Source organism: Peromyscus californicus, unplaced genomic scaffold (genome assembly GCF_007827085.1).
Source record: "Peromyscus californicus insignis strain IS unplaced genomic scaffold, ASM782708v3 Scaffold_23__1_contigs__length_62951481, whole genome shotgun sequence".
Taxonomy (NCBI): Eukaryota; Metazoa; Chordata; class Mammalia; order Rodentia; family Cricetidae; genus Peromyscus; species Peromyscus californicus.
Window position 1 is genome coordinate 25,812,348 of NW_026294534.1, and position 62,034 is coordinate 25,874,381.

Consider the following 62,034-nt stretch of genomic DNA (forward strand, 5'->3'; position numbering starts at 1 on the left):
GCTGTGGCCTCTCTTGTGCCCCGGGGGTTTACTCTGTCCAGCCTACTGGCCCACTCCAAAAGCATACTCAGGCAGCAAGAGGACTTTGGTCATAACCAGCCATGGCAGTGTTGATAGCATTGGTTAATTTTCTTTTTTAACGGAAATACGTAAATCCTTTCCTCCTCCTTCCTACCCTTGCCTCACCCCGTCACACAGAAAGAATTGCCCCCTACACGCTGACCTTAAGTTTCCAGACATCGTTTCAGTAGATGTCCATCGCGTTAAATACTGGTTTGATGTAGTGTCTGATGTGGTCAGAGGGGGCCATAAATGAAATGTAATGAAACTGTTGGGCAAACGCCTGTGACGTTTTACGCTTTTTTGTTTTGTTTTGTTTTGTTTTGTTTTGTTTTGTTTTGTGTTTTGATGAGAAGAAAGCCAACAACCACGTGGCTCACCCACTTGGTCAAAGAGACACACTAGGGGGCGCAGTTGGAAGCGGGCTGAGCAAAATAGTCACCTAGTGCTCTCCGGGGGGTCAAGCCCGCCTGCCAGGCAGTAGGTGCGCAGGGAGAGCCCTGCCATGGCGGGAGAGACGGGCAGCTGTGTCTCCACTGAGCTTTAAAGGGTAAGTGGTGTTGGGCAGGCAACGTCAAGGATTTCCAGACTGCGGAGAGGAATAAAAATGGTGGGGATTTGAGGGGGAAGAGGTGCTGGGAAAAGGGCAGTTAGGTGTGCAGGCAGTCTTCTTGCAGGGTCTGGGGAGGGTGTGCTGGGAAAAGGGCAGTTAGGTGTGCAGGCAGTCTTCTTGCAGGGTCTGGGGAAGGTGTGCTGGGAAAAGGGCAGTTAGGTGTGCAGGCAGTGGTCTTGCATTGGGGAAGAGTGAGCCAAGAGGCAGCTAGGGGAGCAGACCGCCCATAATGCCTCGGGCACCACACATCAGAATGTGCTTTGCCAACATGTAGCTGGATGTGGTCAGGTGTGTTTAGGCATGCTACGTTTGTTGTTTCCGAGACAGGGTTTCTCTGTGTAGCCCTGGCTGTCCTGGATCTCACTCTGTAGACCAGGCTGGCCTCCAACTCGGAGATCCACCTGCCTCTGCCTCCAGTGCTGAGATTAAAGGCATGCAACACCACACAGCGTTTCGTATCATGGGGCGGGGGGGGGGGGGGGGGGGGGGGGGGGGGGCAGTGATTATATAGATGGCAGGGAATAGCGTGATTATTTTAGCTGCTTGGTTGTATGGAGAAGGGATTGGTTGACTAGTAAAGCACATTTCTAGGTGTTTCGGTGGGGGTATTTCCAGGGGAGTGTGGCTAAGGGGGAGACCTGCCCAGTTCAGGATGGCAACCTCTGACGGGCTGGGGCAAAGATAAGAAGGGGGAGCCCACTGTCACAGGCGTATGGCTCTCGGCTTCTCGGCCAGTGTGAGCTGAGCAGCTTCTGCGGAATGTCCCCGCTGCCGGGATATTCCAGTTCATCTCAGGCCCTAAGCAGTGAGTTCAACACCCCATGGACTGAAGCCTCGGGACCAGGAACCAAAACAAGTCCTTTCTCCCTTCGGATATTTTTCAGTTTCTTTTGTTTTGTTTTGTTACAGAAGCAACACTAAAAGGAGTAATTACCACAGAGGATAATGATGAGGAGAAAGGGGACATCTTCAAGAGAGATTTTAGATGCAGGGGTGAGCCGGGGAGGGTAGCAGAGGAGAGGAGGGATTGTAAAAGGAAGATTGGGACTCACACTCTAGACACCCCTCCCCAACTCGGGCGTGTCTAGGACATTCAGACCCAACCACAAGCTGTGTGGTACCCTAGCAGGACATCCAGGTCGACTGCTGGGGAGACGGGTAGACTGCCTGAATGTCAGGGGACGGCCAGGGAGGAGATCCGGACTATAAATGATTAGCATGTTGGAGCGTTTGGATCCAGAGGCAGAGGTAGACATTCCCCCAGGACAGCAAGTCAAGGAACACAAGCACTTAGGGAGCCACTGAGGAGGGGCGGTGGGATCTGAGGTAGGAAGTGAAGAGAGTTGAGCAGAAGCTGAGGAAGGCTGCTGTGTGATTGATTGGTCAGGCTGAGGGAGGCTGCTGTGTGATTGGTCAGGCTGAGGGAGGCTGCTGTGTGATTGGTCAGGCTGAGGGAGGCTGCTGTGTGATTGGTCAGGCTGAGGGAGGCTGCTGTGTGATTGGTCAGGCTGAGGGAGGCTGCTGTGTGATTGGTCAGGCTGAGGGAGGCTGCTGTGTGATTGGTCAGGCTGAGGGAGGCTGCTGTGTGATTGGTCAGGCTGAGAGAGGCTGCTGTGTGATTGGTCAGGCTGAGAGAGGCTGCTGTGTGATTGGTCAGGCTGAGGAAGGCTGCAAAAACAGGTGAAGCGGTTACTTGAGATCAAAGGGGCAGGTAGGGCAAGAGGGGGTGTGTTAACATGGGGGGGTACCGGGGCGTGTCACACACGGTGTGGTTACATCTGGGACCATTCTACCTCCGTGTACCAACCTTAAAACATCCAGACTCCATTTGGCTGACTGTTGCTTCATGATTCAAGGCTCTAAGGAGGCCACAGTCTTGACCTCCAGGCTCCTAGGTCAGAAGGTAAATCAAGCAGGATGCTCTAATCCTCTCTCCTCATCTCTGGGATCAGAACTTCTGGACTGATGAGCCAACACCTCTCTTTGCTGCTTTGGGCTGAGGAAAATTTCTGTGTGCAGGTTTTTCTGAGCACCGCTTTGATCTCACACTACAGACATTCCCGGGATGGCGGAGAGGGGATGTTGGGGGGGGGGGGGGGGGGGGTTGGAAGAAGTCTTAGGAAGAATCTGTTGCTCCTTCGCTGAAAGATTGGGTGCAGGGTTGGTTGATGAAGGTCACGACCTTAGGAGCAAAGCCCGCACCGCCCATCTTGAGATCAGAAGAATCCAGAATGCTGTCAGTCAGTTATGATCTTGCCGCCCTCGTGGTTGAGCACTTCTCAAAACTACCACGTGGGAGCTGAATGTTTGGCTTTATTAAAGAAATAAGCAGTCAAGTGGAACAGGGTTAAAACCAGAGGAAAGCCTGCATCGAGCCTACAGATGTAACCCTCGTCACTCACTTTTAGTTGCTTGATATGAGGCAACTTCAAAAATCATCGATGTCCAGAGTACAGAGAACAGCTTTACCCTGTGGTCATGACGGCAGCAGCTGAGAAAGTGTGAAAAGAAAGGCTTGCTCAAAACACTGGTAACTTCTTAACCTCCGATCCCTTTTTCCAACGCTGCAGTTCAGAAACACCCCTCAAAACCCATCTTGGAGGAGACAGACATACATGTTCTACCATCTCCACACTTGGGCACCTAATGGATACATTCTCTTTCGTCATACTTGTTTTCATAATTGCCATACTATGAAGCAGGCAAAACGGGCCAGGTTTGGTAGCAGGATTACCGAGGGTTCATTGACCTACAGCGACATCCCTTGCAGAACCATGTCTATTACAGTTCCATCTCACATGGGTACAAACAACCTGTACCACATCTATCCATTTTTCTGACTAACTGGTGTTTTTTTTTTTTTTTTTTTTTTTTTGGTTTTTCGAGACAGGGTTTCTCTGTGTAGCTTTGCGCCTTTCCTGGAACTCACTTGGTAGCCCAGGCTGGCCTCGAACTCACAGAGATCCGCCTGGCTCTGCCTCCCGAGTGCTGGGATTAAAGGCGTGCGCCACCACCGCCCGGCCTAACTGGTGTTTTTATCTAAACTGTGTACATGTGTGTGGCCATATTTGTTGATACACAGCGTCTCCCTGGAGGCATCGTCTCTCACTTGCACCCAGAGCTTGATGGTCTGGCTAGCTGGCTTCCTCCTGAGCGCTGGATTTACAGGTGAACCACACATCCCCTAGCGTTTCCATGGGTGCTGGAGAATCTGAACTCTGGTCCTAATGCTTGCCTAGGAAGCACTATATCCATCTCTGCTGAAGATTTTGAATGTCGGAATGTAGGACTGAGGAAGGGGGCTGGAGGATTTAACCTTGATGGCACGGATCTACAAAGAAGTCATTTTCTCACATTTTCTGTTTTTCATGATCACCTCATAACTGTACACCTATTAGTATTAGTTCATTTTTTTCTGGTTAAATATACATTCCAATAGGCATGGGGGAGATTTTAGAGCTGAAAATGAGTTAAGTCAGAAATAAATCTAAGACAGATGCGCTCACTGGGTGGATTAGGACCAAATGCTCATAGGCCTGCCTCCTTCGTTGTTCCACCGTGTGTGTGTGTGTGTGTGTGTGTGTGTGTGTGTGTGTGTGTGTGGTGTGTGTGTGTGTGGTGTGTGTGTGTGTGTGGTGTGTGTGTGGGGTGTGTGTGTGGGGTGTGTGTGTGTGGGGTGTGTGTGTGTGTGTGTGTGTGTGTGTGTGTGTGTGTGTGGTGTGTGTGTGTGTGTGTGTGTGTGGTATGTGTGTGTGTGTGGTGTGTGGGTGTGTGTGTGTGGGGGGGGGTGTGGTACTGAGGACTGAACCCAGGGCTGCTTACATGCTAGGCAAGCAGTGTTACCCCTGAGCAATAGTCCCAGCCCACTTTTTACTTTTTGTTTGGAGACAGAGTCCAACTAAGCAGCCCGGGCTAAACTTGAGCACACTTACTCCGTAGCCCAGGTCCACCCTGAACACTGTTCTCCTTCCTCAGCTTCCTGAGTAGCTGGTATTACAAGATGCCACTAGCTTGTCTGGGAAAACGCTGATTTTTTTTTCACAAGAGAAAAGTAAGGAGGCATTTGAGAATCAACTCTTTTCTCGTTTTTGGGGGGGGTGGAGTGGGGTGGGGTGGGTTTGAGACAGGGTTTCTCCGTGTAGCCTTGGCTCTCCTGGAACTAGTAGCTCTGTAGACCAGGCTGGCCTTGAACTCACAGAGATCCACCTGCCTCTGTCTCCCGAATGCTGGGATTAAAGGCGTGCGCCACCACCACCCGGCTTCTTTTCTCCTTTTTAAGTTGATGTGGTCAGGAATTTTGTCACAGCAATGGCACGCCAACAAACACAGTGTCATTCCCAGGGAAGTTCTGAAATGAAGCTGCTTTTCTGACCTTCTCAGAAGTCAGCCTTGGAAAGTAGCAGCCAAATGTCCTAAACAGGCCTATTTATGTATGTATGTATGTATGTATGTATTTATGTATTTATTATTTTTCAAGTAAGGGTTTCTCTGTATAGCCCTGGCTGTCCTAGAACACACTTTGTAGACCAGGCTGGCCTCAAACTCACAGAGATCTGTCTGCCTCTGCCTCCCAAGTGCTGGGACTAAAGGCGTGTGCCACCACTGCCCAGTTAATAATTAGTGTTTTAATTTGAGTCTTACTGTATCTTCGAACATGCCTGTTACTCTCATTCTATCTCCCATTTAGATTATGCACCTTTTCCTTTTTAATGAATTAATTGGTTTCTTTCTCTGGCTGATAGTCTGGTCTGAGTATTTTATTATATGTATTTGTTGCTGGAGTTTTCCTGCCTGGCCCACAGTCAGGACAAATCTCTCTCACCCACCAGTCCCAAGCCGCTCAAACCCGATCAAGTAAACACAGAGACTTATATTGGTTACAAACTGTATGGCCGTGGCAGGCTTCTTGCTAACTGTTCTTACAGCTTAAATTAATCCATTTCTATTAATCTATACCTTGCCACGTGGCTTGTGGCTTACCGGTACTTTACATCTTCCTTGTCCTGATGGCGGCTGGCAGTGTCTCCCCCACCCAGCTTCTTGTTCTCTCAATTCTCCTCTCTTAGTCCCGCCTATACTTCCTGCCTAGCCACTGCCAATCAGTGATTTATTCATTGACCAATCAGCAACACATTTGACATATAGACCATCCCACATCACTTCCCCTTTTCTTTTCTTAAAAAGGAAGGTTTTAACCTTTACACATCTCCAAAGTCAGCTTGGTATATTTGGGAATTTGGGCGTAGCTTCTCTTACTACTTCCTGCTGGAGGGGGGCGCTGTATCTTCTGGGGAAACAAAGAAAATTTTAGGATCATGGAGTAGTCCGTGAGGCTGTATCATCTGAGCCAGTTGTCTTGAAACGGTTCTGGATGTTGGATCATCTGGGCCATGGTGTCATCGGAGACCTTTCAGGGGGTCTTGGCTGGTCAAACCTGATGTATCTTACTCTGGAACAAATCCATAGCCTCTGGCTTTCTGTGGAAACAAAAGAGACTCTTTTCCAAAGCAACATATCCTTACATCCAAATTTTGAAGTCAAAGTATCTTTAAAATATACGTACTGGTTTAACTCAGCTTCCTTTACAATCAAACATCTCTCTGTAGTTAAGAATCCCAAAGACAACACAATCCAGACTCTCTGTGTAATAGTCATCTCTATGTGGCTTATTTTTTATATTAATTTGACTGTCTCTTTAAAGACTTTATTTTTTAAAACCATGTATTTGTTTCTATACTGTATATATCAGGTTTTAGGTGGAAACTCTTGCCACCACGTTGGGCGCCATTTGTAGCTGGAGTTTTCCTGCCTGGCCCACAGTCAGGACAAATCTCTCTCACCCACCAGTCCCAAGCCGCTCAAACCCGATCAAGTAAACACAGAGACTTATATTGGTTACAAACTGTATGGCCGTGGCAGGCTTCTTGCTAACTGTTCTTACAGCTTAAATTAATCCATTTCTATTAATCTATACCTTGCCACGTGGCTTGTGGCTTACCGGTACTTTACATCTTCCTTGTCCTGATGGCGGCTGGCAGTGTCTCCCCCACCCAGCTTCTTGTTCTCTCAATTCTCCTCTCTTAGTCCCGCCTATACTTCCTGCCTAGCCACTGCCAATCAGTGATTTATTCATTGACCAATCAGCAACACATTTGACATATAGACCATCCCACATCATGTATTTGTGTGTGTGTGTGTGTGTGTGTGTGTGTGTGTGTGTGTGTGTGCTCATGCAGAGGCAGGTGGATCTCTGTGAGTTCAAGGCCAGCCTGGTTCACATATCGAGTTCCAGGACAGCCAGGGCTACAAAACAGAGAGACCCTGTCTCAAAACAAAACAAATAACAAAACTAAACTAAAATAACAACAACAAACAAACAAACTAGAACCCCAAGTTACGTATGTGTGTGTTTGTCTGTTTGTAGACATTTGCACCCTCAGAAGCTGGAGGTGTGACTCTTTGGGGACGGAGTCACACCTATCTGTGAGCTGTCTTATCTGAACCGGATTCAGGTCCTGGGCAAATACTTGTTCTTAGCCACTAACCATCTCTCCAGCCTCCCGAATTAGAATTCTTGCTTGGCAGTTTCTGTCTTCATTTCCTTAGGAATTTGTATTTACCTGTTAAGACCTGGGCAGACCGAGTGCTAGGACATGGTAACTGTGGAGTCAGTCTCCTACCCCTCCCCCGGGCCCCCTACTCCTACCCCCCCCCCCCCCCCCCCCCCCCCCGCCTTAACGCCAAGTTTTGCTCTTTGAGGGTTGTTACCACCTAATTGTTTGTGACCATTCCAAGGTATTATTATTATTATTACTATTCCTAGTTGCATGCTGTCAACGGAAGTCCTGTTCTGTTGTCTATGTGGCCAGCTATTGTCCTGACAAATACTCCTTTCATGTTTGGCTTCGAAGTGGGAAACAAACAAACAATCTATGTTTTGTGGCTTTAAATCTTCCTACAGATGTCACTAGAGAAAGCCAGTGAGGCCAAAGAGGCTGAGTCCATTTTGTTGCAGTCAAACAAATGCACAGCCCAAACCTCGTGTGGATGAGATACGTCTTCCCTGCTCCGGTTCCAGCCGCCTGCTTCAAGACTGTGGCCCGCTATTCTGTAGGGGCGGCTGTCTCTTACTTTACAGATCAGCAGCCTCCCCTTCACAAAGCCCCTCCTCCCCCTTCACAAAGCCCCTCCTCCCCTTCACAAAGCCCCTCCTCCCCCTTCACAAAGCCCCTCCTCCCCCTTCACAAAGCCCCTCCTCCCCCTTCACAAAGCCCCTCCTCCCCCTTCACAAAGCCCCTCCTCCCCTTCACAAAGCCCCTCCTCCCCCTTCACAAAGCCCCTCCTCCCCTTCACAAAGCCCCTCCTCCCCCTTCACAAAGCCCCTCCTCCCCCTTCACAAAGCCCCTCCTCCCCCTTCACAAAGCCCCTCCTCCCCTTCACAAAGCCCCTCCTCCCCCTTCACAAAGCCCCTCCTCCCCTTCACAAAGCCCCTCCTCCCCCTTCACAAAGCCCCTCCTCCCCTTCACAAAGCCCCTCCTCCCCTTCACAAAGCCCCTCCTCCCCCTTCACAAAGCACCCCCTGATTGTGCTGTGTGCCTCTAGATTCCAGCATCCTGCGGTTTAGTCTGGTCTTTTTTTTTTTTAATCCGTTTCTCGGTTGTTTCTCTGGAGGGACCCAGCCTTGGAGCTCCCACTCGGCAGCTGTGGGAAGCCATCTCCTTTAACCCGTCTGCGCTCTTTCGTATATAGCGCACGCTGAGGTATACTGCCACGGCTTTTGCTGCCTCTTTGACGGTGACCAGAGGAGGAGACGTTACTTTTCAGAATTCCTATAGATTGATAAAGGTGATGAACTTGAGCTCATACTTGTGTTTAAAGCTGGGACACTAATGCCTTATGACACCTTGTCAAGACGGTGCTGATGTGAATAGGCTGTTTTCAGAAGGCAAATCCATCTTTAATATCTAGTCTATGCCTGAGTCATATCGTTTCCTAAACCTTTGCTTTTCTCTCTACTTGGCCATGTAGAGAGAAAATAAATCCAATCAAGACTGCCGAATCTCAAAGCCTCCACCATTTCCTGTTAAACAAAACCGGCTTTCCTCACAATATACACATTTGGTCTATCCTCAGCTCACCACCTCCACAGCAGCTGAAGGTGTAGGGCAGGGTGCACTTATTAGGGCAGCAAAGCCAGTCGGAAAGCAGTAAGTTTTGTTATTTTGTAACAGTTAGGACTCGAAACCTTTCCAAGGAAAGGCAACCCCTCTCATTCCCGTTTAAACAATGAGAAAATGTGTTATCGATTTTACATACTTGGGTTGTCCGGTTAGGCTCAGCCAGGTCTGGAAGCATCTGTATGTTTTCTGTCTTCCCATCATCAACCCACGATGTAGCCCAGGCTGGCCTCAATCTTGGGATCTTCCTGTCTGAGCCTCCATGTGATGGGGTTAGTCTGTAACCAGCAGACTTAACTCCATAACCAGCAGAAGATATTCCTCTGAAGGTACACACGGGCACCAAGGCCATGCCCAGGACCAGGCAGTTCACAGCTGCCCTCCCATGCTGGCCCAGCTCATGGCACTCAGCTCTGGAAGCCTCACTTCCCTCAGTAGTCAGAATCTGAATTTGGTCAGTCATTTTTTAAAATGGGGATTTATAAAATGATAATATACCTCATCAACATTTTATTTTTAATACAAAATCAATGTTAATTGATTAACAAAATTAATACAAAATGTAAGTTAAGTCCATTCAGCTCCCCCATCGTTTCATTTCACGTCATACGTAGCCCTTTCTTGGACTGCAACTGCCAGCTGGGACTGTGCAAGACTGTGTTAGGACAGCATTATCAAGCCCAGGTTTACCAGCATGAGGACTTAAGACACTTGCGAAGTGTGAGGAAAATTCTTGTAGAATTTGATTTTTCTCCTTCTGCCCAAACCTTCAGGATTGTTTTGTCCACACATAATTCTACAGTTTGGGTTTGTTTTTTTAGTTAAGTCTATATCAACTCCTAAACATTCAATTTATTTTCATAAAGATTACAACTCTTTTCACACAGAGAGTTGTTTGGCTTGGATGATATTGAATTCGATTATGTAATTTCGAAGTACAACTTGTATAAATAAGGTTGGGAACAAATATAATTAGCTTTTGGAATGCTCAGGATCCAGGGTTGGATACGATTAGCCCACCATCGAGCAGGCAACTCACTAGTTGTGAAAACACCAAGGGCCTTGAGAGCACAGGCATTTCAAAGGTCTAAGCCACACAGGGCGTGAAGAAAAGCTGAGCTGACTTCACAAATGGAAACATCTAAGCGCAGCCTAGTGGTGCTCACCTGTAATCCTTGCCCGCCAGAAGTGGGGGGGGGGGGGAGTGGGGCAGGAGGATTGCAACTTTTGAGCCATTCACGGGGAAATCCTGCCTTGAAACAAATCAAAAGAAAATAAGTAGCAACCAAGAAACCAACAAAAGCAAAAAGGGAAATCTAACTTCAGGACCTCAGCACCATTCAAATCACACGAAGGTAAGGGATGTCAAAGGCTTCCGAAGGGATGTTAACCATGAGGATCTGGTCAAACCATTCTTGGTCAGGTCTCTGGTGGCACTGATAACACTCCCCAACGGAGAGTGTGGCTGGTACCTCCTGCAGGATGTGTTTGGAAACAGGAGACTGATCTCTGCTAACTCTCTGAAATATTTAAATATATTAACACTTTAGAGGAGCCAGAAAGGAATCTGCTCTTGGTTTGTGTTCCATAAAGTCTGAAGTGTCATCGCTACAGGTGACAGAAGTCTCCACAAGGACTCGCCAGCACCTATGAACATCAGGAAGAGGGTGCACTCCACTGCTGGAGTCTCTCGGGATAAACAGATGATGATCTGTGGTAGGGGCCACAAAGTTTTCAGAGGGAACTCCGAGCCCTTCAGTTCCTCAATGCTTGGACTGCAGTCTAAGAAAGAGCCCTCAAAATGAGAAGAGGTGGTGTCCAAGGGTGGGCTGAGAAATGAGAAGGGTTTCCCACCGCCTAAATCATCGTAAATGAAATTATATTACTGTAATCAGCAAAACCCAAGAACTAAAAAGCAAAATACCAGTTCGAAGTCCCAGCTTAGAGTTTTGGGCAGGCTGGCAGGGAGCCTCAAGAATGAGGTCCCTGTTTGGTTAATTCTTATCAAATTTAGTAAAAAGACCAAGTAGCCTCTTCTTTTTAAAATATCCCCGTTTTTATTTTCATGCAGATGAACTTTATAGACTGAAAAAGTTAAATTCAACCCCCCTTTTCTCCCTAGCATCTAGGGAGCTCACTAAATTACGGAATCTGGATTTTAGAAGTCTTAGCAAGACTTCCAAAGGCAACACAGAGGATGATTCAGATTGCCAGTTGTGGGGCCCAAAGGTCACTTACTAGCTAGTTACTACCTAACCTCTTTATGCCTCTGTTTCCACATCTGCAAAATACAGGTGCTATTATCTGATTGGAAGAATTGAAGGAGTCAATATGTAATAAATGAGCTGCCATGTGTACAGTAAGCTCCATGCAAACAAAGTTTTTTGTTTGTTTTGTTTTTCGAGATACAGTTTCTCTGGCTGTCCTGGAACCCAGGCTGACTAACTCTGTCTCCCCAGTGCTGGAATTAAAGGTGTGTGCCACCATGCCCAGCAAAGATTATTTTTATTATTTTTAATTATGTGTATAGAGGAGGCAGGGAGTGTGCCCAGGAGTGCAGGCACCATTGGAAGCTAGAGGCACCAGATCCTCCTTGAGTTAAAGTTAGAGGTGGTTGGGAGCTTCCTGACATGGGTCCTGGGAACCGGATTCAGTCCTCTAGAAGGGCACTTCACTTTCTTACCTGCTGAACCATTTCTCTGGCTCCTCCATGCAAGTGTAATAAACACAATTTTTTAAAGCTGGAGTTGACTAAATGTGTTTATTACTGTTAGGAATCGTTTAGTACTTTCAGTGTTCTCACACTGAATATTATCCTTCAAGGCTTTGTTAATAATCATTCATATTAAACCTAGACAAGTTAAACTGATGCCTGATGAGATTTATGTTATATTTAGGGGCATTTCTAAACGGTGAGGCAAAAATATTTGGTCTTTGCCTTGGTTCCTGCTGTTGAGTTCCACAAACTTCTGGAACTTACCATCTCACGGACGCTGAGACCAGGAGCTGAGAATGATGCTTCAGCTCCACCCCACAAACTTCAAGGAGAGTAGAGGAGCTGGAGAGTGGAATGCCACCTCTCAGGTGACATTCACTGAGCTTCCAGTTGACAACACACTGCCATGCAGGGAGAATGATGCCCCAAGGAAATGAAGCCCCATGCCATCCCCACTCCACCTCTTACCTCGCTCACCCCTGCCACTCTGCTATCCCAAGTTGCACCTTCTACAGTGGGTCTGGAACAGTGAGGCTAACTCTTGTCTAGTTGCTATGATGAAATGCCGTGACCAAAAGTGACTTGGGGAGGAAAGGGTTTACTTGGCTTGTACTTCCAAATTGATTAACGGGGCAGGAACCTGGAGGTAGGTGCTGATGTGGAGGTCATGGATGGGTGCTGCTTACTGGCTTGCTTAACCTTTCTTCTAGAACCCAGGACCACCAACCAGCACAGGGATGGCATCACCCACAACAGGCACGGTCCTCCCTGATTGATCACTAATTTAAAAAATGCCTTACAACAGGATCTTATGGAGGCATTTTCTCAATTGAGGTTTATGGTGATATTTTTATTTGTGCTGAAATGTGATTTTATTTGTATGTTAATAAAGTTGCCTGGAGATCAGAGCTAAGAGTGAGCCATTTAGCAGAAGTCAGGCGGTGGTGGCACACGCTCTTAATCCAATCACATGGCAGTCAGAGTCTGTGTGTTCAAGGACAGGGCCAAGCATGACCCGAACCTTTAATCTCAGTATGAACCATGGAGACCTGGAGGTCTGTATAGACAGGCAGTGACAAGGAAGTCATGTGGTTGGGTTTAGAACCAATGAGAAGGCAGAACAGAAAGGCAATAAAAAGACAGGACACAGGAAGAAGGTCTCTCTCTCAGGGGAAGGACAGCAGCGAGTGGTAAGATAATGTGGTCTTAGCTCTTGGCTACTGCTTGATCTCTGGGCTTTTAACTCTATATTTGGCTCTGTGTTTCTTATTTAATAAGACCGTTCAGAATTACATCTACAGAGGTTCCCTCCTTTCAAACAACTCTAGCTTATGCTAAGTTGACATAAAACTAGCCAGTATACCTCTCCTGGGTCCCGTGAGTCATTTTAGATAATTATTAAACCCAGAGGGGTGGTCGTAGGAACTCCATATTTTCTACTTCACTGGGCAGCAGTGTGGACAGTTTTGTCCACTTGCAGCTAGCAAACAAGATAGAGACCGTCTTCGGTCTGGAGGGTCTGGGCCAGTTCCAGACAGTGTCAGAAGCAAATGGAATCAGGACACTTAGTTGGTAGTAGAGGGAAACGCTGCAGGCTTTCTGTTAGAAAATACCCTATGATAGGGCGTCAGGATGGTTAAGACAGAAGGTCTTGACCGTGTCCTGAGCCATGACATTTAATAAGCGGGCTGCTTTCCAAACTCATCTTCCCTACAGCATGGAGACCTTCAGACAGATTCTGGGTCAGTTTTAAAGGAAGCCAGTCTCTGTGTCATGAGGACACTCGAGTGGTCTAACGTGGTAATGAACTGAGGCTTCCTGTTGACGACCAGGACCATGACCTCCTGAAGCAGTTCCTACAGCCTCTCACTCATCTTCTGATGAGCGTAGCTGTGGCTCCTGACAGAGGCCAAACCCAGCCTAGCCACCCAGATTCTGGCTCCTCCGAAACTGTGCAGTAACAACACCCGTGCTGTTGGAAGCTGCTGTTTTGGGGCGATTTACCACAGAGCACAGGCAACTGTACAGTGTACATATGATATGCAATGTAAGTATTTCCCAGACTTGACATTTCAACTGGCAAAATCCATCCCCGACTCAAGAGCTAGTGCCAACTGCATCAGGATGCAGGGAAAGAACGTTTCTTTCTTCCTTGTCTGGTGGCTACCACAGCCAGGGTATGTTGGTCGGCGTATTCTACCATGGAGCTTACTGTCTAGTACTAAAGTGTCGTGACGCAGGGTCAGTGGGAGCACGCCACAGGAAGGCTGGTAGCCTAGCTACAGACAGGGAGAGAGCAGCAGAGTGTCTGAGCTTTGGTTCTTCACCAGAATATTCAGAGACTGGGAAACTCAAAGGCCCAAGGGCGACTCCACGGAAACTGAATTCACACAAGATAAATGTAGAAGCCAGAGAACTCCTCCGACAATCTAATGTGCGGACTGGATTCTACTCCCGGCCAGAGCTCCTTTGCCTGAAATGAAGTTCACAGTTTGCACCTGAAACTAGAAGGTGGTCCAGTTAAGCCTGCAATTAATGCTTTACAAAAAAAAAAAAAAAAGGGGGGGGGTCTACATTTCCTTCTCTCAAGCCACAGCTGGTCCTGTTGAAACGAGAGAACTCTAGTTACAGACTGACTTAGAGCTCCTGCATTCGAGACCTCTTTTCCTGGATAGCACTATATTCACAGTAACATTCAGGTTCTCTAAAATCTATTTTTGGTAGATTGTTTCTGTTCACATTTTCTCATAACTCATAAATGAGTTACTATTCCTTCATAACCTACAGGAGGCTTCAGAAGTACCCAGGGTCTTCTCAGCACATTTCCCAAGGAGCTTGATGGAGTCCAGGGCCTTATGCATGCTAGGCAGCGTTACACCCCAGTCTTTACTACGCGTGAATTCATTAAGCTGAAGTCCTTAGGCTGTGTCTGCTCTCACTGTTGCTAACCATTCTGCGGCACAGCAGAACCTGTCCAAGAGCCTTTTAGAGCCAGTGTAGGGTTTCCCAGGTAGTACTTTTCACAAGCAGCGGGCTTGGAAACCTGCACTTCACGCCTTAAGCGAGGACTCTACCTGCAAGCTACAGCTTCAGCTCTGGTTTTACTCTCTTGAGACAAGGTCTCGCTAAGGTGACCAGGTTGGTTAGAACTCATAAGATCTGCCCTGGCAGACCTTGAACTTTCCATCGTCCCACTCAGCCTCCAGAACAGCTGAGGTTACAGGCTGCACCACCAGCCCCCGGCTCAGCTCTGTAATTTCTGATGGTCTATTGAATTTCCATGGCCAACAGAATTCTGACTTCACCGTCAGGCGTTGAAAAGGGAATGACGGTTACCTAACACAGAATCAGCGCCATGTTTTCTTGTCCCCACGGCCCCGTTCAGCCTGCTACAGCTGAGCGCCCCTGTCCGAGTCATGGATATTCTTACCAAAATCAAATCTCACCAGTTTCAGAAACGTAAACACTCAGTTCTAGGCCCTAGTCACGTGAAAATGAAGTATCAAGACAGTATCTTAGTATTTTACCATCTTAGTATTAATCTTTTTGTTTGCCTATTTTTCGTTTTTGTTTTTTTGAGACAGGGTTTCTCTGTGAAGCTCTGGCCGGCCTTGAACTCATAAGAGATCCACTTGCTTCTGCCTCCTGAATGCTGGGATTAAAGGTGTGTGCCACCACTCCCTGGCATTAATCTTGTAACTTAGTATCTTGGTATTAATGTCATTCACAAGCTGAAAAGTTATGTTCTATTAATTTTATTTACTACTGTATTGAATTATTAAGATATGAGAGGCTGTAGGTGTGGCTCAGGGGTAGAATGTGTGCTCAACACGTATGAGGTCTTTGGTTCAATCCATAGTCCTTAAGTTTTCACCCTCCACATAATTAGATAAGCAACCTTATGCATACTTACTAGTCAGTGATCAGTACCACTGTCAAAATAACTTCATAAGCATGTCAAAATATTTTAGTACTTATCTCTCTACATTTATTTCCTGTGTCTGTGTGTGCACATCTGTGGAGATCAGAGTGGACAGCTTGTGGGAGTCAGTTCTCCCCTCCTGTGTGAGTTCTGGGGATGGAACTCAGGTCACCAGACTTGGTGCCAAGTGCCTGTAGCTTCTACACACTGAGCCTCCCTCCAGACCCAACCTTAGTTTTACTATCTTCAGAAACTCGGGAATACACTAAGCTAAGTGGTCATGTGCTTGCCATTTTAACCAGAGATGAATCCTGAATGTACTTAAGGCTTCTCTTCCTGACTACTTACTGAGAGAAGAAACATACAGATCTAGAGTCATTTAAAGCAGAGTGAGGCCTTACACTCAGGTGCTGCTGGAGTCTCAGCTGCATCTTCAGATGTGAGTCCAGCCCCTGGGAACCATCTTCCAGCCCCCACGTGTATTACAATTTGATTAGATTTATTCACCTTTTATGTGTGTGTTTTGCCTACATGTATGTATGTACCCCACTTGTACACCTGGTGTTCTTAGAGGTTAGAAGAGGGTATTAGATCCCCTGGAATTGGAGCTACAGGTGGTTGTGAGCCACCATGTGGGTGCTGGGAATCACACCCGGCTCCTCTGGAAGAGCAGCCAGTACTCTTAACCACTGAACCATTCTCCAGGCCCTCCTCCATTTTTAAACAGCTATAAGTACACAGGAGGTAAAGGGAAGACTCTCAGCTTGGATGTATCATAATTATTATTAATAAAAGTTGAGACAGCTATTTGGGAAGATTAATGCAAACTTTTATTTAGTTATGGTTACATTAGCATATAAACACATAACATGACATGTCATCATGGATGGTCTTTACATAATACATGGAAGGCTAATATTTTGTATCACAAAAGAAAAACTGAGTCTATAAATTAGCACAACAAGGACAGGAAACAATACACTCCACATAACTTCTAAAGGTAGTTACAGTGGGACCCAGCTCTCCATAACTCAAGTTTCCAACAGGAAGTCAATGTGACGTTAAACCCCGGTCCTTTCAAAAGCCAGCAGAGACCGATCACTACTTCGACAACTGCTCAATTCTTAACCGGAGTCGAGGCTCCCTTTGTTGTCTTCTTTAGGTGGTGGTAATTGGGCAAGATTTTCATCAAGAAATCCAGCTGCAGTGTCTGGGGCTGCAGAGACAGACGGAAGATGGCAGAAAGCAAGGTCAACACTAGAGGTGGAACTGTTTCGAGTTCACGGAGTTCAACATGATTTCACTGACCTATTTTTCTACCCGTTTGCTGTCTTAAATCTGCAATGGTAATGCCATAAAGCCAAACAATTTCACATATAAAAACATACAGGAAAACATTTTTGCATTTCTGTTTATAGATTTTTATCTGGCTTCTAAGCAGTAGGAGTGCTTCTCATACACCCTGTGATGTCCTAGGCTGAGCTTTACTTCCGTGGGCCAGCACTGTCCATCTCCTGACTGTCAACGCTCTTGAGGGACTTGTGAAAAGCAGGGATTCCACCCTAGACACTGCGTCACAGCGTCTGAGGAACCTGTCTTAGTAAGGACCACCGTGTGATCGTCTTGCTACGGTTGGTGACGTCTGGGAGACGGTTGTACATCTCTGACATTAGACTTCTGACGCTCTCGCTCAAGTCCTTCTGATCGCCTTTCTCCAATTCTGCCTTTATCTCTCTTCCTTTACGCACTTTTGCTATTACACAAAAAAGGAATCTAAAAACTTAAATTTCCCCTTTTGCCTATGGAACACCAGCTCATAATAATAACAATGCCAAGACTACAGGAGCAGAGTAAGCCATGGGGGCGAGGAGGCCGCCCAGTCAGTGGCCTGCGGCTGGCTTAGCATGCAGGAACCCCTGGGTTTGTTCTTAGCACCACACAAAGCAGGCACAGTGTTGGTGAACGCCAGTAACCCAGCCCTAGGGAGTTGGAGTCAGAAGGACACACGTTCAGGGTCATCCGTGGCTGTAAGTTCCAGACTGGCAGGAGCTATATTAAACTCTGAGAATGGAAAAGTAGAATAATCTAGAAAGAACTGGTTTTAATTTATGATTAAAAATATGGTTAAGAAAGGTCAAGTATCAAATGTCTTGAAAATATTTTCTTTGGGGGGAGGAAAAGGAAGCTCCAGAAATCTATACTGAGCATGCCAAGACAGGAGCTTTAAAACTGTAGTCTGAATGTCTCGTGTCTAAGGGACGCCCAAAGGCCTGAGCCTTTCATCTCCCGTTTGAGCATTAGTCTTGATTTGGGTTAGTAGGAGGGGATGATTTCTTGTAAGCCTGGGAAATAGCTAAATATACTTCCTTTATTCATAAGCTGTGTTTATAATCCAGCCACTGTTCTTTCATAAACTAAGTTAGAAACCCAGTGTGATGTTTGTGGGGTCATTTCCTCATCTTGAAGATTTGTATTTTGGAAGTGAATCAGAATTAATATTTTGGTGTGAGGGTCAATGGTACATCAGAATAACAATTCCAGATCCTCTTTTCTCATACACACACACAGAGAGATTTTATATATTTGATTTTAATCTCAGGAATCATGAATGAACTGCAAATAAATTCAAATTTGGGGAATGTTTCTCTAATGTTTTACTCATTTGCCTTTGGGGATGGAACCCAACAAGGCCTTGCATGCTAATCACACCACTGAGTCACACCCCTGCCCCTAATTATTTGCTGCCCATTGAGACAATCATATGGAACTTGGGGAGAGTTAGTAGCCCTAGACGAACTCCTCTTAGAGAGAGGTTCTAGTACCTGCGGCCGCTCCGTCTGCACCCTTCGCAGGCAGTCCGCACTGTAGATCACCGAGTTCTCAGGAATGACTTCAAAAGTGTTGAGGTTGCAGCAAGCCCCGATGATGCAACCGCTGGTCAAGATGACGTTTCTGCCTACGTATGCTGCGGCGAGGACAGAGTCACAGCTTAAGACATCAAGTGAGTATTGACATTCCTCACTGTTTACACTTTCCCTTATGATCTTAGGTATAAAAAGGCAAACAGGCCTTAAGAAGAAACTGAAAGGCAATGCCTAGGTCCAGTGATCACACAGACAGCACAGAAGCAGGTGGTGTGTGAGTGCAGGGGGATTTATTAGAGTCCCTGCCAGCAGGCTGTGTGGTACTGTAAGTCAGTGTAAGATCTCGGAGCAGGAGTCTACCTCCTTCTCAGCTCCCTTTAAGGATCGACAGGTAATGAACATACAGTGCTGAGCACACGTCGACTCTCAGAAATACAGAGAGGCCAACAACGACAGTGATGTTGGTAATGAAAACTAAAACTATTAAGCAAATTAATGGAAAGTACACTTTGTTATTTCAGACAAGCAGCATTCCCTTTCATGTCAGTCAGGGTCAAGACAAAGCAGTGTTCTCTCTGAACCGCAGGACAAGCTGTGGGACCTGGTTCCCAGCAGGGTGGGGACCTCACATAATCCCCTGCCTGGCTCTAATTTTGATAAGCAGATGACATTTGTCTCTGATTGGCTAGGGTAAAGCAGTCCTGAAATTACAGAAAGCAATTCCTAGAGAAGTGGCCATTTGTCTCTTTCATTCTACAAGAATGCTCATCCAACCGAGCACTGCCAACACAGTTGGAGAAGACCCTCTCCAGTCTTCAATGGAGCTTTAATCCAGCCCTACTTAACTGTCCGCAGCTGGCCTTTTCATTTAATGTAGTTAGTTAGCCGCCTTATCAGATGACCACATAACCAGGTTAGGTTCTTTTGAGGCAAAGAATGAATCTGGCAATGACTCTGGTCCAATCCAAGCATGCCGCCTTGCTTGAACTCAGGTCGTTTCCCAGACATAACAAAGAGAAAGGAAGCAATTACTTTGACAGTCAAACTCTGGCCACAGCTTACCTTTTGACTCAATGACATTATTATCTCCTATTTTCATGGCTTGGGAATCTGAAAGCCTGAATTAAGGAAATGCTTTTTCCCACGAATGCAGAATGTCCTCACAGTGTACTGGGAACAGAGCTGTGAGAAGGGCCACACAGACACAGCCTTGCGGAATTCTTTGTCAGAGCCAATCTATAGCAAAGCTTTAATTCTCAAACACAAATACCTCCAGGTATAAACATATGATCCATAAGCCTTTAAGCATTTTATTACATTGACTTATGTACTGCATATATGTGTACGTTTGTGCCTGAGCATCCATGTGTGCCAGGTGTATGTGTTTAGATCAGGGAACAAACTGAGGAAGTCAGTTCTCTCCCTGAGCCATGTGGGACCGGGGACTGAGCTCGGGTGGTCCAGCCTGGAGTTCTCTCCCTGTGCCATGTGGGACCGGGGACTGAGCTCGGGTGGTCCAGCCTGGAGTTCTCTCCCTGAGCCATGTGGGACGAGGGACTGAGCTCGGGTGGTCCGGCTTGGTGGCAAGTGCTTTTACTGGCTGAGTCACTGTGCCAGCTCGTACATCAGACAGGAGCTAGACTTAGCTTCTCAGTGTCTAATGCCCCTCACCACGGCTACCTGTCATCAAGCATGCCTAGTAAGTGACTTTCAAAGTGCTAAGATGTGTGCTTGTGCGTGCATAAGTGTGTGAGTGTGCATGTCAGGGTCAGTATTTACCTTACTGAGGGACTTTGTTTCCTGTGGTAACAGGGATTAAACACATGCCAGCTATGTGCTCTGCACACAGCCCCAATCCCAGAAAGACACATCTATCTCTCTCACTGTCTCCCTCCCTCGCCCCTTTCCTGGAAAAGATTTCTGTTTTTCATTTTTTAATGATTTATTTTTCTTTGATGTGCACTGGTGTTTTGACTGCATGTGTAGCTGTGTGAGGGTGTCAGATCCCCTGGAACTGGAGTTACAGACAGTTGTGAATTACCATGGGGGTGCTGGGAATTGAACCCGGGTCCTCTGAAAGAGCAGCCAGTGCTCTTAAGCACTGAGCCATCTCTCCAACCCCTAGAAAAGTTTTTTTTTTTTCTTTTGAGCTGAGGATCGAACCCAGGGCCTTGCGCATGCTAGGCAAGCGCTCTACCACTGAGCTAAATCCCCAACCCTCAAAAAAGATTTCTTAACATACTACAAATGGGTCTATTTAAAGTCTTGATGGCCCAGGCTATATATAGTTTAAATATATGTGCGAGATAAGATGTATCAGTTTCTACATGGGGAGGGATCATCTGGGGATGACTTGTAGCAGATCAATGCATAGGATACGACAGCCCACTTCAAACACGTTGTTGGTGCCAATGATCATAGGCTTGGGTTCTGGCTCTTCAGTGTCTGGGATGATATTATCTGGATGACTGTAAAGAGAACAGGCAAGTCAGCAAAGGCCAGTGACAGTCAACAGCTGCCACCCACTGCAGAATTTGGATCAACTGTCTCAATTTTACCTGCCTCAAGGTTAAAACCCACAGCTATCTAGCTCCTGAGCCAGGTGAATTACCTCTTCTCTGTGCTGGGGAAGGGAAGGCTAGGTTCTGAGATGAACAGAACTACAGAAATGTAAGAAGTCACAGACAGAAAAGTGACCTCAGAAGAGGGGCCAACCTCGGCCCTTGGAAGGTAGAGGGACGTGGATCTCTGTGAGTTCCAGGACAGCCAGGGCTATGGGGAAACCCTGTGCCCCCTACCCCCAAATAAAGAGGGTATCGGATCCCCTGGAGCTGGAGTCACTGTTGGATGTGAGCTGCCCCATGTGACTGATGAGAATCAAACTCAGGTATTCCTCAAGAACAGCAAGGGGTCTTAACTACTGAGTCATTTCTCGAGGCTTCCCTTATTTCTTAAATTCTTTGCTAACTATACGTTTAGCCTGCTAAAGCAGAATCAAAGTCACGTCTAACTTGAAAATTTCCCACTCATCCTAACCATTTAAAACTGTAAACAGATAGCCACATGAACAATTATTTTGTGAGATGGGGTATTTAGTGAAATGTGTGGAAAATAAACCTCTGCTCTAAGAGGAGGGCTTTATCTGACAGCTGACTTCTGCAGAACAGGTTGCTGGGGATGGACTCACACCCAAGCTGCCAAACAGAGAGCATTAACACTGAAAAGGAAAAAAGAAAAAGAGAGCGAGAGAAAAGCCTTCCCGCCATAAGAAACTCCCACATGACCTGTGTTAAGTGTCAGATAAATCACCCTTTTATCACAGCTAAACATTCTCCCACACACATTCCACACATTGTTGCTACAAATTAGGTAAGAGCGTGAATTTCTTGCCAAAATTTTATCTAGAAAAATTTATACACACTTTTGAAAATATACTGGGTCTTGCAGCCCAGTTCACAGAGATTACACATCGTTTGACATCACATTTTTATCTTTAAAGTTTATGAATTGCTACAAGGATCCCACACTTTGTGAATGTGATTCTGGGTGTCCCATGTGGAACAGGGGAAAACAGTTCAATTCACACGTGGCCACCAAAAGAAATCCAACCAAAAACGTCTTCAGCATGGTAGCCACAACATGAGGGCACTGGATGGTGAGCTGAGAAACCATTCCAGGTGATGACCGATGAAAACGTGTCACAATGGACACTACCCGGGGCTGGGGGCTCCGGCTTTCTCACCTTGGGCAGTCTTTTAGTGGTCTGTTTTGTTTTTTTTTTCTTCTAGGTTCCTTGTGTGCTTATGCTGGAAAGAGGCTTAACCCCTTCTGTAGCTCTGAAAGAGTGTGCTCTCTGGAGCTAAGCTGGAAAAGGCTCCTGCACAGCTGACACTGGAAAGTTTCCCATGGCCTCAGTTCCGAGCACCTGTGCGTCTTACTCACGCGTTGATGATGAGGGCCTGCTCTTCGATCAGGTTACCCTCTCCGATGATTATCGGCCCGGCCTCCGCAATGATCCGTGCTTTGGGGTGGATCACCGTCCGAGGGCCTGGGAAAGAGAGCAGGTGAGAAGAAGTTATTGGTGTGGCTACGCTTCCAGCAGGAGGGTGAGAGGTGATGGAGGTGGGTGAGGCTGCTGGGAGGAACATTTCCTAAGTCTGTGCCAGGCACCATGCTAGGTACCTTACCAGCACTATCTCTGGCTGTTATCAGCAGCGGTTAGTGCCAAATCCAGAGCCAAAGTAAGTGGAAGGGCACACGCAGCTGAGCCAGACAGTTCGGCCTCCAGCTCCAACCTCTTGTGACCTCATCAGGACATGCGGGTGACCGGGGACTGTGGGAAGGGTTAGACGCGGTGACGCTGAAGTCAGTGGGTGGCACATGGGCAGTGATAAAGCTAATCCCCATCTTCTCTTTCAGACAGGCTGGGTACTCTGCTTATAACGCAGAACAGCCATCTTGTAACACGTGATCAAGATTCTGCCCATGGCCAGGCGGCGGTGGTGCACACCTTTGATCTCAGCACCTCAGGAGGCAGGCAGATAGATCTCTGAATCAGAGGCCAGCCTGGTCTACAGAGCTAGTTCCAGGACAGCCAGGGTGACACAGAGAAGCCCCATCTCAACAACAACAACAACAACAACAATTCTGTCCACGGGTAGACAGGAGTCTGGGAACACAGGGTCCACGTCAGCCTTGCTCCGTTGTTATCTGAGTGCAAGCATGCTCACTGGACGCAGGCAAGACATGCCATGGACAGTTCAAGTACTCAAGAGGACGGAGGCAAGGGGAGCTAAAGATGAATGCTGGGCAACTCAGACTGGGGTTGGGAGACCTGGGACACGTCCAGTCTCAGTCTAAGGACACAGGGAGAGCACCTGAGGAGAGCACTTACCTGCCTTCAGGCCTAGTATTTTGGTGATAATGAAACCACTGATAAGAAACCCTATCTTCCTTCAGCCTCACACCCACCTGCTCTTATCTCAGCATCTAAGTGAGTTTCCTTTCCTGTTTCCTGTTTTGTCTCTTAAGGCAGGCTCCACTCTGTGTCCCTGGCTGGCCTGGCTTCTGCCCAGCCTCCTGAGGCACTAAAGCTGGACTATTCAAGGCTATCTCAATTTTAAACAGCGACAAGAAGTAACTCACTCAGAAAGGAAGGTGGACAGAAGGATCAAAGGGGCAGAGTCACACTTCCCAGGATTCTGTGGTATAAACTGTTAATTTTTAAATATAAAGTCACTATTGGCTTATAAAAGGCAAGACATAATGCTGTATGTCACAGGGCAACAAAAAATTAACATAAGGGCAGGAGCACAGCTCAGCTAGTGAGCACATAGGTAGTGGGTACCCGGCCCTGGGTGGGTCCCCAGCACCCAATCTCTTATACACACACACACACACACACACACACACACACACACACACACACACACACGGTGGGGGATGGGTGGGAGAAGGAGACGGAGAGAGCTCACACTCTAGTATAAAACAGCACAATAACCTTGATAATTCCGACACCTTTGCTATTCAGGACGGAAGACGGGGTTGCTGAGATCCTTGGGAAGAGTCTCAAGTGGACCACGTGTGTCTTTTCCTTCTTATGTGTGTGTATATGTGTATCTATACATGCTCATAGGTACACACCTATACAAATAGACGTGCTTATTTATGAAATAAATGCACACTCATTACTAAAAACGAAAGTAGAACAAGCACGAAATGAGGAGATCTGTTTGTGAGTCCCACTCCTGAAGGGCATGACTGTCTACAGTGCAGGGGACAGGTCCTGCAGACTAAACACTGTGTTATACCTGAGACCTGCAAATACCAGAGCATGCAAAAATCACAAAGGAGTTTAAACATAAATAAAACTTGGAGGAAAGCATCAACTGCTTCTTTTTAATGGCTACAAAACATCTCACATTTCATTAATACACTACCATCTACCATCTTAATAGTGGTCGTTTAGGCATTTATAGGCTCCAGGTGCTCAACAATGCTATCACAAATACTGGATTCTACAAATTCTACATCTTGCAGTGGTACAAGCCAATGGAGAGCTATAGTTCACACAATACAGATTTCTATTTTGCTTCCAAATATTCAAAATATAGGGCCACAGTCTATTTTAGGTTCTTTGTAATTGGAGCCCCAGCCAGTACCCACCTTCGTCTAGAAAGTCTAGACTCTGGGCTCTATCACTAACAGGCTATGCGCATGCCTGCGCGCTCTCAAGGGCCCATTTTCACATCTATAAAAGGACGAGATCCTTAACAGCCTACCTCACTGGATGGAAATGTGGGCTACAAGAAACAGTGTTTGAAAGGGCTATCACAGGACCTGACCTCCAGTTCTTCAGGTGAGATTCCGAGGCTGACAGGATGGTCCTGCCAAGCTAGGGGCCTGAATCCTATCCCCGAAGCCCACATGCTGGCCCGACTCCGCGGGGCTTTCCTCTGACTCCACACACTTGCATGCACAGACCAAACAATAAAACACTAAAAATGAGAAGTTCACTGTTTGCCATGAAGAGCTAAAAACTTCTGAAAAAGAAGCAAATGGCGAATTTAGGCCTAAGGACAGAGCAGGGCCTGCTTTTCTCCTTTACTCAGGGATCCTGGGAACAGCTGTTAACCACAGGAGAGACTTCCGGTTGGTACAGGGTTGACTGAGTAGGACACAGAGCTCGTCGGGGCTCCAGGCCTCCTGCTGACCCTCAAGCTGCAGCTTGGACAAGCAGAACGTGAGAGAAGCCACCCGAGGATGGATTTTGAAGACCAGGGGCCAACTGGGCCTTGTCTCTCTTTTTTAACATTCCTCTAATGTAGACCTCTAGAAATAATTGACACTGTTTCTTTCAAAAATACTGACATAGGACCGAGACAGCTCAGTCAGGATCCCTGCAGCTAGCTGCTGAGTTCTGCAATACAAAAGGTGGGTGCCTGAGAGCGACACCTGAGCTTGTCCCCGGCCTTGACATACACATGAACCCTGGCATCCAAACACACCCTCCCACACACTAACCACAGCCTGGCATGGGGACCCCTGTAATCCCAACACTTCGGTGGGAGGGAGCAAGAAGAGCTGAAGTTCAAGGTCATCCCAGACTTCACGAGTCGGAGGCCAGCCTGGGGACAGCCTCAAAAAACCCAAAACCAAACAATCAAAATAAAACAAAGTTATTATATAACAAAACCAAATCAGAATGAGTATTTTTTTTGAGGCAGAGTTTCACTATGTAGCTCTGGCTGGCCTGAAACACTTTATGAAGACCAAGCTGACCTTGAACTCGGAGATCCGCCTGCCTCTGTTTCCAGAGTGCTGAGATGAAAAGCGTGCACCACCCCCGCCCAGCATCTAAGCAGTTTAATCTGGTGTTTTATTACTGCCATTATTATTTGTTAATCATTAGTTACTAATAGGTAACTGGAAAACACCTTGTTACCAATCTCGGGGACTTTCCCATGGAGCCAAGGCACATGGCAGCTTAGATGAGGCCTTTGAGTTGGACACTACTGCCACCTGCTGGTCTCACGGCCTAACTGCAGGCTGTGGCACACGGGGGCCGAAATAACCCGAGGTGAACCAGTCTGCTTTGAATCCAGAGATGAAAGCAATTGTCGGGGGCAGCAGTAACGGAACAGTCCGAGAGTGCGCTAGCACAAAGCACAGGTGACAGCTAAGAGTGTGGTTTGGAGACCGGGAAGGAGGCACAGCTGTCTGCCGTTTCACGCAGGAGGCTGCAGAGCGGAGGGTCTGGCGGTCCTGGCAGCCTTAGGGACAGCATGCTGGCAGGCAGGCAGTCTCCTCTGGGTTTTCCTGTGGATCAGGAAAACTTTTACCTAGAATGGGTCTGATTTACAGCCATGTTTAAGGATCTTGCAGTTAATATGCTTCAAAAAAAAAAAAAAATCCGTCACGGTGCGGAGTCCCTTTGCCCATTTAACTCTGGCGTGGACCTTCTTCTCGGCGCCCCTCCTGGCAGGGCAGTCTGTGTGTGTCCCTACTGAGTGTGCTGAAAGCCTCTTTGGCTTATCTCCTTGTTTGGACAAATGTGTCTGGAGTCGGAGCTGCCTGAACTGGCAGATGAATTCTTTTTCTAAACGGCTGGCTGGGCTTCCGGAGCATGGCCAGGAAGACATTCCTGCACCATGTCTCCTTTTCCCTCATTTGGTAAAGGGTGCTTGCCACCTCTGCCACAGACAGCAATCTCTGGGTACAGTTTCATCTATCAATAAATAATTTAAAAATAAACCCCAGCTCTTTCTTTTGAAAATGAACTCCCTTGACCACTGCTTTGCAGGAGGGCTTTGGGGCTGAGTGCACTCGCTGGGGAGAGTGGCTAAGTGGGACAGTTTCCCACTGTGCCCAGTCTGCTCCTCTAATGCTCACAGCAGGAGTCCGCCCTCACAAGCACATGGACAGGACTCCACTGGGGCCCTCCTCACATGCTAGTCAGCTCTCAAACGGAGGATTTACAGAAAATGATGTTAGCTATGAAAATGAGCAGGACTCTCAGTTCTGAGCTCCCTCCAAGGCGGGGGGTGGGGGGTGAGGAGGTGGGGTGCTTCCCCAGCGCTGTAAGCCAGAGCACTCTGGACAGGGCTAGACTGCGGAGATCCACCCCCTGAACACCCCTCCCTGTCATACGCTGTCCCCCTTCCCTGCTCATTTCCAGACAATGTGCTGTAGGCAACCCGATGTACACACACCTGCTTCACATTTTAATCAATTTCACTGATAGAGCAAACAACTGAATTTCTAGAAAACTGCAGATCTGTTTAAGGGGCCAAAAACCTGAAACATGGCAAAAACAACCAACCAACCGGGGGAAAAAAAACCCCAAAAAACCAAAAAACAACAACAACAAAACCCCAAAAACCAAACAACCAAAAAAACCAAAAAACCCTGCCCTCTCCAAACTAGTAAAGGTGTAAAAAGATGGACAGTCCACACATGGAGCAACAGAACCCCATTTCTGTCTACTGCTCTGGAGCTCTCTGGAAAGCAGTTTATCAAGTGCGCAAACCGCCAACTCCACAGCACAAGGGCAAGGATATACAGCAAGTTCAGCAGAAACCTGAGCAAAACAAAACAAAAAGCTTGAAAAGGAAAACCAAGACCTGGTGGGGGAGCTGGAACCAGATAACTCTGCTCCGGTTCAACTTTATAATTGTGTCTCTCAGGAGGGTTTGAATCAGGGGTGTTATCTCAAAACAGTGAACTGCCGCCACAGACGAGATAATGTAACAATGACAGAAATGTTATCTAAGCACAAACTCTGGAAACCCCCTACACACAACTAAAGAAACAGAAGCTTGAGTACCGGGTGGAGGAAGAACTATCCTAACAAATGTGAGATAAAACTGTGGGAGACACAATAATACCATGGACTACATCACTCTTTGCATCTTTTCCTTGCTTTAAAAACAGAACTGCTTGCTAGGCGGTGGTGGCACACGCCTTTAATCCCAGCACTCAGGAGGCAGAGCCAGGCAGATCTCTGTGAGTTCGAGGCCAGCCTGGTCTACAGAGTGAGTTCCACGGCTGCACAGAGAAACTCTGTCTCAAAAAACAAAAAAACAAAACAAACAATAACAAAAAAAACCAAAACCAACAGTAACAAAAAACCAAAACCAACCAACCAAACAAACAAAAACAACCGGAATTGTTTCTAAAATAAATGTAAGCATATTCAGTGCATGCTTAGAACATGTCTGATGACAAGCACCACTATATGTGTGTAGTTAATATACACACATGCATAACATACATAAAATAATTCACTGTTGATAAACATCAAATCATTCTAGCTTTTTTCCTTAAAGATTTTTTTTTTATCACTTCTGAGGGAGTTGGTATGAACATGATCAAAATACAATGTACAACATTCTCAAAAGATTAATAAAACTACTTTTTAACCACTTCTTAAGGCCAGGTGTGATAGCACATGCTTTTAATCCTAGCATTTAGGAGGTGGATCCTGGTGGATCCTTGTGGGCTCAGGCCAGCCTGGTAAAGCAAGACTGTCTCAAAACTTCTTATCTCTTACTAAAAATCTATAGGACAGACCGTCTTACATGTTTAATATTCTAAATGTATACTATCAACAAGTGACCAAATGTCAGATGAAAGGACATTTCAACCCTGTCTTTGGGGGCTCGGCACACACACGACTGCTCACAACTCCAGATGTGGATCTCCAGTTCCAGGGGGTCTCAGCTAGCACTGTGCACATACAGTACACATGCATGCATACACACAGACAAAAACACACAGACATATAAAATCACAAACACTGTCTTTGCTTACATAACCCCAACATCTGGGGAGGTGGGAAGACGAGGGGGGCTTGTAGAAAGTGGGGACACGAACAGTGAAAACTATAGGAGCAAGAGGGGACGGTGCTGGGTGCAGACTGGCGCCCAACCCTGGGCAGGGCCAAGACTGGCTTTGAGTGTGGGAAGTCCCGTCAGCTGCCGGTAGTTCCAGAAGGCTGTGGGATCTTTAAGTTTACAGCCCAGCTCCACTTCCCATCCTCTGCCTCCTGAGTGGGGATAAAGCAAGGCAGCGGCTCTCACCCTCAGGCCTTCTCAGCTGTGACAGGCTGCGATGGACTGAATCCCTTCTTAAACTATGAGTCTCACCTCCATCCTTTCCTCTTCTTGTTCTGGAAGTTCCATCTGTGTTCATCCTCTGGATAGATCTATCCAATCTATTTATGTATTATATAGTACTATCATAAGCTGATTATTTAAAATGGGAAGGAATTAGAAATGCAAGGGATGTTTTCCACAGCTGACTGCACACATGACTTCAGTCTGACTTTTCTTCTAATTACAGAACACCTTGCTGAGTCATGAGGGGAGCCACAGACACTGTAGCTGGCGGGGAGTGAAAACATGGATGAGCATCTCAGTGGGTCCCGGCTCATACTTTCTCCTCATAGGAAGTTTGGCTGGAGACAGAAAGTTAAGAGAACTGAGAAGAGACAGAGTGATCTTCCAAATTCTGTCGGCTTAGAATCAGTCAACAGGTCACGTTTTAAACCAAGTCCCACAACAGTGGCATGGTCTTCACTGGAGTCATAAGACAGGACACAAAAACTGCCTGGGGGCTTCAACTTATTAGAAGGGAAAATGACATTTTTGCCCATTAAAGAAACTATTGTCAGGCCTGGTGAGGCAAGTCTTTAATCCCATACTCAGAAGCAGAGGCAGGTGGACCTCTGTTGAGTTCGAGGCCAGCCAGGACTACACAGTGAGACTGAAAACCAAACCAAACCAAGGTTTGTGTGGGAACAGGAATGCCACTGTGACAGTGTGGGTGGCATAAGCTGTGGCTAAGGATGAGCGTTTCAAGGGCCCAGGGTCTGGGAAACAGATTTTACAAAAAGAACTGGGTCGTAGATGTGGCACTGGGGGCTCAGCCATGCATGCAAGTTACCTGCCACATGCTGGGCTGGCTTGATCTGGGCGATGGCTCTGACTCCTGGCAAGGCTGTACTGTGAGAGTCAGCAGTACGAACAGCAAACTTTCTGAGCTTTCACCCCATTCCTGTTCTGCATGTGACGGAACCACTAACTGCCATCTGGTATCACTCTCCTCTTCTTGCAGTAGGACCTGACTTCATTAGGGGACAGTGCAGCCCATGCTGCATCCACGTCCTAGCCTCGAGATAGCGGGAGAATGGTTGTGTGGAACTTACGGGAAGGCCCTTTAAACGGACAGAACTCAGGGAACACAGGGACCCTTGTTCACAGCCTCCCTCCTTGGGCCGTAAGGTCAGAACTTCGGGCTGAACAATCAATGACCCCCAACTTCCTATATGCGTCACTGAACCTCTGCATGTTTAAGCCACCCGTAAGCCATGCCACTGAACCTGACGTGGCTATGTACAGTTCCACAGATGGGCAAGACTTAGGAGGGCAGAGAGGCTGAGTAACATGTCCAAGGTGACCCACAGGAATGGCAGGTGACCCTGGACCTGTGGACTCCAGGGTACACGCTGGTAGAGGTGCAAGGTCCACAAAGGCAAGTTCTTTGTTCGCCTCGCTGCTATGGCTCTGGGGCCGGCAGTGCTTGGTATATCCAAGGTGAACTAGAACTCTCTCTCAAATCAAGCAGTGTCTGAGCCACACTCACTCACTCGTGTTTCACACAGAAATTCAAACACGGCCTCCATCACACTTAAACACTTAACAGGAAAACAAACAAACAAACAAAACCTTTAAAAACAGACCGAGGAGACAGGACTTAGAGGTGAAGCACTAAAATCCACGGCACAGACCACATCAGGTCTTGAGAAGCAACACTGATCATTTTCTTACCTATGGTCACGTCAGGTCTTGAGAAGCAACACTGATCATTTTCTTACCTATGGTCACATCGCCTCTGATCTCACTCTCCACACACACCACGGCTCCAGGGGCGATCTTCACACTGCAGAAGACAAAGGGACAGTCACACCGGGTAAGGTTCACATTGGCGCAGGCTGACGAGACAGCTCCATTGACTGTGTGCAAGCCTGGCCACCTGAGTTCGAGTCTGGGAACCCAAGTTAAGAAAATGAAAATTTAAAATGGATTGTTACGGAAGGTGTGTTGGGGCCAGCAGGACGGCTCAGTGGGGTACGGAGCTGATTAAGGAACTTACTGCCCAGCCTGATGACCTGAGTTCAATCCCTGGGTCCCACGTGGTGGAAGGAGAGAGCCAACTCCCCGTAAGTTGTCCCCTGACCTCCACATGCACACTATTGCATGCGTATAGCCCCATACATGTAAACACTCACAATAGAAAATAAACAAATAAATATGTACTGATTACTTTTCTGTTGTAGAAATGAACACCTTGATCACAGGAATTTGTGGAAGAAAAAAATTTATTTTGGCTAAGAGTCCATCATGGGGTGGGGGGTGGAGGGGAGAGATGGCTCGGTGGTTAAGAGCACTGATTACTCTTCCAGAGCACCCACATGGCAGCTCACAACGGTCTGTAGCTGCCAGGGGCTCTGGCATCTGCACAGACATACATGCAGGCAAAACACCAATGCACATAAAATAAAAATAAATAAACCTGCTAGGTGGCGGTGGTGCATGCTTTTAATCCCAGCACTTGGGAGGCAGAGGCAGGTGGATTTCTGTGATTTCGAGGCCAGCCTGGTCTACAGAGCGAGTTCGAGGACAACCAGGGCTACATGGAGAAACCCTGTCTCAAAATTAACAAACCAAAAAAGAGTCCATCACGGCGGAGAGTCAGGCAGCAGAGGCAGCAAAACAGGAAGCCGAGACATCACACCTTGAACCAAGTGTGAGCGCTTGGTTCACCACAGACAAGAGACAGACAGACAGAGACTGAGTACATGCAAGCAACTGGAAATGTCAAGAGCCTTTGAACTCTCAAAGCCCTCCAGCTGGTGTGGAGTATTAGCTTAAGATCTGTTACATTCGTTTATGCTGTGGAACATTTGTTTAATGATGCAAAGATGTGCTGCATTCTTTCATGTTGCACTTGTTTAACTCTGTAAAGCTGTGATACTGTGCCTGTCTAAAACACCAGCATGATCAAATAATGAGCTGAACGGCCATTAGCAAGGCAGGAGAGGGGATTGGTGGGGCTGGCAGGCAGAGAGAATAAATAGGAAGAGAAATCTAGGGAAGAGTGAGGGGTGAGAAAAGGAGGAGAGGAGGACGCCAGGGGCCAGCCATTCAGCCACCCAGCCAGCCAGCCAGCCACGGAGTAAGAGGGAAAGAAAGATACATAGAACAAAGAAAGGTAAAAAGCCCAGAGGCAAAATGTAGTTAAAGAGAAACAGGATAATTTAAGTTAGAAAAGCTGACTAGAAACAAGCCAAGCTAAGGCTGGCATTCATAAGTAAGAATAAATCTCTTTATATTTATATGGGAGCTGAGTGGTGGTATACCAAAGAGTAAAAAAACCCAACTTTCTCCTACGAGGCCACACCTCCGAAACCTTCCTAAATGTACCACCAACAGGGGACCAAGTATTCAAACACATGGGCTTACAGAGGACAGTGTCATTCAAACTGCTAAAAAATAATAATAATGTTTTTAATGAAGCGATGTTGACTGTAGTTAAGAAAAAGGTTTAAAAAATTCATAGAAAAAATGGGAACTCAATGTTAAGAGGGTTTAATATATTATGGGCTTCTCAAGCAGCACATAGTCCAGTAGGCCAAAATCACATATACTTTTAAACACTTAAGCAAACAGCTTTGGATCTTTTCTTTGAATTTAAGATCGGCATTGTGTCTTAACAAGAAGCTAACCTCGCCCCCCCAGGTGTCCATCAATGGGGGGCTGGTTAAGAAGCTAACTGCACCCCTCCCCGCCAGGTGTCTACCAACAAGGGCTAGTTAAGAAGCTATGGCATGAACTAATAGGCAGTGGTCAAAAGAGCAATCCCTTATGTAAAGGTTTTGACACGGTAGGACCCGCCTGTAATCCCAGCAGTGGGGAGAACAAGGCGGGAGGATTGTAAATTCAAAGCCAGCCTGAGCTACACAGAGGAAGAAAAGAAGGAAGGGAGGAAGTGAGGGAGGGAGGGAGGAAAAGGAAGAAAGAAGGAAGAGAAAGGAGGGAGGGAAACGGAGGGGGCAGACATGAGGGAAAGAACAGGGTTTGGGATGACTTCCGGACTACCTGGTCAAGGAAAACGGCAGAGCCCCTCAAATTGGCAGTATGTAATATGCCATTCTTTTTGTAAATGGGGTGGTGGTGGTGTACATTCTATTTAATAGACAGCAAAGTGACAGGTCAGAAATGCAAATTAGCAAATACTTCTCTTTAATCTCTAACAGCAAATATATGTTTTAAAGCTACCTACCAAATAATAAAAATTATAGTACAAGCTGTTTAAAGACTAAGTTTTAGTCTTAAAGACAATTTCCACGTAACCTACTGGTGCTTTTGGATAGTCAGCCATGTATAAAATGACTCTGGCTCTGGCTTACGGGGCTGACCACTACCAAACAGGAGCCAGGAGACCACGCCTCTTCGCCTTATTCCCAGTGGTGGAGGAAATAAGTTTAGTTCCATAAGCCATGGGCCCTGGAAACTCTCTTAAGCCTGGAGTTTCATGTTCTAGCAGAGTGTGAGGACCCTGGGAAGTCAAACAGTGGAAGCTTTGCAGGTGGACACAGCAGAGCTGGCTCTGCAGACGCCCAGAAGTGGTGCTCCCATTTCAGCACATAGGTTCTGCAGCAAGTCAGAGGGGAAATCCAAATTGCAATGGTCTGCTTACATCAATTCACCTTTTTTGGTGAAGTTCTATTATTCATGCGTATATTTATGCAGATAACACAAAAGATTAATGCTATTTTCTACTTGTGTTTCAAGCCTTTTTTTTTTTTTTAAAATAAAAACAGACTGTAAGAAAAAGAACACTGTGCAATTTTTTTTTTGGACACAGCTCTGTGATATCTCTGGGATTGGTAGACAGGAATGGATACTGGCTGCCTGCATGGAGACATATTGTTAACGACCTTGACAGGAGATACAGTCATCGGCTTCACTCAAACAGTATACAAATGCAGCTGAGGGGTGTGTGTGTGTGTGTGTGTGTGTGATAGTCAAAAAGCAACTGGAAGGACTCAGACTGGAACTCATGAAAAGGGCCTAAAGATGTCTCTCTGGTCGTCAGACCAGCATAGGACTCTTCTTTAACATGTGTCTCCATTATTTATGCTCCAGGATTGCCCAAATGTTCTCAAATAATGCAAAAATGGTACTGAAAATACTTATTTTTTAAAATTGCATCAACTTCCCTACTGATACAAGAAACTGAAAAAAGACACAAATTTTCTAACACAAATTTCAGTGAACATATTCTTAAAAATTATGATTAAAATGGCCGAGCGGCAGTGGTGCACACCTTTAATCCCAGTACTCAGGAAGCAGAGGCAGGTAGACTCTGTAAGTTCGAGGCCAGCCTGGTCTACAGAGCAAGCTCTAGGACAGGCACTGAAACTACACAGAGAAACCCTGTCTCAAAAAACCCCAAAACAAACAAACAAGCAAAAAACACAATTATGACAAAACGTATCAGCTGGGCACAGTGGTGGACATCTGTAATCCTAGCTGAGGCAGGACGATTGCCACAAATTTGAAGCCAATGTGAGTGATACAGTGAGACTCTGTTTCAAGAAAACAATGGCTGGGCATTATGATCCCAGCACTGGGAGGCAGAGGCATTGAGATCACTGTGATTTCAAGGCTAGCCTGGTCTACATAGTGTGCCGGGCCAGGCCAGCTAGGGCTCCACAGTGAGATTTTGTCTCATAAACAAAAGAAACCAACAGACATAAAAGGAAGGGGGAGGAGGAGGCGCCAGACCTCTTTAAAGCCAACAGTGACTTTAGATAAACTCAAACAATCCTACCAGCAATCCTTCTGGGTTACCACAAGTCTGATCGAGAGTTACTCGGCTGAAATCATCCAAACATATAACTTTCCTACCGGGTTTGAGAAGAGAAACCACATATTCTACCTGTTCTATCTTGCTTTTCTGCTGCTGTGATAAAGACCGTGACCAAATGCATCCTGGGAAGGAAAGGGTTTATTTGGCTTACACTTCCTGGTCACAATCCATCCAGGGAAGTCAGGGCTGGGATGCAGGCAGGAGTGTGAAGCAGAAACCAGGAGGAAGGCTGCTAACTGGATCACTTTCTAGTCCTTTCTTAAACAGCACAGGCCTGCCTGATCACAGATGGTACTGCCCCCAGTGGGCCGGGGCCTCCCATATCAATCAAGACCCTCTCTCACGTACAAGAACAATTCTGATCCCAGCAACCCTTCAATTGGGGTTCCTTCTTCCCAGGTGAGGAAAACTAATCAGGACATTAACCCTAGAATTCTTATAGATGGAAATGCATACCAGAAATTCCTTGAAGCAAAGCTCACTTCTGGGGCATCATTGTTCTGTCAATCTGTATTCTCAGCCGTTAGCTGAAGGCTGCCCTTGCCTCTCTAGACTTTGTCCTGTGATAACTGAACGACTCTCTGTGGGCGGCCTATCATTATCCATTTATTATTTGGTTTGGGTTTTTTTGTTGTTGGTAGTGGTTTTTTTGTTTGTTTGGGTTTTTTGTTGTTGTTGTTGTTTTGGTTTTTGTTTTGTTTTTGAGACAGGGTCTCAATGCAGCCCTGGCTGCATGGACACTCACTATGTAGACCAGGCTGGCCTCCAACTCAGATCTGTAAATTCACCTGCCTCTGCCTCCTGAGTGCTGGGATTAAAGGTGTGTGCCACCGCCACCCCATCACCACTTTTCAGTGTCCTATGTTAGATGCTTTTCATTGAAAGTGGCTTTGGTGTTAAAATACAGCATTGCTTAAAGCTCTGGTCAAATAAGCTAGTTTATAACATGGGGTAGAATAATCGTTCTGTACACTGTGCAGATTTGTTACTTGGATTGGTTTAAAAAAAAAAAAAGCTGAATGGCTAGTAGCTAGGCAGGATTTTCAGGGCAGAGAGTACTCTGGGAAGAAGAAAGCAGAGACAAGAGGAGACCAGAACAAGCAACATGGGCATTACAAAGTAAAGGTAATAAAGACAGGAGACAGAAAGCAAATTAATAGAAATGGGTTAGTTTATGTTATAAAAGCTAGTTAGAAACAAGCCTAAGCAATCGGCTGAGCCTTAATAAGTCTCCATGTTGTGATCTGGGAGCTGACTAGCAGGACAGAGAAAGACTCATTACAATAATCATCGCCTCCCTCATCCCCCAGGGTTTCACTATGAAGCCCTGGTTGGCCCAGAACTTGCTATGTGGACCAGGCTGGCTTCATATTCAGAGATCCTGCCCCTGCCTCCCAAGAGCTGGTATTGAAGTTATTTGATACATGCCTAGCTTCCATAAACTCTCTCATTTCCTGTCCCACGACTTGACGCCTTCAAGTAAGTAAATAATGCTTACTCTCATGCAGTAAGCATAATGAGCAGCTAAGGGAAGAAGAGATTCTAAGATTCTAAACCTTGTCTTAGTTTGGGTTTTTATTTCTGTGAAGAGACACCATCACCATGGCAACTCTTAAAGACATTTAATTGAGGGGCTCCCTTACAATTTCAGAGTTTCAGTCAGTTATCATCATGGTGGAGAGCATGGCAGCATGCAGGCAGAGGTGTTGCTAGAGCTGAGACTGCTACATCTTTCAGGCAACAGGAAAACAACTGATACACTCAGCAGTATCCTGAGTATATGAAACCTCAAAGCCCGCCCCCACAGTGACACATTTCCTCTAACAAGGCCATACCCACTTCAGCAAAGCCTCACCTTCTAATAGGGCCACTCTCTATAAAATTATGAGATTATGGGATTATGGGGGCCAATTCCATTCAAATGACCACAGCCCTACTTAATACCCTAAAGAGAAACCCCAAGTACTGCTTATGCCAATCAAAACATTTCTCTGGGAGGCAGGACATAATTATTAATAAATTTATTATGAGATCAACTGGTTTATAGTAGGAAACATGTCTACTAACATCTCTCCATGGAGATGCACCTTGTAAGGGTCGGGGGGACACAGTGGGAAGCAGGCAGCTAGGAGATGGGGATTCAGACCTAGCAAATGACAAGCCAGACTCTCGCCCTCTGAAGGCTGTGTGTATGTATACTGTTGTGCAAGTGATGCTTATAGCAAGCAGATCGGTTTCTCTTCAGCTTATGAAAAAGGTGACAGATTGCCTGCACAAATCGAAGAAAAAGTTAAATTTTAGTTTATGGCACTGGGTACAACAAGGGTTTTGTTAAGTCGGCAGAAGAGTTGGAGAGAGGGCTCAGACTTTAGTTAAGAGCAACTGCTGCCCTTCCAGACGACCAGAGTTTGGCTTTCAGCATCCACGTCAGACAGCTGACAACCTCCTGTAACTCCAGCTTCAGGGATATTCCCACACCCTCTTCTGGTCTTAGGGACGCACGCACTCACATGCACATACCTGCACACAGACACAAGCACATACACATAACTCTAAAAAGGAAGGAAATAAGCAAGGAAGGAAGGAATAAATCTCGGCCTAGTTTGGCTCAAGATATTAAATCGCAACACAAAGGAGGCAGAGCCAAACGAATCCCTGTGAGTTCAAGGACAGCCTGGTTTACAAAGAGAGTTCCAAAAAAAGCTAGGGCTACATACTGCGAACCTGTCTCAGGAAAAAGAGTGAGGGGGGGGGGGGGTCGCTTTAAAAAAACTACAAAAATGTCTGACACAGAGGGTGCTCAACACTGCTGCTGTTGCAAACGGTTCTGTATGCTTTTTATGCCAACCCTGCAGACTCTTCCTACCGCGACAGTCCCCATCTGTGAAGACGGTGACAGAAGCGGCCGCAGCTGCCGGGCCCCGGCTCTCAGTCACCCGGCAGAGGGTGACTTCTTCCAGGCCTTCCTCATCCGGACAAGAGGCAGGGCTGACGGGGCAGAGTCCCCGGGAGCCCCGTCGGAGAGTCTGCACAGGCGTACTGCGGTTGGGGGGCCGGGGGTGTCAAGGCACAAACCCTCCCCGCCCCCACCCCGGAGGACGCCGGGCGTGGCCTTCCGGAACCGTACACCTAAACGCCGTCCCAGTCCCCCTCACTGCGACCCGAAGCAGGTCCCGCCCCTTCGGGGGAGTGAGAGCCGGCTTCGGCCGAGCAGCGCACGCACCTCTTTTGAGTTTTCTCCGCCATCGTCAGGCCCGGGTCTCCGGAAGACGCGAGATCGACCCGGTTTGCCTGGCTGGAGCGATGATCTCGACATCCAATTGCGGAGCCTGGCTGGGCCGGGAGGGGCGGGGCCTGAGAGAGAACCGCAGGCTCGCGCTTGCGCGCCGCGGATGGTTTGCTTCTTCCCGCCCCGCCCCCCGCCCCGCCCCCGCCCCGCCCCCCTTTGCTTTCCGCACTGCAGAGCCTGCGGGCCGGTGTCCCCAGATCGTTCCTCCACTTGGCGGTGTTGACTCCACCACGTCTGATCTAACCCCCGCTGCCCAGTCCTTTATTGTTAGCTCGCTCTACCTTTAGCCTCTAGAATCACGTGCCCAAGTCCTAGTCAGGGGCTTTTCTTGTCGAAATGTTTTGAACATCAAATCCAGTTTTTAAATCTCGCATTCCATGTATGTATGTATGTATGTATGTATGTACTTGGCTCTTTTTTTTTTTTTTTTTTTGAGACACGGTCATCTCATGCTCTTTCTCACACTTTGAAGAAACCCCTAGCGACTGCTCTTCCCCCACACCTCTGGCATCTTCTAATCCAATGGTTCTCAACCCTCCTAATGCTGCGACCTTTTAATGCAGTTCCTCATGAGGTGGTGACCCCACCCCCCCAGCCCAACCATAAAGTTATTTTCGTTGCTACCTCATAACTGTGATTTTGCTACTGTTATGAATTGCATTGTAAATATCTGTGTTTTCCCATGGTCTTAGGTGACCCCTGTCATTCGACCTCCCAAAGGGGTCGTAACCCAGAGGTTGAGAAACACTGTTCTAATCCTTTAAGTCCCAGATGGCATAGTCAGGATTCATTCTGAGAAACAGAACCGGCCGGAGATATGAATCACGAGGATTTTGCAAGGAATTGTTACGGACCTGCGGTGCAAGGTCAAAACCTGTAGATCAAGCTGTGACTTTTCATTTGGAAGTCCAAGCTGCTGTCCGCGGATGGGATCATCGCCCCTCCCTTCCCCCCAGCAACTACAGGGTGGCTCAGAACCATCTGTAATGGGATTTGATACCCTCTTGGTCATACAGGCACACATACAAATAGAGCACTCATTTACATAAATAAATATTTTCTTAAAAAAAGGTAAAAGGAGGAGTTGGGGAATTAGCTCAGTGGTAGAGTGCTTGCCTAAAGGCCCTGGGTTCGATCCTCAGCTCCAAAAAAAAAAAAAAAAAAAAAGAAAAAGTAAAAGGAGGAGAAGATAAGGCTGAGAAAGAAGAGGGGTTTTATGAGATATGGCTTAAGAGTATAGCAAAGAATGTGCAATAGGCCCTGGAGAATGGCTAAGACTGATTGCTGCTCTTCCAGAGGTAGTGAGTTCGCTTCCCAGCACCCATGATAGGTGGCTCACAGATGCCTGTACTCCAGCTCCAGGGGATCTGGTGCAGTCTTCTGGCCTCCATGGGTACCCTCCCCCCACAGACGTGGCATACAAGTCATGCACATGTGCGTGCGCACACACATAAAAATAAATATTTTTTTTTAAGAATGTGTTGTAGTAAATACAATGGAGAGACATAAGCAGCGGTCCTAAGACCTAACTGAACAAAATACAAACAAGGGCAAAAACATCATGAGCCACATACGCAACAATGGAAGTCAAATCATAGAAAATGAGCGATAAAAAGAATACTTGTGGAGTGAATGGCTGGCACAGCTGTGCTGAGGTAAAGGTGAAGTTCTCAGATCTCTCTGGCTCTAGCACATTTTTATGTGGCATCGTGTGGGGACTAAATAATAGAAATGTATTGTTCATACTTCCGGAGGCTGGGAAGTTTGAAACAAGGGCATTGTAGTTTTTAGACAGTACCTGTCTGCATCCTTATGGGGTGGAAATAAGTTCTGTCAAGCCCTTCAATAAGACCCCTAATCCTACACAGAATTCCTCATCCAGTCCCCAAAGCCTCATCTCTTAATGCCATCACCTTGAGGATGAGGCTTTAAGGAGGGGATACAGACATTCAGAACACAGCATCATGTAACAAAACAGCGGCACCCTTCTGTTCTGATTATTTTTTTAGGCTGAGTTTATTTCTTTTACTGTTGTGGCTGTTTGAAAGAAAATAGCTCCCCAAAGGAGGTGTGGCCTTGTCTTGTTGGAGGAAATGTGTCACTGTGGAGGCAGGCTTTGAGGTCTCATATATGTTCAAGCCATCCCCAGTGAGATAGTCTGCTTCCTGTTGCCTGCAAGATGTAGGACTCTCAGCTCCTTCCCCAGCACCATGCCTGCCTGCATGCCACCATGTCCCACCATGACGATAATGGACTAAACCTCTGAACTGTAAACCAGCCCCAATTAAATGTGTTTTCTTTATAAGAGTTGCCGTGGTCATGGTGTCTCTTCACAGCAATAGAAAGCCTCACTAAGACAACTGTCTCCACTGGAGCTGAAATCCATGAGAATAAGACCCTGAATGCTTTTCGATCTTTCTTCAGTACCAGAGTGTCGGATGCATGGCTGATAACTCCCTCCACAAACGTGTTGAGCTGGGTGGCGACAGCCTGGCAATGTCCTAGGCTAAGTAGACAGGTCTCCACTAGCTGAGAGATGGCTTCTCACTCTTGTCTGGCTTTGAGGACGTCTCCTCAGCATTACCCATCCCTCAAAGACTCTCTTTAAATATTTCCTCTCCACACTTTTTTTGTCCTCCAAACCTTAACTTCAATAAATGTTTAATGAATACAAAATAGGTTTGTATCCCTATTCTGTGTGCTGGAAATATTGCAATAAATGAAACAGGGTCCTGCCCCTTGCTGAACTCTTGATTTGCTTATGAAGGGCAGAAAATAAACTAATCAAGAAATATGTACATGGGGCTAGAGAGGTAGCTCAGTGGTTAAAGGCTGCTCTTCCAGAGTTCCTGAGTTCAATTCCCAGCAACCACATGGCAGCTCACAACCATCTATAATGAGATCTGGTGCCCTGTTCTGGAGTATGGGCATGCATGCAGATAGAGCATCCATATACATAAATAAATAAATCCTTAAAAAAATAGGTACATGATGTGGTGTGTGTGTGTGTGCTATGGTAGAAAGGGCACTGTAAGAGAGGTAGTGGAGAAGAGAAATCTTGTTTTTTGTCTCTTGGATCTGCCTTCCTTTTGTCGTTAGTCCAGGGCTCTTTGTTCACAACAATAGATTTTTTTTTTCTTTTCGTTGACTTAGTGGAGAAAATATATGACAGTGTGATGGATGGAAAGGCAAATAATGTGCCATGTTGCCTCTGAGAGCGATTTTTCAGTAAACACTGTGAGGTGAGAGAACACCACAGCATGAACTGGTTTCCATAGCTCGGCCCCTGTATCAGGAAGCCAATCTTTACACGGCTTATCTCCAGAGCTTCCACTTCATTCTGCTCCCGCAGGCCTTTCTACACCACCTAAAAAGGCCAGGGAGAGCCTGGCTGTGACTTCCCTTGCAGGAGGGCACCAGCGAAGAACTCCAGGAAGGACAGTGTGTTCTGGGCTCATCATGGATTGGCTCCGGCTCTTCTTCCTCCATCCGGTATCGCTTTATCAGGGGGCTGCTTTCCCCTTTGCACTGCTGTTTAATTATCTCTGTGGCATGGATTCCTTTTCCACCTGGGCCAGGTAGGCTGGATGGCTAATGCTGCTTTTCCATCCAGAAGTACAGTAATAGGGTGGAAAGAAAGCGCAGTGTTCTGTACGTGAGGAGGCCACACATTAACTACTCTCAATGTGTACTTTCTGCATGTGTTGTGCTCAGGACTCCTGTCACCAATTATTGGCTGCTTGATCACGATTGTCTATAGATTAGCAGTGGCTCGCAACCTTCCTAATGCTGAGCCTCTTTAATACAATTCCGCATGTTTTGGTGACCCCCAATTCTAAAGTTATTCAGTTGCTATTTCATAACCGTAATTTTGCCACTGTTATGAATCATAATGTAAATATCTGATAATGCAGGATATCTGATATTTGACCATCAAGGGAGTTGTGATCCATGGGTTGAGAACCTCTGGATTAGAGTAAAACTTATTCAGAAATTAACTTCATGTTTGCATTAACTCAAAAATGGATAGATATTGAGAGGATACTGGTAATCCAAAAATGTATATATACCTCTGTGCTAACCACAGATCCTGGATAGTCTTTAGCAGTCTTAGTTTTATAGGATTTTTCTTACCACGAATTTAAACTGTATGGAAAATATTGCTTGTGTGTTACATCTATAAAAAAGTCTGAGTTTTAAAATTTGCCTTTGGATGGTATTTTGTTTCTTTGTTTTTGAGAAATAAGTCAAAACAACTCTTGGTAGATTATACCTCAGTTTGGTCTAAAATTGGTGTCACTAAAGATCTGATTATATAATTTCTTTATTAAGCTCAGTACTTTAGAAGCACGTTCTGTTTTGAAGAGGGCTTAGTGGAAGATCCTTCCAAAAAGTCAACACTCTATTGCTTAAAGCAACAGACCTCCTAATTTTTCTTATTTAGGAAACTAAGATTTTTATTTAGGGGAGCTGTGCATGTGTGTGTCCATGTGTGTGGCGTTCAGGGTGGAACCCAGGGCTTTGCACGTACTGAAAATGCACTCTACTGCTAAGCACTCCCTCTTAGAGCTAGTGGATCCTCTTAAGTCAAATCTAGCTATACTTAATATTAGCAATTACTGGGTTTGACTAAGTTAGGTGTGTTATCCTGTGTTCACGGCTGGTGGATGGCCCTTACTCTTGTTTCTGGGAGATGACTGTAGGGGAACAGATTTTCTTTGGTTTGGTTTTGTGGTTGTTGTTTTGTGAGACAGGGTTTCTCTGTGCAGCTGTGGCTGTCCTGGAACTCACTCTGTAGACCAGGCTGGCCTCAAACTCAGAGATCTGCCGTCCTCTGTTTCCTGAGTGCTGGGATTAAAAGCGTGCACCACCACCACCAGCTTTGGGAGGACAGTTACAAAGCAGCTTTCTGTATACGGAGACTCACAGGGCAGTAGAGAGAGGTGAACACAAAAGTAAAGGTTAACCCCCACGCAGCTACTCTAGGGCTGAGATTGCTCTCTTGACCTGTTGAGGGTTTTTTGTTTATTTTTTAAATTTATTTTATGTGTGTGTGTCTGCGTGTGTATATGTGCACCATGTGTGTGCAAGAGCTGATGAAAGTCATGAGAAGGCATCAGATCCCCTGGAACTGGAGTTGCAGAGGGTTGTGATCCACCCAATATGGTTGCTTGAAATCAAACCCAGGTCCTCTACAAGAGCGTAAGTGCTCTTAACCACTGAGTCATTTCTCCAGCCCCAAGACTGTTGAGTCCTAATTTTCTCGATGAGTCTTTGGGTATGTGAATAAGCTTCCTGAGGTACCCTGTCCTTACCTGTAAAATGCAAAAAGAAGAAAAAAAAAGCCTGTCTCCTGTCCCTTGCAGCCACGGTCACTTCAGTGTTGGGAATGATGGGACCCAGAGCCTTGCACATGCTATCAAGGGCTCTACCAGAGTGACGTCCCTAACCCTCGAATTTGTTTACTTGTTTGTTTCTGAGATAGGGTCTCACTGTATACCTCAGGCTGGCCTTGAACTCATGGCTGTATGGCCTCAGCCTCTTCAGTACTGCTCATTACTAGCAGAAGGCCTAGAAACGAAATCAAAAGCACTCAATAAATTATACAACTTACACTGTATAAGCATGTAGCTTATTTGATGCTTATATGTGCACATGGGAGTCATCCTCATTCAAACTACCACACAGAGCAAGTGAAGGCTTAGGTCATAGTGTTAACTGGGGTGATGTGGGATGAGTCACCCCAAGCATAGGCTAAAAAAAAAAAAAAACGCCTAGGAATGGTCTGGTTTATGTAATAGAGTTTCTCACAGAGTCATCTGCTGGTACCCCAGGAAAGGAACTGTGGTTCACAGGTGTCAGGCACTGGACCCCCAGGAAAGGAACTGTGGTTCACAGGTGTCAGGCACTGGACCCCCAGGAAAGGAACTGTGGTTCACAGATGTCAGGCACTGGAACCCCAGGAAAGGAACTGTGGTTCACAGGTGTCCGGCACTGGACCCACACCCCGTGATGACAGTGTCTCTGGGTGCTGAATGGTAGAGAAGTACATGCAAGCTTTGTTCACCCACCTCGCTGTGCCTGGGCTAGCCCACAATACAGGTGTTCCAACGCCTTCCTCCAGCTTTATTAATGTGTCAAAATTGAAATAGAAACCTTTCATATACTGCAGAAAGAAAAACCAAGTCCATATAAGATGGACTCTCCCAGACTTTACACATCTTCCTCCTGGAGGCCCCTGAGCAAGGGCTGGGGCACACACTGTTGCTTCGATGTGGGCACCTTTACGTTGCTGAGGAAGACAACGGTGTTTTGTTTCCCTGGCTATCTGAAGACTGCTCACCATCATGGAAGACATGTTGACCATGTCACTACTTCAGTGGCAATGAACTTTTACACTAGGAAGGCAGTGATACCAAGAAGGAAAACTGGCGAAAGCTGGCCACATGGAAAAGCCATACCAGATGGCAGCTTCTTTTTCTTTCAGTCTTTTTGAAACAAGGCCTCACTATACAGCCCAAGGCTAGTCTGGAACTTGCTATAAAGCCCAGGCTGGCCCTAGACTTGGTAATTCTCCTGCCTCAGTCTCTTGAGTGCTGGGATTCCAGGCATGGGACACCATGCCCAGCAAGTCATCTTTAATTCGAGGCAGATCTCATTTTGGCAGTAGCAAGATAACTGACGTAATTTATGGTTCCTTGGATTATGCAATGAGAAAGGAAGCCATGAACTGCATGATGAGGAAAGACTGCCGGACAGTGGCGAAAGGCAGGTGGGAAGAGAACGAAGAAAGGAAGAATAGACCAGTCCTCTGCTGGAGGGAAGAAATGAAGATTCTGCCATGACTGTAGAGTTTTCATAAACTATTAAACAACAACAACAACCAAGCAAACTATGAGCTCCTGAGAGCTAAAATCAGTAGTGAGGATGAAGGGCTGACATAAAGATTTGCTGCTTATGTGTTCAAATACTTGTCTGAGAGAGCCATTGTATCTCCTGATGGAGACTGACAGAGTCCAGCTCCAACCTGCTCCCACCTTTCGAAGGGTTCTTAGGTGGAGAAGAGAGGAATGAGGAAATATTAGGTAAAGAGATAGAAAGAGACAATAAGAAAGACAGAGACACAGGATAGCTTCGGGAGGGCCCTGGGTCAATACCCAGCCATCCAGAGCTTTATTCAAAAGGGCTTTTTATAGTACGTCAAGGGGAGTGGCAAAAGACCTCCCTTTGCAAGATCAAAGCACACTGTACAGCCAAGTGTAGACCCTTCCAAACACCTGGTAACCATGCCTGTGGCCAAATCACCCTATTATACAGTCCTGCTGGGTAAAGCGAGCTCAGATTCTCTGACCTTGAGTAAGGTCTCACTAGGAAGCCTCTGTGGGCCACCACAGTCTCCTCTCTCCAGCTCTCTGAAATATGCTGGGTGATGTACACCCTGTGAGGAGGAAAGGGTCTTGGCTTTGGGGGTGGGGGACTTGCTAGTTCTTCCACACCCCACACTTGTTCACATTGCTTCTCAGTTAGATCTTGAGAAGTCCCATTGTCAAACTGTCTGGGATTGTCTTAGTCACTGTTCTATTGCTGGGAAGAGACACCATGACTAAAGCAACTCTTATAAAAGAAAGCATTGAACTGGGGGCTTGATTACAGTTTCAGAGAGTTAGCCCATGATCACCATGGCAGGAAACATGGTGGCATGCAGGCAGGCATGGGGTTGAGAGCTTATATCCTGATCCACAGGGAGAGAGGGAAGAAGGGAGGGAGGGATAGAGGAAGGGAGGGAGGAGGAGGGAGAAGGAGGGAGAGAGAGAGAGAGAGAGAGAGAGAGAGAGAGAGAGAGAATCTGGCATAGGCTTGAAACCTCAAAACACACTTCCCCCAATAAGTCCATACCTACTCCAACAAAGCCACGCCTCCTAATCCTTCCCAAACAGTTCCACTAACTGTGAACCAAGCATTCAAACATGTGAGCCTATGGGGGCCATTCTCATTCAAATTACCACAGGCTCTTAGTGGTTATAGCCACTTGTATGATAGGCATGCAAGAGTCACCAGGGTCACCAAGAGAGGAAGCAGGATTTATCTCCAGAGGCAGTAGTTCACACGGGACCTGGACTCTCTTGCCTTCAGAACAGAAGAGTCACTGTGGCAACCACACAGCTTCTTTACATGTTGTGTCAAATTCCTTGGATGATGACGTTGGAATCCACTGCCACACTGTCCTAAGTGTCACCTTGGTTGTTTCTTCTCTTTCAGGTACCTCTTTCTCCTGGCTGGAGGAGGTGTCCTGGCCGTGGCTGCCATGGGGCCCTATGCTTTGCTCATCTTCATCCCTACTCTCTGCACGGTGGCTCTGGTCTCCTCCCGCGGTCCACAGGAAGTCCACAGGCTGACCTTCTTCTTTCAGATGGGCTGGCAGACCCTGTGCCACCTGGGTCTTCACTACACCGAGTACTACCTACAAGAGCCTCCACCTGTGAGGTAAAGGAGCCCCCCCCACCGCCCTGTCTGTTTGCTCGTACCGAGCTGACTCTAATCCTTGCATGTCTGTGGAGCACGCTCTTAAGCTATTTTAGCGTCTCCCCGGGCTCAACCTCTTTTCCTAGAAAAGGAACCCAGAGCTGGCAATAGCTTTCTTGAAAGGCTGTGTGTGGTGTTGGAGACCATCAACGCAAATGCAGTTCTGTAACCACGCAGAGTTGTTCCACGCCGCGGTCCAACGCACTCAGTGTCTGGCACTTGATGAAGCTGTCATCGTGCCTGGCGGTGATGACAGTTTGCCCATCTCAGCCTTGGCAGTTTGGGCACAGCCAAATCACAGAGGACCTGGCTGCCGCTGCCTGCTGTCTTTCTTTGGGTTCACACCCCTTCCATCCCCAGGAAGGCTAGCCACCCAATCTAGAGAGCCACAGAGAACAAAACCCAAGAGCTAATTACAGACTAGAGATGTGCGTCAGGAGCCAGGGGGATTGGCAGGATTGGGAGAGTAAGTATCTCTGTCTGTGGTCCTGACACCGAGTGTTCCTGGCACCCCATGGCTGTCAGCTGGCAGAGGTCTGTGTCACTCAGGGCATCCAGGCTATGACAGCACTGGTCAGGTCACTGTCTAATTCGAACCCATTAGCTCACTGGATTTGCCACTCCCACTACATCTAGAGTCCTTTAAAAATGATGGGAAACCAGACATAGTGACACTGGCCTGTAACCCCAGCACAAGGAGGGAGAGGCAGGAGGATCAGGAGTTCAAGGTGATCCTCAGTTACATAGCAAATCCAAGACCAGCCTGGGATGCATAAGACCCTGTCTCAAAAACAACAAACAAATAAATAAGACAATGTTCACCAAGACTTCAGACTTGCAGGCTTAAAGAGATGGTTCAGCGGGCAAGAGGGCTTGCTGTGCAAAATGAGGACCTGAGTTCAAACCTCAAGAATTCGTGGATAAAGCTAGGTGTGGTTGGGTGTGCACTTGTAACCCCAGCTCTGTGTGTATATTGGGGGAGGCGTGGTGACAGGAGGGTCACTGGGGCTGGATGACAGCCAGCCTCACTCCAGGTTCAGTGAGAGACTCTGTATACCAAGGGAGTAAGGTAGACAGGGATAGAGCAGGACATCCATCCCTTATTCTCCCTTGGCCTCCATGTGTGCATACAACACATACACAGACACACACACACACAGATATAGACACCACACACACACACAAGAGATACATAGATACGCATAGACACACACACATAGATACACACACAGACATACACAGACATATACACTTTACACACACAAGATATACACAGATACACACAGACACACACACACACATAGATACACAGGTACACACAGACATACACAGACACACACACAGATACACACAGACATACACACTTTACACACACACAAGATATACACAGATACAGACACACACACAGACACATACACACAGACACACACAGATAGATACGCACAGATACAAACACACAGACACACATAGATATAGACACCCCCACAGAGATATACACAGACACAGACATACACACATATAAGACACACACACACACAAGACATACACAGATACACACAGACACACAGACACATACATACACACAGACACACAGACACATACATACACACAGACACACACACAGATACACACAGACATACACACTTTACACACACACAACATATACACAGATACACACAGACACACACACATAGATAAACAGATACACACAGACATACACAGACACATACACACAGACACACACACAGATATACACACTTTACACACACACAAGATATATACAGATACACACAGACACACACACAGACACATACACACAGACAGACACACACAGATAGATACACACAGATACAAACACACAGACACACATAGATATAGACACCCCCCCACAGAGATATACACAGACACAGACATACACGTATACACACATATAAGACACACACACACACAAGACATACACAGATACACACAAACAGACACACAGACACATACATACACACAGACACACATACATACACACACACACACACACACACACACACACACACGGGTGGGTTAGGTTGGGGGATGGACTGACTTAAGGCTTGCTTCTCTGGGAAGGATTAGATGGCAAGTGGGTGGGATGACTGTACAGAATATGATGAATCAGGACTGCAGTAGGAAGCCAGGGCCCGACAGAGGCCAGAAGGGCAAGTTGAACAGGCTCTGAGCAGATGGGAGGAAGGCTGGGGCAGACGCGAATGACAGGATGTGCTAACTAGCCAGAGCTGCTGGAGCCAAGCCCATTGACTGGGTGATACACACAGCAGAACTGTATCTCTCCACAGCTCGGGGGCCGGAAGTGCAAGGATGGTGTGTAGGCACAGGGTCTGCATCTGAGCCTTCTCCCCTCATCTCATAGATGGCCACCTTCTCCTGGGTTGTCACGTGGTCATCGTGAGTGTGTGTTGATCACACACGTGTGACTGTGTGTGTCCGAATTCTCTAGTCACGTTGGATGAGCGTGATGAGTCTGCCCATATGATGTCACTTTAATCACTCCTTTAAAGACTGTCTCTAAGTACGCTCACACTGAGTCACCAGGGGTTGGAACATCAGGATGTGAATTTGGGGGATACAGCCTGCTATAGTAGAAGAGGAGTTGGCATTTGGAGGGTACCCTGTAGTTGGTTGTTTTGCTCTTTTGGCTCTTTGTTCTTGGGGGGGGGGCGCCCCTGGAGTCCTCCTCCTTCTCTGGCTCCTTCTTCCTCTCCTCCCAGATTTCTCCTTCTATAGATCCTCTCTGCCTGCCAGCCCTGCCTATCTCTCTCTCCTGCCTTGCTATTGGCTGTTCAGTTCTTTATTAGACCATCAGGTGTTTTAGACAGGCACAGTAACACAGCTTCACAGAGTTAAACAAATGCAGCATAAACAAAAGTAACACACCTTAAAATAATATTCTACCGCACGACCCTGATCTCAGGGTTAGTCAGGCAGGAGGATCTGATGTCCTCAAGTCAGGTGCCCAGATGGACACAGTCACGGTTGGGGACAGTTCTTAACTATGCAGTGTGTCATTGGCTGTCCTCAGCAGTCTCATCAGCAGAATCTCTGATGGTGTCTTGGTGATAGTTCAGAGGCAGCTGCTCACGAACCACCACTCACCCTGATGCATTTTCCAGCGTGCATTCCCTGTCACCAGAACATTACAGCCAGGGCCTGGCTTAGATGTAAAAACTTCAACTTCCTGTAATCTTTTCACTATGAATTCTTGCTTCTTTTGTATCAGATGTCTTCCATGTCTCCAGTTTTATTGATTATATATATATAATGTTCTAGAACTATATAGCACAGACAAGCCTCCAGCTCACTATCCTCCTGCCTCAGCCTCTTGAGTGTGGTAATTATAGGTGTGAATCACCATACTGGCTCTGACCCTAATATTTACAAGACATTCTCTTTTTTAGGAACATTTTAATTAATTAATTAATTAATTTATAATTTATTTATTGTACATGACACAGCACTCCTGTGGAGATTAGAAAGCAAACTTTTTTCTTCTTTTTCTTTTTTTTTTTTTGAGACAGGGTTTCTCTGTAGCCTTGGCTATCCTAGAACTCACTCTGTAGCCCAGGCTGGCCTCGAACTCACAGAGATCTGCCTGCCTCTGTCTCCTGAGTGCTGGGATTAAAGGCGTGCGTCACCACTGCCTGTCTCAGAAGGCAACTTTTGGGAGCCAGTTTTCTAACTTTTTTAGAATGTGGGACCTGGGATTGAACTCAGGATATCAGCCTCAAGTGCCTTGACCCACCGAGCCATCTTTCCGGCCCTTTTAAAGCCATTCTAAAATAGTATAACAAGGAGGAGGAGAGATGGTTCAATGGTTAAGAGCACTGGCTGCTCTTGCAAAAGACCCAGGTTCAATTCCCAGCAGCCACATGACAGCTCACAACCATCCAAAACTCCAGTTCCAGGGGATCTGATGTTCCCTTCTGGAATCCTCAGGTATGGATGTAAGTGTTACCCAGACTTGCATGCAGGTAACACACCCATACACATCAAAATAAAAATTTAAAATATATTGTATATATAATAGCCAGCCAGATATGGTAGCACAATGCTTTTTATAATTTACTTATTTTTATTTTATGTGCACTGATATTTTGCCTGCACGTATATCTGTGTGAGGGTGGTGGATCCTGGAGTTCAGACAGTTGTGAGCTGCCATGTGGTGCTGGGAATTGAACCAGGGTCCTCTGGAAGAGCAGTCAGTGCTCGTAACCGCTGAGCCATCTCTCCAGCCCCTTGGATATCTTCGTATCCCAAGCTCTTTTTTTTTTTTTTTTTTGGTTTTTCGAGACAGGGTTTCTCTGTGTAGCTTTGCGCCTTTCCTGGAACTCACTTTGTAGTCCAGGCTGGCCTCGAACTCACAGAGATCCGCCTGGCTCTGCCTCCCGAGTGCTGGGATTAACCCCAGCATTCAGAAGGCAGTCAGGAGTAGCCCCGTGAGTTCCAGTTCAGCCAGGGCTACAAGTGAAATCCTGTCTCAAAAAAATTATCATCAATATTTTCCCACAGTATTCCTCATTTTTTTTTTTCATTTCTATCCAGTGATTAGTGGTTTTGCCCTGGAATAATGTGTGGTTCTGAAAGAATCTAGGAGTCCTTTGTGGAATATGGTTCGCTATGAGATCTGTGGGCAGGTCGGAACAGGAACGAGAGAATAAATCCGGCGTGGCTTCATATATGTATTTATTTAAATCTCTTTCAGATTCTACATCGCTCTTTCTTCTCTCATGCTCTTGACCCAGAGAGTCACGTCGCTCTCACTGGACATTCGTGAGGGGAAAGCGGAGGCAGCGTTGGGCAGCATCGGGAACAGGGGTTCTTCGTCTGAGTGCCTGAGCAAGACTCTACCCTATTTCAGCTACTTGCTCTTTTTCCCTGCCCTCCTGGGAGGCCCCCTGTGTTCTCTTCAGAGATTTCAGGCTTGTGTTGAAAGACCAAGCTCTTCGTATCCCAGTATCTCATTCTGGGCTCTGACCTGGAGGGGCGTGCAGATTGTGGGTCTGGAATGCCTCAAGGTGGTGCTGAGGAGGGCGGTGAGTGCAGGAGCCGGGCTCGAGGAGTGTCAGCAGCTGGAGTGCATCTACGTCATGTGGTCCACAGCTGGGCTCTTCAAACTCACCTACTACTCCCACTGGATCCTGGACGACTCTCTCCTCCAGGCGGCGGGCTTTGGGTCTGAGGCTGGCCAGAGGTCTGGGGAGGAGGGATACATCCCCGACGTGGACATGTGGACCCTGGAAACCACCCACAGGATCTCCCTGTTCGCGAGGCAGTGGAACCGGAGCACGGCCCGGTGGCTCCGGCGGCTGGTCTTCCAGAACAGCCGGCGCTGGCCGGTGCTGCAGACTTTTGCCTTCTCCGCCTGGTGGCACGGGCTCCACCCCGGGCAGGTGTTTGGCTTCCTGTGCTGGTCTGTCATGGTGGAAGCCGATTACCTGATTCACACTTTTGCCAATGTATCCATCAGCTCCTGGCCCCTGCGACTGCTCTATAGAGCCCTCACGTGGATCCAGACCCAGCTCATCATTGCCTACGTCATGCTGGCGGTGGAGGGCCGGAGCCTTTCCTCTCTAGGCCGGCTGTGTTGTTCTTACAACAGTATCTTCCCCGGGGTGTACTGTGTTTTGCTTTTTCTATTAGCAAAGAGAAAACAGAAATGTAACTGAAATCTCCCCCCCCCCCCGCCCCCATCCAGCCATGAAACTGACCTTAGGAAATGCCAGAGGATGCGTTGATGAATAAAGAATTTCAATTTTTTTTTTTTTTTTTTTTTTGAGCTGAGGATCGAACCCAGGGCCTTGTGCTTGCTAGGCAAGCGCTCTACCACTGAGCTAAATCCCCAACCCCGTATTTCAATTTTTTTCATGATAAAAGTTTTTAAGTATTGGATGGATAAACCTGATGCCTGGCCACAGAAATGTGCTGGCCTACTGTGGTAGTTTGAATAAGACTAGCCTCCATAGGTTCCTATTTAAATGTTTAGGGAGTGGCACTATTTGAAAGGATTTGGGGGTGTGGTCTTGTTGGAGGAAGTGTATCACTGGGAGTGGGCTTTGAGGGTTCAAAAGCCCAGGCTGGCCTAAGCTCTGCTGTCTGCCTGTGGATCAGGATGTAGAAGTCTCAGCTCCTTCTCCAGCCCCACATTGCCTGTATGCCACCATGCTCTCTGTCATGATGATAATGGACTGAACCTCTGAAACTATAAGCCAGCCCCAATTAAATGTTTTCCTTTAGAAGAGTTGCCGTGGTCATGGTGTCTCTTCACAGCAATAGAACAGTGACTAAGACACCTACATTTAACAAGCTATTCTGTTGCTGCTGGGTTAAAACCAGAGAAGCACATGGACTTACTTTTCTAGATGTGGAAGAGACATTTAAGTGAAGCAGTATATAAAAACGTAAGGCATGCTGGGCAGTGGTGGAGCACACCTTTAATCCCAGCACTTGGGAGGCAGAGGCAGAGGCAGAGGCAGAGGCAGAGGCAGAGGCAGAGGCAGAGGCAGAGGCAGAGGCAGAGGCAGAGGCAGGAGGATCTCTGTGAGTTCAAGGTCAGCCTGGTCTACAAATCGAGTTCCAGGACAGCCAGGACTACACAGAGAAACCCTATCTGGGGGGCGGGGGCGGACAAACCAAAACCAAAACAAAGAAAACACATAAATGGTATTTGGAGGGCATATTGAGTGTTTGCCCAGCATGTGTGAGGTCCTAGGTTCAATCTTCACCACTACATTAAAAAAACAAAAACAACTCTCACCAACACACACAAAAAACCAAAAACCTAGATAAAGCCTCCAACTACTGTGAACCACATGAAGATGTTATGCACATGGAGATTCAAATGTCCAGGGTCCAGTGGGCCCTGTAGACTCTGGAATGTGGATTATAGTAATCTGGCATGAATTGACTTTTCATTGCTATATAATGAAATGTTAGAGACATGATAACTTAGGAAGAAAAGGGGGTGTATTTAGATGTCAGGTTTAGAGGCTCAAAGTCTAAGGTCCTATTGGTTCGGCTTCTGTTGAGGGCCTGATGGTGGATGCTGTCACCTCACAACGGAAGCCAGAGTAGAGACAACGGCCCCCATCTCAAACATTAAACCAGAGAGCTCTCAGGACCAGGATTAGCTTTTCCTAACAACCCTCTTGGGAAACATACTAAGGAGTCACCTGAGAATTACCTTCAACTCTTTGGGGGACATGACCATCTCTTAAAGGTTTTGCTGTCTGTCAACACTGCCACCCTGGGGACCAGGCCTCTAATACATGTACCTCTAGGACACACTCAACTCTAGTAATTCAGGCAAGGTGGCATACGACTGGAATCCCAGTACTCAGGAATCCTCAGCAAGGAAACCCCGAGTTTGAGGTGGGCAGGCTCCACATAGTGAGACCCTACCTCAACCAAACAAATACTCAAATCAGCCAGCAAACAAAGAAACTATCAGACATAAAGCAAAAAATGACAATACTCAACTGTGTCATCACATTATTCTGTCCCATGAACTCATCCCTAGCCATAAGCTTGACACATTTAGTGTACGTGGCCATTCAAATTCTGAAAATATCTCTTATATCCTAAGAGACTGGAACGTTTGCTGGACCTCACGGCTGAGTTAATAACACACCTTGAGGTCACTGAAGACTTAAGTCAACTATCCTACTGTTTACTCAGACTGCTGGCTTCACCTGCCTTTAAGAGAACAGTGTAACAACCGATCTTATTTGCCTTGGACTTCCCATGTAACCAGCTTTTACAACCTAAGGTTAAACAGTTGTAATCTTAAATTATAGACCTTTCCATGCCCTTGACCCAGATAATGCATGTATATTATTTGCTGAAAGAAGCTGTCTTAGTTAGGGTTTCTGTTGCTGTGAAGAGACACCATGACCACAGCAACTCTTATAAAGGAAACATTTAATTGGGGCTGGTTTACAGGTCCAGAGGTCTAGTCCATTATCATCATGGTGGAAGCATGGCAGCATGCAGGCAGACATGGTGCTGGAGAAGGAGCTGAGAGTCCTACATCTTGATCTTCAGGAAGAGTGACACTGGGCCTAGCTTGAGCTTCTGAAATCTCAAAATCCACCCCCAGTGACATATGTCCTTCAATAAGGCCACACCTACTCCAACACAGCCACACCTCCTAAGAGTGTCACTCCCTATGAGCCTATGGGGAACATTTTTATTCAAACCACCATAGCAGCAAATACAGAAGTTGAAAGAATAAAATCGACCATAAAGGTTGAAAGCATCCATTTATTGGCTGATAATAATGTTTGATATCTGGGTCAGTTGGGTCACTTGGGGCCAGTGACTTAATCCCTTATAAAACTCTGCTAAAGAGGTCTGCAAATTATCCCATTTGTTCTCCATGTGTAAAGCTCTTTGTCAGGGACAGGCACACAGACACAGACAAAAACAGACAGATACACAGGGCAGGCACACACACAGACTCACGGAGCAGACAGACAGAGGACAGAAGACAGAGCATGAAGCTGGTTATCCAAATCTGGCCTCACAAGGGGCAGTGTTTTTCTTTCTTTCTCCAATGAGACACCAATGCATTATTGGTAACATGCAGCCAATCACTAATGTGTTTTAACCATGCAGGACTATACTTGGAAATGTGGATTTAAAAAAAAATAGAGCCGGGCGGTGGTGGCACACGCCTTTAATCCCAGCACTCGGGAGGCAGAGCCAGGCGGATCTCTGTGAGTTCGAGGCCAGCCTGGTCTACCAAGTGAGTTCCAGGAAAAGGCGCAAAGCTACACAGAGAAACCCTGTCTCGAAAAACCAAAAAAAAAAAAAAAAAAAAAAAAAATAGAAATAGTGATTGGTACACAGACATTTTTGTTTGAACGAGTGTGTGTTTCTCTTAGCATGTACTAGAATGAATTATCGCTGGTAGACTGGATGTGATGATGACTTATTCTTAGGAGATTAAGTGAAAAACCAACCCGTGTTGATTAGCGTGCCAGCTCAAGTCAAAGCAGAGTCATCTGGAAGAAGGGCCCTCAACTGAGGAGCTGTCTCCTTCAGACTGGATGGAGTGTGGGCATGTCTGTGGGGCATTTTCTTGACTGAAGATTGATGTAGGAGGGCAAGTGGTCCTGGGCTGTAGAAACAAACAGGTTGGAGAAGCCACGGACACTAAGCCTGTACGCAGCACTCCTCCACAGGCTCTGCTTCAGTTCCTGCCTCCATGTTCCTGCCTTGAGTGCTGGCCTCCGCTTCCCTCAGTGATGGGCTTAAGGTAAGGTGAAATAAGCCCTTTTCTCCCCAAGTTGGTTTTGGGAAGTCTTTTTTTTTTTTTTTTAATCACACCACAGAAATCAAACTAGATCACCACCTAACACTTGGTAACTACTTACGTAGTTGTCGAAACCAAAACTGACTAAACGTAACAAAGGAAGAGGTGGGCTGCAGGAGGCACAGTCTCTGGAGAACTGTAAAGCAGCTGTCCTTCCTTTCCCTGGCTCCTTAACAAACCAATCCTTAGGTTTCACACCCACCCACACAGGGTATCAGAACCTCCAACTTATCCAGGAAGCAATGCCACATCTGTGGGCATCTGGACCATACACAATTACTCTTTTCCTTTAAAAAACAAAACATGTATTTGTGTGTGTGTGTGTGCGCGTGTGTGTTCACAGTGTGTGTGTGTGTGTGTTCACAGTGTGTGTGTGTGTGTTCACAGGCTGTTGTGGAATATTATTTGAAGGTGTGTTACTTCTGTTTATGTTGCATTTTTTTTAACTCTGTGAAGCTGTGTTACTGTGCCTGTCTAAAACACCTGATGGTCTAATAAAGAACTGACCAATAGCAAGGCAAGAGAAAGGACAGGCATAGCTGGCAGGCAGAGAGAACATATAGGAGGAGAAATATAGGAAGAGGAGAGATCTAGGAGCCAGAGAAAGAGGAGGACATCAGGGGCCAGCCACCCAGCTACACAGCAAGCCACAGAGTAAGAGTAAGATTTCTGGAAGAGAACAGGAAAAGCCCAGAGGCAAAAGGTAAATGGGCTAAGTTAAGAAAAGCTGGCAAGCAACAAGCCAAGCTAAAGCCAGACATTCATAAGTAAGAATAAGCCTCCGTGTGTGAATTTATTTGGGAGCTGGGTGGTGGGTGCCCCCCGAAAAGAGCCAAAACAACAACAGGCGTATGTGTGAGCATTGGGTATCTTCCTCAATCGTTCTCCACCTTATTTTTTTGAGATATGGTCCCTCACTGAACTTTGAGCTCAGGGATTCAGCTAGATTGGCAGGCCAGCAAGCTCAGGGACCCACTTGCCTCTACATTTTCGATGCTCCTGTGCCCTGCTTTTATGTGGGAGCCGGGGGTTGAGCTCAGGCCCCGATGCTCGCACAGTAAGCACCTGACCTACCGAGTTCTCTCTCCAGCCTGACTTGTCTTTAAATCCGTGTTAAGTCAGCTCACTGTTTCTTTACACTTTTGACTGTTTTGAGAAATCATCTCACTATGCAGCCCAGTCTAGACTCAAACCACGATCCTCTTGCTTCTACCTTCTGAGATCACATCACCATGTCCAGTTTACCAGTGATAATTCATTCTAGTACATACTAAAAGAAACACACACTTGTTCAAATAAAAATGTCTCTGGACCAACTAAAAGAATCTGCTTACCTGGGATGAATTCCACCACAAAGGCATAGTACAGGGACTGGCTGTAGTTCAGGGGTAGAGCACATGGTTAATGCATGCAAGGCCCTGGATTCAGTCTCCAACACACACACACACACACACACACACACAGAGGTTGGGGGTGGAGAGAGGGTGAGTTAGTTATAGGTCATCTAATTCACGTGAGGCAAGGAGACAAATCTTAGCACTGAGAGCATCCCCATCCACCAATGAGGGCCCTGATGAGCAGAGGTGGCATGGATCTGTAGTCTTACCCACAGCAGTTTTTTTATACTTCCTATACTTTCTCTCAGTAGTCAACAGTCCAGAAGAGCCAAAGTGGACACAGGATTTCCCTGAGTCGGAGGTGGTCAAGAGCAAATGACTGATGACCAGGGAGGGTTAAAGGATCTGTGAACATGTCATTATAAGGACCATCCTTCGGCTAACTCAGAGAAGCAGTGTGGGGTGGGGGACATGTTATGTGGCAAGAAATTTAATCATCATTGCAACGTTATTTACAGAAAAAAAAAAGTTGGGGAAAGTTGCCAATTAATAGCATTAAACAATAACACTAAATTATGATTGATCATCACAGAGAGATTAAAAATGAATACTTTGCATGGGGGTGCTTCCAGGGAGCCGGCTATTTGGGTGTATTCAGCTTGTGAAATATCCTTCAAGATGTCATTAAGGCTTGTGATTCTCTTCTCTCTTTTTTCATCTATATATGTATGAAAAAACTATACCTCCACATATATAGTTCCTGAGTACTTTCGACAATTAGAGAAATGTTTCTGAGGAAATATTAAAAATTTTCAAAGAAGTTGGTCAATAAAAGTTAAAATGCTCTGGCAGGTCAGCCAAGTGGCTCAGTGGGTAAGAAGAGCTTGCCTTGCAAAGCCTGATGACCTGAGCTCAATTCATGGAACCCACATAAAAGTAAGAAATAATGACAGCCATGAAATTCTCCTCTGACCTCCACATGAATGCTGTGGAGTGTGGACACTATTCATGTTTATTACATTATTACAATTATTATTACATTATTGTGTAATTATAGTAAATAATTTTTGTTTTTGTTTTTCAAGACAGGGTTTCTCTGTGTAGCTTTGCGCCTTTCCTGGAACTCACTCTGTAGCCCAGGTTGGCTTTGAACTCACAGAGATCCGCCTGCCTCTGCCTCCCAAGTGCTGGGATTAAAGGTGTGTGCCACCACCGCCTGGCAGTAAATACATTTTCAAAATGCAATTTGGCAAACAAACAAAAATTGGAAAGAAGAAGAGAGGGAGGAGGAGGGAAAGGAGGAGAAGGCAGGGGCAGGGTGGGGGGTAAGGGGTTTGATCCCAGAACTCAGTTAAAATTAGAAATAAGATCTGATTCCCCAAAGTGGTACTTTGGCCTGTACATACATGCTGTGGCACACACACACCACCCCCATCTTTTATGCTCACACACACACATAATAATAATAAATGAAAATTTAAAAGGTTAAAAGGTTAAATAAAGTGTCAAGGTCAAGAATGTTGCTCTGTGTGGTGAAGGTCTGCAGCGGGCTGATCATGGCATCTGTAGGTAACGATGGAGTTTGGACATATACTTTAGTTACAGTTTTTTCAAACCCGCACCCCCCACTACTTCTTCACGGCTACTTGCGTTAACAGTCAGCCTTGATTCACTCTGTCATTTACACAACTTATCAGCAAGTCTGGTTCCACAGGCTGTACCCACTCACCCCTCCCACCTCCACAGACTCTGTGATGCAGAAGCCAGGAGCCAGGCAAGAACCTGCTCCTCCTGTGCAGTGCCTCGGCTGCCTGCCTGCTGGGCCCCAGGAAGCTAAGCAGCAGACAGCTGACCTCTGCCCCAGGACACCCCCTGCAGCTCTGCAGTCCTGCAGGCAGCGGGCTGGGACTGAACACCCTGCCATCACCAGTTTCTCAAATCCTCCCTTTTGGGGGTCTCCATATTCCTCTTTACATAGACAGGGGCTGGCATCCTTTGATCTGTTTTGGGGTGTCTTAACTCACTAGATTTTAGGTAAATTGAAGACTATGTGCTCCCATTTATTTATTTGCTCACTTAAAGTTTTCTTGAGGGGCTGTGTAGCTCAGGCTGTCCTCAAACTTGCAATCTTCCTTCTAGGGTCTTCCCAGCCCTAGAACTACAGACATTAAATGCTTAAAATAAAAAAAAAAACAAAAAAACTACTTTGAAATTACTGTGCTGAGCAACACACTTGAAAAGAATTACTCTTCTATTTACACTGGTGGCAAATGCCAGTTCTAACAGATTGTATAGCTCAATATCATATCCCTCGCCTGATGGGAGACCAATGTCCCCAGTTTCCACTGCTACACTGGTAGCCGGGTCTCAAAGATGGCTTTGCATGTATGCCTGTTATGTGTACATGTGTGTGAGTGTATGTTTGTGTGTGGGTGTTCTGGCACATTGAGGTCACAGGTATGTCAGGTTTCTTCCTCGATCACCCTACATCTCTCTCAATGAACCTGGAAGTCAGTTTTGACTAGGCTGGCTGGCCAGTGAGCGTCAGGGATGGATTGGCCTCTAAGTTCCGGGACTTACAGGCACTCGCTCATGGGCTCACCTGGCTTTTTATGTGGGGGCTGGGAGTCCACCCAGGTCCATGCACACAGAGCAGGCACTGTACTGACTGAGTCTCTCGGGGTTGCTCCTCGTAGACGGTTCAGACCATGCCAAAGCCAGTCTACCTGACTTACGTTAATCCCAGGAAGCCGCTTTAACTGTGAACGGTTTTAAAAGTGGCCTCCAACCTTTGAAGTAAGCCTAGCTTTCAGGAAAACATCTGTTCCATTTGGGGGGGGGGGATAGTTCACAAATCTATGCTTATTTTTAATGCCACAGCTACATTTACATGACATTATGCAATGGCCATCTGCCAAGAGAAACACGCTTTGGTATTAAACGCCAAGCACATTTGTATAATAACTCAATTATTAAATAGCAACGTTATTAACAGTTGCACGGTGAGCTGGAGAGGCGGCTCTGTGGGTAAGAGCACTTACCGCAAGCCTGGCATGGTGGTGCACGCTGCTAATTCCAGCACTTGTGAGGCTGATTCTACATAGAGAGTTCCAGAACAGCCAGGGCTACACAGAGAGACCCAGTCTCAAAAAGAAACAAAGGAGCAAACAGAGAAGAATACTCAACTGCTCTTGAAGAGGACTCAGGTTCCCAGTACCCACATTGGGGGTTCACAACCATGTCTAACTCTTGAAGAGGACTCAGGTTCCCAGTACCCACATAGGGGGTTCACAACCATCTCTAACTCCAGCTTCAGGGGATCTGGCCGTTGTAGAGTATTACTTTAAGATGTGTTTCATTTGTTTACGCTGTGGAACATTTGTTTAATGTTGTGAAATTGTACTGCATTCTTTTATGTTGCATTTGTTTAACTCTGTGAAGCTGTGCTACCGTGCCTGTCTAAAACGTGATTAGTCTAATAAAGAGCTGGACGGCCAATACCAAGGCAGGAGGAAGGATAGGTGGGACTGGCAGGCCAAGAGAAGAAATAGAGGAAAAGAGAGAAAGAGAGATCAAGGAGCAAGAGAAGAAGGATGCAAGGGGCTGGCCACACAGCGCCAGCCAGAGTAAGAGAAAGTAAGATTACAGAAGCTAAGAGGATAAAAGCCCAGAGGCAAAAGGTAGGTGGGTTAATTTAAGAAAAGCTGGCTAGAAACAAGCCAAGCTAAGGCTGGACATTCATAAGCAATAATAAGCCTCCAGTGTGTGATGTATTTGGGAGCTGGGTGACGGGCCCCCAAAAGAGTGAAAAAACAACAACATCCAGCACTCTCTTTTGGCCTCCACGGGCACGGCATACATGAAGGCAAAACAGTCACACACAAAAAGTAAAAATAAATTTTAAGACAACAAATGCACGGAAGCAAGCAGGCTTATTCTTTCCTATTTTGTCCCATTTGACGGTTTCTACTGCTCTAAAGTAAACAAAGCTCTTCCCTCACAGTGTTAACGATGGGACTGACATGAAAAGCAACCTCTCACCCATTAGTACTGCAACTGAACACAAACAAGAAAACAGTTCTCACTGAAAAAGAAATGCTTTAGGGTCCCGACCTCTCATTCATGGAAACCATTTTTGGATTTTATTCCACCCTATCTCTACGCAAAATAAATGTAACTGAAAGAAAAAAAAGCCACTAAATCTTCAGCCCTAAACACTTTGTAATTACAAATGGTGAAGGGATACTTAACGAGTCAGAAGTTAAGGGCTGTGAGGTTCAGTCACAGAACGGCTCCTTCCTTGAAGTGTGGAGGCTTAATTACAGGCTTCTGCTGGTGTGCCTCTGATTGCTCACCATCTTGGATGATCTGGACAGTTAAGAACTACAGGATGTAGTTCTTAACTGTTCACAGAGCAATTCACGTGTGCAGGAGGCGAGAGACGCCCAGCCCATGGTGCCACAGTGAGGTGTACCAGTGTCATGTGACCGATTCAGATCATTTGATCAGCCCATTTTCCCCAACAGTGTGCCACTCTTCCTAACCTACACACTAGCAAATTAGAAACCAATTAAATGGAGAAGCGCTAGGGTCAATTTTAAGGCAACAGAAACCTCCTCAAATACAATTTATAGCCATTTAAAAACAGAAAAATTAAAAAAAAATATTATTGGTATATGTGGAGCATATTTGTAACGGTGAACATTTGGAGATCAGAGGACAGCTTGAGGGAGTC

General features: G+C 46.5%; 2 protein-coding genes across 3 annotated transcripts; one reads left to right on the top strand and one right to left on the bottom strand.

Annotated features, from left to right (window-relative positions):
* Positions 1 to 16,295: 16,295 nt before the first annotated feature.
* Positions 16,296 to 38,143, bottom strand: Dctn6 (dynactin subunit 6). Of its 2 annotated transcripts, XM_052752007.1 has the most exons (7): positions 38,013 to 38,143; positions 30,729 to 30,793; positions 22,295 to 22,400; positions 20,732 to 20,820; positions 19,415 to 19,462; positions 18,311 to 18,453; positions 16,296 to 16,704 (listed from the first exon to the last, which is right to left on the bottom strand). In XM_052752007.1, the coding sequence occupies exons 1-7, from the start codon at positions 38,033 to 38,035 to the stop codon at positions 16,606 to 16,608; spliced, it is 573 nt and encodes a 190-aa protein (XP_052607967.1). In that variant the 5' UTR covers positions 38,036 to 38,143; the 3' UTR covers positions 16,296 to 16,605. The 2 variants fall into 2 exon arrangements, with proteins under 2 accessions (XP_052607967.1, XP_052607968.1); XM_052752008.1 differs by lacking the exons at positions 22,295 to 22,400; positions 30,729 to 30,793; positions 38,013 to 38,143 and adding an exon at positions 22,095 to 22,288.
* Positions 38,144 to 41,537: 3,394 nt separating this feature from the next.
* On the top strand, positions 41,538 to 52,315 carry Mboat4 (membrane bound O-acyltransferase domain containing 4). The gene is made up of 3 exons (XM_052752778.1): positions 41,538 to 41,656; positions 46,338 to 46,562; positions 51,352 to 52,315. The coding sequence occupies exons 1-3, from the start codon at positions 41,538 to 41,540 to the stop codon at positions 52,313 to 52,315; spliced, it is 1,308 nt and encodes a 435-aa protein (XP_052608738.1).
* The last annotated feature ends 9,719 nt before the right edge of the window (positions 52,316 to 62,034 follow it).

What these genes read in the sequence shown, in the direction of transcription:
- Dctn6 (XM_052752007.1), bottom strand. Translation starts at nt 38,035, where the DNA reads ATGGCGGAGAAAACTCAAAAGAG. An exon ending in CAGAGGCGATGTGACCATAG is followed by an intron (nt 22,401 to 30,728) that starts GTAAGAAAATGA and finishes TCTCTTTCCCAG; the next exon opens with GCCCTCGGACGGTGATCCAC. An exon ending in CAGGCCCTCATCATCAACGC is followed by an intron (nt 20,821 to 22,294) that starts GTGAGTAAGACG and finishes TTCTCTTTACAG; the next exon opens with TCATCCAGATAATATCATCC.
- Mboat4 (XM_052752778.1), top strand. Translation starts at nt 41,538, where the DNA reads ATGGATTGGCTCCGGCTCTTCTTCCTCCATCCGGTATCGCTTTATCAG. An exon ending in TCCTTTTCCACCTGGGCCAG is followed by an intron (nt 41,657 to 46,337) that starts GTAGGCTGGATG and finishes CTTCTCTTTCAG; the next exon opens with GTACCTCTTTCTCCTGGCTG. An exon ending in CAAGAGCCTCCACCTGTGAG is followed by an intron (nt 46,563 to 51,351) that starts GTAAAGGAGCCC and finishes AATCTCTTTCAG; the next exon opens with ATTCTACATCGCTCTTTCTT.